Source organism: Quercus suber, unplaced genomic scaffold (assembly GCF_002906115.3).
Source record: "Quercus suber isolate HL8 unplaced genomic scaffold, Cork oak 2.0 scaffold_65, whole genome shotgun sequence".
In the NCBI taxonomy this organism is placed as follows: Eukaryota; Viridiplantae; Streptophyta; class Magnoliopsida; order Fagales; family Fagaceae; genus Quercus; species Quercus suber.
Genome location: NW_027069530.1, coordinates 820,519 through 892,607, shown reverse-complemented (window position 1 = coordinate 892,607; position 72,089 = coordinate 820,519). Strand labels below are relative to the sequence as shown.

Sequence of the window (72,089 nt, the reverse complement as noted above, 5' to 3'; positions counted from 1 at the left end):
AATATTGTAAAGAGTATCATTACTAGTGAAAATGGTGAAAAAAATAATAGAAAAGAAAAAAAAATTGTGAAGCAGGTGCCAAACTTGGGACAAGATAAAAGCTACCTACAAGGACAGAAAAATAGGTGACAAGATGGAAGTTTGAGACAACTTTTTTTTGCTTTCTTTTTTCTTGTGTCAGAGCCACTTTGTTTCAACCAAGTGGGAGTCCTTTTTTTTGTTTTTTCTCTATACGTGGAACTACTTAAGAATTAAGGTTACATATACATGAAAATTTTAGGAGTCAGGGGGGGCGGGTGCCCCCCCTCGCCCCCCTCTGCCTCCGCCCCTACATGTGCGACACACTTTGTACCCATATCTAATATTCGATAATGTATTTGACAACACATAAAAAGAAAGTTTGTGGGTATAACTTTTGTGCCACAACTTTAATCATAACTTTAATATGGTTGATTACGAGTGATATAATATTTAATAAGTGAGAAAAGAGTAGACAGTCGCGTTTAGTCAACTACTAAGCATCCAATATAACAGTATATACCTCAATAGAATATTTGCGCATAAAACTATGCAGCCAATATAGCGGCAACAATGTACAATTTGATTTTACATAAATAAGAGTGGGGCCTAATATTAATGGGATATACAGATAAAATGTTGATAAAGGCATATGCAAAAGTAAACAATAAACCATAGAAATTCAGGCAAAAAGACATGGCTTCCACACAAAGATGCAGATATCTTAAAAGCTTCTTTCAACATTTGCTTATGAAATATATACTTTATACTGGAAATGTATGAGTCTTGCATGGAAAAGAAAATGATACGTTTATGCATAAGAAGTCCTGTATATTGACAGAAGGGTAATACCGTAACAGCACTCCATTTGATGCCTAAGGCTGAGGGGTATGTTTAGAACTCCAGTTCTTTCTCTTTCTCCTTCTCCTTCTCATTTGAATCTATTCTATACTATTTATAAGAAAATTCTCCTTTTTGAATTAGACTTTTATATGATTCAAAAATACCCATAAACCTTACTTTTAACAGAGAAAAAACTTGAGAACAACTCGGTAAAAATATATATTCAACTTCACTTAAATTTCCTACAAAGTAGAACATTATTCTACTAATCAATGTCTTCAAAACAAACATATCCATTTTTTTAAAGGAAAATTATGACACTAAAAAAAAAAAAAAAAAAAAAACCTCATTGCACGCACAAAGTACGTGTGATGAGACTAGTTTATAATAATAATAATTCTATAGTTAGGATAAGGGATTTAAACTTGAATGTCTCCATTGAAAATACTAAAAATTGTCTCATGTATAAAATAAATTAAAGAACAAAATTTAGGTACAGTAACTTAAGGGGTGTTTGGTTCATTGTGATGTGTACTTAATGTGATGCACATTACGATAATGTAATATTAAAGTTTTTGGTTTATTTTATTTTTTCTAATATTATCATTGTGGGGATAAAAGCCCAAATTTATATATTGGGCCTTGGGCCCTATTTAAAGATGTGTGTGCATATGAGGAGGAGTAAATGATTAGGAAAGACCCCAGACTGGAGAACCACGCAAGTAAATGATAGAGGAATATAGTCCGAGGAAGGTGTCCTCCTCGGATATAAGGAATAGCGGTCAAGCAAATACCTGGGCGGTTTAGGTGACCTTCCTGGCAATTCCAATGATAAGGATGAACTTCAGGCACGAATAAAGATGATAAGAATAGAGAAATATTTGAAGGAAAATCTGCTACCACCACATTAAATGCATTGCAGCAACTTTTCTGGCCGCATTTATGTGGAGAAGACCCCTGAATAGTACAGTCTCAGCTGCCAGCACTCATGGAGAATCAAAGAAGGTACCTGATAAGACATATACTCGAGTGAATGCTTAGATGAAAAACAAGTGGACGATCAAGATAGTGGAAAAGAAAACTATATAAATGTAAGAGAGACCTCTCAGGAGAGGATGATCAGAAAAAAAGAGAGAGGAAGAAAAAACGAAGATTTACTGTAGTTCTAAGAATTGTATTAAATTTTAAAACAAAAGTTTATCTCGTCGAAGATCAGTTTATTCAAGTTTCAAGTTTGTTTTTGCACTTGTTCATCTTTTAAACCTTAATTAAACGTTGTTTAATTCACAATCAGCCCAACTCTTTCACCCACTCTCTACAAATTCATTGTATTGGACTTGTTGGACTCATATTCCATATCTTTTGGGCTTAGGCTACAAATCTTGACCCTACAACCATAATCTAAAATTACAAAATATATCACATCACCTTAATTTCATTACATTCCTAAACAATGTAATGTTGTATTATAGTATTGAGATTATATTAATGTAATATTACAATAATGTAATATTACGGTGTAATGTAACATCACTATGAACTAAACACTCTCTAAGTGTAATCCATTAAATTCTCCAATTAATTTCAAAAACATGGTTGTATTGATAAATGAAATACAAACACCTAATAAGAAGAATTATGACTATATATTATGCATGAGAAACCTTTTCCAACTGATTGTGATCGATAGTGTCTTTCATCACCTGTAATTAAAATAGCGGAGCCATTAGTTGCATTTAAATGTTGTAGGGCATATAAGTTTGGATTGATGTTGAATGTGAATTAAAAAAAAAAAAAATCCATTAGTTCCTAGAAAGTTGGATATACGGTTAACAAAGAGAGATGTGTCCTTTCTCTATTTATTATAGAAAGTTGCTTGAACTTTAAGAAATACAAATTTTATGACCAAAGAGAGCACAAAATTAGTTGGACAAAATTTTGGATTTCATTGATTTTGTTAAAGTAGTTGGACAAAAGATCAAATAAGTAAATGCAATTCGTAGAAAATCAGACACAATACTTAATTATACTTGTCATTTAAGATACTTGTGGGAGGAACGAATCTTTCTCCAATCAGGTATTGTTCACTTTGAAAATGGACCGAGAAGCCAATGTCACCCTCACGAATTTGTTCAATCACATATCAGGGAGAGATGTCTCTCACCCTTCCTTAGGCCAAGTGCTTATAAGGTAAGAGTGGGAGGTGTCTCTCTCCAATGTAAAATTGAACAAATTCGTGAGAGTAGCATCGGCTCTTCAGCCCATTCTCAAAGTAAACAATACTTTATTGGAGAAAAATTCGCTCTTCCCACAATACTCATTTTTTATTAGCATTATTTAAGAGCTTCAATTAAATGGTAAAAAAAAAAAAAAAAAGTTAAGAACTATGACTTAAAGACAGGTGACAAGATTACCAAGGAACACAACACAAGCAACGTGTTAAATACTATAAAAACAGACAATTTGGGTGTCTTTCACGATTGAAGAATCTAATCTAATTGCCATCCAAGTTAGACTTTTATATTGATTCTCAAAAAGAAAAAAAGAAGAAAAAAAAAAAATATATATATATATATAGAGTTTTGTATTTATTAAAATAAGCCCCCACTTGGGAGAGAGCACACCTAAATATATTAAGGTCCATCAATCGAGACTGGCTTGACTGGCTAATGAATTTTAAAAAAAAAAAAAAAATCGTATGATCAAGAACCATAATTTTTGACAAAAGATAGGACAAAGAACAACGTTAGAGATGAACTAAATAGCATAATAAATAGTATAGAAATAGAATATATTTATATCTATACCATTCTCCTTGAAAGAAAGAAGTCCATAAATTTTTTTTCCTGGACCAAATTTCCCAAACAATTATAACATAAACAGTTTGTGCGGATGGTATTCACACTTACACGTAGCCACTAGCCACCAAAAACTTTATGGCTTCACATCAATTTTTTTTATCACCTTCTATTACATACACCTAACACCAACATTTCTTACCTGCTTTTAGATCTGCTTTCCAATCCATCCTTCAAATTAAAAAAAAAAAAAAAAGAAAAAAAAAAGAAATATAATTCGAAACCAAAAAAAAAAAATTTAAATGAAATTTCTTTTTTTTTTTTTTTTTTTTGTGCAAAACGATAATAACATTTGTTAAGAGAAGAATCGGAGCAATTTCGCTAATCTCCACCGGAGGGACACCAAGGCGTCATATCCATTGGATAACTACCCAACACTCGCAAAAACGTCGTGAACTCCTGAACCTCAGCCAGCGCATTTTGGGCTCTAACGTCAGCCATAGACGCCTCGAAGTCCACATAAAACATGTACTCGAAATGCTTCGCGGTCCCCACATTCGCATCGTCCACCAACCTGATCGGACGGTTGCGGTGCGGCCTCGACTCGATCTTCGTCAGGCTGATGTTCCTGAACGCGAACGCCGACAGGACCTTGAACAGGACCGAGGTCCCCTTCTCGTGCGCGAACACAATGCTGGTCTTGAAGGGACGGTCGGTACGAGGTATTATGGGCTCCCGGGCCAGCATCACGAACCGGGTCACGTTGCTCGAGTCGTCCTGGATTCCGTCGGCGAGTATGTTCATCCCGTAGAGACCCGCGGCGCGTGCGCTCGCTATCGCCGCCGTGTCCCGGAGGTTGTTGGCGGCGACGAACTCGGCGGCTCCCGCCGTGTCGTCGACGGCCTCGCGCGCGACGTTGAGGCCGAGTTTCGTGAGGGTGAGTTCGCACTGAGCCAAGGCTTGCGGGTGCGAGATGACTCGGGTCAAGTACTCTTTTCGGACCCCCGGTAAAGCCAAGAGGCAGTGGTGTACTGGTAACTGTACCTCGCCGACTATGTGGAGGCGGTGGCGGAGTAAGAGATCGTAGTTTCTGTGAATGGAGCCGCCGAGCGAGTTTTCGATTGGGAGCACAGCTCGATCGGCGATCCAAAGCTCCACGGCTTGGAAAGCCACTTCGAACTGGTCACAAGGAATGGCTTCGCAGTTCGGGTAAGCTTTTCCGGCCGCGGCTTCAGAGTACGCGCCGGGGACACCTTGGTAAGCAACCCGGAGCTGCGACCCGTGCATCGGAGCCGGCGACAGGTCTGTGATAGTTAACGGCTTCGCCGGCAGCCTGCTGTTGTTGTTGTTGTTGATGTCCGCGGCTGCGAGGTCAGTTTTGTTCTTGTCGGTGATGGGAACGAGGTTGAGATCGATGGTCTTGTGGCCGTTAACGGCGGCGATATGGTCGGCTGAGCCGTCGGAACCGGTTCCGGATCCGGGCTTTTCAGTCGGTTGTTCTTTGGAAACGACTTTACTGGTTAAGATAGCGCAGGAGCTTTGCCAGTCTGCTCGACTCAAACCGACGCCGTTCGGGAAGTTGACCGAGTCGGATCGGTAAACGCATTTGATTGAGGCGAGTCGGAACGGAGCGAGTCGCGGGCGAGTTGTCCTGATGAAGGACTGCGAAGGAGGAGCAATAGCCTGCATAGTTGTTGTTAGTGGAAATAATTGAAAACAAAAGGTGGAATAGGAAAGAGAGAGAGGCTGTTTCGGTTTGTGTTTTTTTTTTTTTGTTTTTGTTTTTGGTGTTTTTTTTGGTGTTTTTGGTATTGTTTAGATTTGTAAAAAGATAATTGAAGCTTGTTGTTCTCTGAAATGAGAAACGTCAAGCTGAGAAATAAAAGAGGGGTTATTGGGTTTATATATTAAGAGGAGAGTAGGAAGAGTAGTACACAAGATGGTAGTCTGGTCAATCTCACACCTACCCCCATACACGGTACAGCCCCTCCGGACTCCCCCAACTCTCTCTTTTATTTTTTTCCTACTTTCATGTTTTCTCTCTTCTAAGTTTTAACACTTTAGCTTGGTCTAAATTTGGCAACTTATTAAAAACTAATTTTTTTTATTTAAATTATTTTGAGTAATGTTATAAATATAAACTATTTTATAATATTTTTATAGATTATTGATGTAACAAATTTTTACTAGTTCTAATATGAACTCATAGTTCTAATATGAACTCATCGCTAATGTCACATTTTTACTTACAATAACTAAATTAGCAGTTTGTAAAAATGTTGTAAAATAATTTGTGTCTGTAGCATTATTCAATTATTTTTGTGATAATATGTTAGTAGTATGTAAACTTGATGTAGTAAGTTTGCTTTCCAAATTTATTATATGAGTCTTAAAAAAAAATGTTTCCATACAAGTCTTATAAAAATCTTTGTTTCTAAAAAACAAAGGAAAAGTAAAGTCTTATAAAAGTCTTTGTAGGGTCTAATTTCTTGACGTAAACCCAAAGACAATTAATTTGTAGAGTATGGGTCGAAGAACTAGAGTTGACAAGGGGTTCACAGCAAAGGATTATCACTCTTTTTCTTATTTATTGATCAGTTTCCCATACATTCCATGCCCCGTTTCAAACCCTCTCCCTCTATTATATAGCCACTCTCACTTTCATCTCTACCGTCCACGTGCTCTCCATCCATGAACTTGCTCAAGTACCTGTCACGTCAGGCAGCTTCTTTTCATCTCTGTGTGAGTGGCGGTAGGTTATGAAGCACTGTTCAGAGGTCTTCTCCACATAAATGCGGCCAGAAAAGCTGTTGCAATGCATTGAATACGGTGGCTGCAGCCTTTCCCTCAGATATTTCCTCATCCTTATCGTTCCTGAGTATGTTTTGAGCTTATCTTGATCAGGTGGAGTCCTCGGACAATCAATCAGGCTTTTCCCCTACTCAGTTAGTCTCCGATATCATATCAAAGTAAAATATCTTCCTCGGACAAGTGATGTCCTCCTCGGACTGGAGATATCATCCTCGGACAGCGTTGATTCTCTACAGGAGGATTCCGCTTCACTCTGGGCCCTGCACTCTCCGCATCTTCATCTTCGGATGTGAAACAGTCCTCTCCTGGGTATTCGGCCCATTAACTTGGGCCTGACCCCCTTATCCCCCACAGTCTTTATAATAAAATTGGTATAAATTTTGTTTTATTTTGAAATCAAAAAACCTAAAACACTAGTATTCGTGAAGACGATTACACGAAAAGGAGAGGTGGAAAAAAAAAGAAGTTTTCCTTCTATTCTTTTTACTTTTGGAAAAGATTTTAATAATGCAACAAAGAAAATTCAACAGGCATTATGAAATCTCTCCACAAAAAAAAAAAAAAAAAACAGGCATTATGAAATTGAAACGTGTTGTTGGAGGTAAATTACAAATGATTTTTGTGATTTATTTCCTCATTAATTGGATAAAAAAAAAAAAAAAAAAAAGTGCATGGGGAGGTATCACTTTGACCAACATGTCTAGATATTTTTGTTGTAACCTACCAATTAATAAATAAGTCATCTTCCTCCAATTATTTAACCAGATACACAGTTAGTCTAATCTCTAATATTTAAAAATTTGCTACATTAGAGCATCAGCATCCAGATTTTATATCCTATTTTATTTTACCATCCTGAAAAGCTACTTTATTAATTATACTATATTATTTTACAATACATCCAGCATCCCAATTTTTATTTTCCTATTCTACTCATTAAAATAATATTTCTATACAATAAAATAATATATCCCACAATTTCTATCATTTACAATACAACACATTATTTATTCTTTCTCTCTCTTTATTTTTGTTCAACAACCACAATCACCACCACTGCCGCACTACACACACCTGACACCACCACCCATAATCTATCGTCAACACCAAAAAAAAAAAAAAAAAAAATCCCAAGCAGCAAACCCACGCCGCCACCCACTAACCCAAAACCCACTCCAACGGAGCCACAGACACCCACCCCACCGTCGGCCCACCAGCCACAACTACTTCCACCACCTCCACCGCCGGCCCACCAGCCACAACCATAAACCCCAATAGCTAAACCAAAAAATAAAAAAACACAGTTTAACGCCAACACAGCACCACCAACACAAATTGAGGAAAAAAAAACCCACCAGATCACTGCCACATCCACCGAGCGAAACCATCATTAGCGATCTTGAGTGAAACCATCATCAACGACATTAGCAACCCACCAATCTCCACCGAGAAACCCACCAATCTGCACCAATCCGTACCCACCCCAATTGTACGATCCAGCCGCCTCTCTCTCCACCAATCCCCACCACACGTCCATCATCCACTCCGACACTCTTCAACGCCTGCAAACTCGCATTCATTGCTTTCCACCTATTCACCGCGTTGTTCATCATCACGCTATCCAACGGCATCATCATGGAGAGATCGGCTCGTGTCACAGAGAGATCAGCTCGGAGTTACGGCGAGAGCTCCGATGTGGTGCGTGGTGCTCAACGCCATGGAGTATCTGAGAGTGTGATAGAAAAGAAGGAGAAAGAGAGGAAAGTGTGAGACCATGAGAGACAGAGAAAGACGGAGAGATAGATGAGAGATGAGAGAGAAAAAAAAAGCCAAATAAAATATTAATATTACTTTTGGCATAGTGCTACAGTGCCATCTTACATGTAAGATGGCACTGTAGCACTATGCCAAAAAAATTTGCAATTTCTCACTTTTGGCCTTCTAGCTGCTGGGTGTATTTTGGGCCAAAATGCCAAATGTTGATTGCATTTGACATTTACAAGGCCGGCTTGGGATGCTCTTTTTTTTCGAAATATCCTATAAAAGGTACATATTGTCTTAAGAGAGTAACACTATTTACGTCTCAACCATTTTTTTTTTTTTGGAGAAGAATTTACATTTCAACTTGGTCATACTCAATTTCAGCTAATATTTCATGTTATAAGATGTGTTAAAGCACCAACAATGTAATAACTTCAAAAAAAAATTCTTTATCTTGAGGCAAAACACAACTTTTATGAAATATTATTATTTAAAGCTTAATTTTATCAATTATAAATTATTTATTATTTATTAATTTATGTTCATAGGAATAACAAATTTTGAATGGTAAGTAAAATCTATACTTGTAATTATTAGAGTTTAAATATATAAAAAAAATAGATATTTACTAAAAGCTTTCATGGATGACTTTTACCACTACCACTCCCACCCATTATAACTTTGGATGTAATGTTTTGTCTAATATTGTATCATTGTAAATGTTCACTCAATTGAAGGATTCTATTTTGAGTGGGTCAATCATCTTCAATAAACTTTAGAGAATGATAAGAAAATATCCTTGTAGAAAAACGTGTACTCTATATATATTTTTTTTATATAAATATTAGTATTAATTTTATTACAAAATATTTATATACTAATATGTAATCTTCAATGGGTCTTAAGTAGGGGTGTCTACGGGTCGGGTTTGTGCCCAACCCGCAAACCGACCCGTAGAGATCGGGTAGACAGATTTTTCACCCCCAACCGACCCGTTAAGAGGGTCGGGTTTCGCGGGTTGGTTTTCCAGCAGGTGACATTGGTTTCGGCCTCACCCGAAACCCGATGGAAAACGCAGAGAAATGGCCAAAATCGGTGAGATCTCGCCCGATGTGGCCAAGACCCGTGAGGATTTCGTCAGGTCCGTTGAGGATTTCGTCAAATCTGATGATTTTTCCCCCAAATCCTACCGAGAATCGCTGGATCTGGTGTATCTATGCCGGATCGGATTGTTTTGGTCGCCGAAATTTGCCAAATCAAGCTAAAAACTCGCCGGAATCGCTGGAGAATTCACCAGAATTTGATGGGGTCGGGCGGGTCGGGTTTCACGGGTTTTGAACGAGGGGACTCGAAACCGACCCGCCGGTGTCAGGTTTTGGAGCTCGGGACCCGCGGCTGACCGCCGGAGCAGTCGGATCGGGCGAACGCCGGTCGAGTACGGGCGGGTTGGGCGGTTTTCCGGGTGAGTTGGACAGCCCTAGTCTTAAGGGCATGCCACAACCTTGGCAACTCACACACAAGGCATGCCATGGTTACGGCTGCGTGCCTATGCCAGACTACTATGGCTTAGGCAGTGTGCATGTGTGCATGCCATGGCCTTGATTGCGTGCTCACGCCGGGTTGCCATGGCCTAGGCACTGTACACACGTGTATGTCATGCCTCGGCTGCGTGTCCACGTGTGGCTACCACGGCTTAGGCAACATGAAAGCAGAGATGCCATTGCCTTGATTGCGTGATCACACGGGCTGCCATAGCCTACCATTGCACGTTCTCCCGTACGGTATTGGAACCGATATAAGAATGTATGGGCTGCCATGGCAGTGGTAGCGTAAACGTGAGCATGCAAAATATAATTAATTAATTTTTTAATCAAAATTTTATATCGTATTCAAAAATTGACACATCCATTTATAAAAAAAAAAAATCCCTTTCACATGCAATACTTTATTTATTTTTATTATTTGATGTGCGGATAAATGAGTATATATATATATATATATATTCTATTAGGACATATAATAGTCATGCGTAGCTCTATTAGTATTACTAACATCTGTTTTTGCTCTATCACAAGTGATATTTTACCTGATAGGGGCAGCACATGATAGGAAGTGTTGGAGTTTTGGGTTGGTGGAGGACATGGGAATGACTCCCACAGAGATAGAGCGAGATGGGGCTGTTTTAACTTTGAAGGAATATGAACCTAAAATAGAAAATGTATTTTGTATCAAATGATAACATATCATCCATATTAAAACACAATAAATGAGAGATATATATGTAAAAATAACTATCTATTAACATGTCTTTCATTGGTTAATAAAATAATTATTTTTTGTTGATATATTTTACAATTATTAAATTTTGATATTACAAAAAGAGAGGAAGCACAAAATGTGAGGGAGGGAGAGGGCCACACATTCTGGCGGATAAGACTTTAGGACCCTTTATCTCATTTCTACAGGATTGTGCTTATTTTGGTCCCTAGCTACATGCTATAGATTTTAGTTCATTTTTATTTTCTCTACAGTAAATCTTTCTATCTTCGAATTTTCACTGCAAATTTCTCAGTTTCACGTGTGCAATTAATAAAGGCATTGTCATCTGCATTTATGTTATATCATGAATTTAAGCAGTTTTCCCCCGCTTTTTCGGTGTAAGAAAAAGTATGAAGTCAATTGCATCTTTTCCTTTTTCAAAAATAAAATAAAAAGGCAAACAGATATATAAATGCTATAATTTTTTTTTTTGACAAGATAAATTCTATAATTCTTTGGTTGTATTTTGTGAGAATTCACAAGCGATTCCCCCCCTAGCGATTCCCCCCCCCCCCCCCAAAAAAAATAAGACCAAGACTTGGTACAAATAATCTCTGGACAATATATTTGTGACAATAAATTATATTATTAAAATTTAACATATAATAAATCAAATTATATGCAAATGACTTTTACATTTTACTCATATTTCTTAAATGATATTGGACCCTCATTTATCAAACTCTCAAGTATAATAATAAATAAATAATATGTGATGCCCTAAAAGAGTGGGTTCCTAAAGTTGAAAGTCTTCACAGGTAGACCAAAAATAAGGAAAAAAAAAAAGATGCAATGATTGATGTCGCTTAGAGAAATTAACTTTCAATGCCCACACATTGTTAAATATATAGACTCTATATATAGTAAGCACTAAATCGACTGCACAAACATAATAACAAAGTAGTTAATTTTTAAATTAGAAATGAAGGAAATAAAATTAATCACACTGAAATAAAAATTGAAGGATCAAATTGTAAAAACTCTCATAAGTTTTTGATAGAATTCAAGTAAAATTTTTTGAACATAATCCACATGCATGAGACACCATACATGATGTCATTATCATCGAACTATCACTTCAAAAATTTACATTTGTTTTGATTGATTTTGGAGTCTCTCAAACAAAACAATTATCTGAATTAATTCTTTTATATCATTATGTAATACTTACTTTTCCGGCTCCCCTATGAAATTCAAAACTGAATACATATTAAATCTCATAATTTAAGAATATATAATAGCCAACAGAAAATCTATAATCTAAGAGAGCACATAATTAAAGGCAAAAGATTTTTTTTTTCCCTTTTTAGGGTAACAAAGGCAAAAAAGTTGATTCAATTTATGTTAGGAGTCATAATTCATGTGATAGAAATGAGTGTTTCTCATAGAGTATTGATTATTTTCCCAAGACTACCATTTATGTGCTCCTAAGTTATGCATGCTTATCCGACATATTGTAAATGAGTCAAGCCCTAAAGCATTCAATTTTGATTCACTTATTTTGCTATCAAACTCAATTGTAATTGAATTCAATTTTTATGATTAAACTTAGCTCATTAATTTTCCAAACAAGATTTGAACTTATTCAGAAATTATGTGTTGGTACCATAAGTATGATTGAGTAAGTGAGTATGCTTCTTCTCTAAAATGATAGTTAGTCAAAGAAATTTATTTCTTATCTATTTTTAGGGTAATTGTGTTGAACAAACTACTTGGATCTTATCTAATTTGGCTATTCAAGCGACTTGATTTATTTAGATTGTATGATATTCAACTTAATCTCAATCTTGACCAACCACAACTTGATTAAAATCATTTTTTATATTGAGACATTTTGATTTGTTTTAGTTATGTAAATCTGCAACTCGATTATGAGCTACATTAGTCATAAGTTGATCAAGGTGAGTGTTTAGTATAGAGAACATCTCTCACATTTCCTTATGATGCAGATTGGTTAAGGGAGAATAAAATACTCTTTCCTAGTGGAATTATGATTTATTTTCTTTTACAAGTTCAATTAAAATACTTTTCCTAGTTGAATTAGGATTTTAATTGTTTTTATTTTCCTAATTAAATTGTTTTTCTTTTCTCAGGTAGAAGTAGGTTTATTATTTCTTTTCCTAAAAGGAGTAGGAGAAGTTATATTTCTATAATTACTCTTTATAGAGCAGCTGATTATTGTTATGTGTTGATTAATAAAAGCTTGTTAGAGAGGGTTTCTCTATAATTTTGCCTACTAGCCTTACTGATGCAGTGTAGGCATGTAGAAGCAGAATTTGTAACACACAATTACTACAATTCTTTCACAAAACCTAAGTTCCACAAGAACACTAGGCTAGTAGGCAAAATAATAGAGAAAACCTCTGTAACAAGCTTTTATTAATTAACACATAACAATAATCAAGCTTTTATTAGTCAACACATAACAATAATCAACCGCTTTATAAAGAGTAATTATAAGAATATAATTTATCCTACTCCTTTTAGGAAAAGAAATAATAAACTTACTTCTACTTGAGAAAGGAAAAACAATTTAACTAGAAAAACAAAAACAATTAAAATCCTAATTTAACTAGGAAAAGGATTTTAATTAAACTTGTAAAAGCAAATAAATTCTAATTCCATTAGGAAAGAGAAAACAACATAAAATATTAAAATATTTTATTTTCCCTTAACCAATCTGCATCATTCTCTCGGGGTTAGGGAAAACTTGTCCTTAAGTTTTGTGGCAATCTTCCACGATCAATTGGAACCCTGAATAGTCCTCTCCATCCTATTCTTCTGTGCAAGACAAGATGAATCAATATGCTACTTATCATTCTTTTCTCATTCATAATAAATCTTGATGTTTGAATTTTTATTCTTGACCTCTTTTGCCACGGTGGGATACACAAAGCAAGTATTAAAAAGGAATCCATGCACACATCCATAAATTTCATATTGCCTCCTCCACAAAGATTACTTAAAATCACTCGTTCAAGCCTCTTGTTGACCTCTATCAATTCTTGTTCAATAAAATCCTCCCATAAGGGATCAATAACGTTTTCCATTAATCTTTCCAAATTTATGTTAACTGTATTACCAAAAAAATTTGAGAGAAGCTCATCAGTCCCAATGAAATCATAGTGTTTAATGTGTTCAAGTTCAAGCTTTAGTAGATTGAAACTTCGTTTATCAATTGAGAACTCGTCTACTACTGACAAATCATTTGTGCTAACGTATGATTGTAATCAGTAAAATTAATAACCTTTTGTTTTTGAATGTCGAAAGTCTCATCAACAGTGTGAGTTATGGGCTCATCTCGTATGTATATGACTTTATTTTTATCATGCTCAATTTTGTCTCCTTGACTAAAATATTCAGGATATTCATCATAAATTAGTGGAGAATCCCAATTTATTGCACAAATCCTTTCAATGTATTCATCATTCTCTTAATTTGATATCGTAGTCCTCCTCGATATCGAGGTCCTTCTCCTCCTCCACATAACATCGATTTGGATGGCAATTTTGAGGTTGATTTCCAATGGCTAAGGCGGTGAGCTAATTTTGAAAGTGCATCAAACCACTCTTCTATTTGTTGAAAGAATGCCTTTAATTGCGCATTGCGTGCAACCTCATTGCGTTCATACATGTCATCTATGGCAACAAGTCTTTCCCCATGTGCTTCTCTCTCTTTGTGTCATGGTAGGAACCTTGCTTGGCTTTGATACCAACTGATGCAGCGTAGGCGTGTAGAAGCAAAATTTATAACACATAATTACTACAACTCTTCCACGAAACCTAATTTTCACAAGAACACTAGGCTAGTAGGCAAAATAATAAAGAAAACCTCTCTAACAAGCTTTTATTAATCAACACATAACAATAATCAACCTCTCTATAAAGAGTATTTATAGGAATAGAATTTCTCCTACTCCTTTTAGGAAAAGAAATAATAAACCTACTTGTACTTAAGATATTAAAAACAATTTAACTAGGAAAAGAAAAACAATTAAAATCCTAATTCAAGTAGGAAAAAGATTTTAATTGAACTTGTAAAAGCAAATAAATCTAATTCCACTAGGAAAGAGAAAACAACATACTCCCTTAACCAATTTGCATCACCTTAAGTATACATTTTTGCAAGAAACCAAACTTTAGCTTCTAGCCACTCAACGTGTGGATTGTCCGGTAACGTGACTTTGATATCAATTGCAATGTGTGCATGTCTGACAAAATGGACAATATCACAACATAAAAAAAGAGGCAATATTCTGTTTTCTTCGAAGGAAACTAACCTCTAAAGTGAATCCTCGCTCAATAATAAGATTTTGTTATTCAACATCAAACTATATAAATAGACGAATTTACAAAAATATAAGATTCTCAAATCCAGAAAGAAAATCTTTATCTACTACATAGGTTGATTCAAAAACTAACAAAATAATACAATCTTATTTTTTGATAATCAACATATATATAATACAATCTTATAATAATAATAATAATAATAATAATAAAAAGACATAAATTAGTAGCACACACGATTTTAGTTTGCATCATGATCATGACCTCACAAGCTTTTACTATGGGCTATGTTTTTCTTTAGCAACTATAGTGCCACGTATCGATCCCACCAACTTCTGTAGGGTATACCTTTAAAACCAAAACTCTTGTTTGCATTCAGACAGGTTCTCTTTGTTTCCTTCTCTGTGTTTGGTGTGGCGGCAGCCAAGTCGATTAAACAACTCTGTCATGTTTGAAATTTGAAAATAAAAAAGAGAGTGAGTATTTTAGAGATTAAAAGAGTTCATATATTATTGTTGTAAGAGATTTTTTGTCATATTGTATTGTTTCCAAATCACATAAATCCTTATATTTTCTTTGTAATAGTTCTGTTTCATTTTTTATTTTTAATAAACTCATATATAGTCACGTCATTTCTCATGCGACCCATGTCTCCTCAGCAAAAATTTGATACCTACTAATGAATCATGACGATGAAATTGGACACAATACGTCAGGCACTTAGCGCACACACCTGTTGTCTTTGAAATCATAGCTACCGACTTTGTTAATGTGTCAAGTTGAGAAGCCATGGTAAAAGTTATATTCTAGATAACTTTTGACTTTACTAGTTAAAACTTTCCAAAATTTCAATTCCTACGGTTCATTTTTTTCTTTATTATATTAATCATTATATTTTAAATTGTGTTTATTACATATAAATTGTTGCACACATCCAATTTCTAAATCGAAATCGAAACTTAAAATCACAATTTTTAAATCATAACTTTAGGTCATGGTTTAATTCAAAATTGAAGTGCATATAATAGCTTTTGTACAACAAGTATTACCCTCATATTTTTATTGTTTCCTAAGGGTTTTTTTTTTTCTTTTTTTTTTCAATTCAAATTACATGAGATTTTAATGGTGAAGGTGAAATGAACCCACCAAACCATAGCAATCAGCAAAAAACGAATGTTTGTATTACAATTGTGTCAATAATTATAAAGCTTGGGGGTGAAATCAATAATTAGCGGAGTTAACCTTGATTGAATTACACGATAGCAGTTGAAGTAGGTGAGGATCTGTGAAGAAATTTCTTGCCAACCACCAATTCATCAATTAATTTATTTTTGTACATTAATACTATTAGATAGAAAACATACTCTCTCTACCTACGAAACTACCCTAACACGTTTTTCATGTTCTCATAGATTTTCCAAACACTTGCGTTACTACTACACATGCACCATTCCACAGGTCTTTCTTTTTAATATAAACAAAGTTTTGTCTACTTTTTACTAGTCGTCGAAGGAATCTACAACATTGTCCATTTCTTACCCGATATTTTTTCTCTCTTGTTACTAATTAATATATATATATATATATATTGTGGGCTGTATATATATTGTTTTAATAGAGAAAGTGATGGACCTTTGATATAGCATAATTTCCAATTAAATGTGGTTATAATAGAGAAAGTGATGGACCTTTTATATAGCATAATCTTCAATTAAATGTCGTTAATTAAAAGTAGACATTGAGAGAAAGAAATGGACCTTTCTTTTGGCCAGTAGCACAATACTACGCATATTTAAAGGATGTCTTATTTCACAACCATCCAAAACCAAAAAGCTTGACTTTTTATCTTAGAACAGTGTATATGAAAGTAGATTACAAAAATGGACTAACAAAGAACGAGACGTGAACTTAACAAACAAGAATATAAAGGGTGAACTTATAAGCTTCGATCATTAATTGATGCTGCCCTCAAGAAATCTTCAAGATAATTATTTTAGCAGCTTAGGAAAGAGTCATTGCACAATCATAGCAGCAGAAAAATATTGCCTAGTTTGTGAAGCTATGTGAAGCCTAGTTTGTGTTTGATAGAAATATTGTCTTGGATGATTTTTTTTTTATTTTCGCATATTTTCTCTATTATTTGCATCTCATTTATCTACAAATTGGTTAAATTCGTAACAGATTTAAGCTCCAATAATGCTTTAAAATTTTCTCATTTTAATATGAATTCATCTGTTTACACTTCCACTTTTCTTTAGGGACATAGAAAATGCTATTCTTTTGAAAGTTCATACGAATTTCAATCCATAAATTATTAGATTGTACCATGTTCCATGTGCTAAACACATGCGTTCACATTTATATATTCATCTAAATAAGGAAAGGAAGACTTACAGTTAGTCATGGAAAAATGTTAGATAGTAGTACGTACTATCAGATAAGATTTTATACTTACTTGTCAACGATAGCCCTAGCTAGTCGTGCTCCATTGTTAGATATATATATATATATATATAAGCAAGCTCAGACCTCAGGTTTGTTGATTGAATGAGTTTTTTTTTGTAAATCCAAGAAGGGAAATATTCAAGAAGTTCTATTAGCAGTGTAGGTAATGCTGCCCAATTATTGAATTTCCACCATTCATTTAGCTTCCCTCTTGCCTCTTTCCACATTCTAAAACTTTTACTAGTGCAGGAAAAAAAATAGAGCCTAAGTTGAAGAACTATGGACAGTCAAATAAATGCTCTCTATGTCTCAGAATTTGGCTGTGAATACATTTTACCTGTTGATTATCAAAAGACCAAAGTAGCAAAATACATTTTACCTGTTGATTTTCTGTTTACAAAAGACCTCCAGGTCCATTGAATGGCTGTTGGTTATTATAGCTAGGACTGAGAATTTTTTGAGTTTTACCGCAACCATGCATGTGAACCAGAAATCTGAAGGGTAGATGCACTGGTTTTCATTTCAAATCCCTTCAGAGCAACGCTATATATATTCAACAGATAATCAATATGGCATAAAGTTCAAAATCTTGCATGTTAGAGCTTATGCTTATCACCCTATTGAGCACATGATTTGTGGTACGTACCTAAATCTCTCGCGTTGACATGTTATATATATACACAACTAAATCAGTCTCTCTCTCTCTCATTAAAAAAGAAAAACTAATCTCTCTTTGGCCCTCAAGGGCATCATGGACAGAAAATGAAACGTATCTAATGAGCGTGTTTGTTTTTTATACAAGGATCAAAGGCAGAGCCATAAATGTGTGGACAAAAAACAGGTTAGTAGTTGCAAAAGGACAAATAATTAGATCACCAAACAGGGTCACGTTGAAGAACTAAAGGAGCTGGCTAGGGAAATCCCATATGCTAAAAATACTTGTTTTATTGTGTTAGAGATGTGGTCCGGGTTTGATATTTACTTTCTCCTATGACTCAAAGTTTGATTGTTAAGTGAAGCAGAAGCAGCTAGCATGTGTGGCATGCTGCTGATTAGTTGACCACCTTATCAAGACAATTTGTGAAGCAAAAATTAGATTATATATATAACTACTCGCGTATGTGGCTTAATGACAAAAAGCCCTTGTGGCCAATGACGGCTCTAAAAATATTGACAACAAAACCAAAGAGAATTTCGTTATGAAACTTAAATTATACAAAATCTAGTAAAAGAGAATTCCATATATTGACAAGTATAAAACAAAAAAAACAAAAAAAGCAAAACATAAAATCTTACAATTTTCTTCTATAAGTTTTTTTTTTTTAATTTTAAAATTATTGCATGATAATCTCAATGTCTCATTATCAATTCTACAAGATACATCTCTTTCAAAATTTTAGTTCAATAAAATTTTTCTTTGCCTTTCCTTTTTGTTTGTAAATGCCTACTATATTGTTAAAAGGACTAAAGTTTAAGAATAAAGTTTAGCTACAAACTTAATTGTAGCTTAAGGCTACAACTCTCACTAAATAAATTAGCATAACTACATATTTTGAAAATATAACATTTGAAATACATATTCTCTATATTTTTAAAACACGTATCAAATTTCATGCCAATCGAATATTATTTACTATTCGATCCATAAACTTATTTTTTATGTATAATTTCAAAACTACAAAACTCAAAATTTAAACATTTGATTGATTACATTACTTTTAATCTTTAATTTTATTGATATTTTGCAAGCATTGAGGATATAAAAAGAAAATGTGATCTAATGGTAGATTTGTCAAAATTCACATTCAATAAAATAAAAAAAAAAATTAAGTAGAGTTGTAGGCTTAATATATAATCAAGTTTGTTACCAAACTTTGTCCAATGTTTATTAATGTTAGGCCTAAAAAAATTTAGGATGGTCACAATTTTTTTTTTTAAGGTAAAAAATCATAAAATATTTAATAATTATTTTTTCCCAAGTCAGAGTCGTCCTGTGACCACCCTGACATTAATGTAGAACCGCCCTTGCTTGTGACTCATCACTTTTACGAGTCTAAAAATTGTGAATTCAAATAGTGACAAGTCCCATTATTGTGCATGCGGTCTCTCATTCTCATCATACTTGAGTTAGGTTTAGGTGGGCCGAATCCACACTTGCAAGCTTTTTTATTTTATATATATATATATATATATATGCTCAATTTTGGCGCCACAAATTAATAAATTTCTTGTATATTGATGGGGACATTTTTAATTGAGATGGAGTTAGTTGAGAATGACTTAAAGGACTAAGTCATAAAAGATTTTAGTCACAAATTTTTTTTTTCTCAAGGCCTTTTTTTTCTCAAGGCCCAGGCGTGTATTCACCTACCGGCTAACGCAAGCACAGATCATTCTTAGAGAGGCGTTGAAAAACAAGAATAAACTAATGAGGGAAAAGAATAAAGCAATGAGTTGTCAAAATATAGGAATATAATATATATATATATATATATATGGCACATCATGAGCTATAGCTAGCTTCTTCATGTTAAGGAAAGGGTTGGTCCATATTGATTCATATATAAATACTAATACATATATAATATTATTCCTTAATATAGTAATACTTCATTGCACGAGTTAAGCACAGGGGGTTGGTGCCATTTATGAAAGTGCAAGACAGCCATATTTCAAACTCTATATGTGATTTTTCATTTTTGTGAACAATTTGGTCTTTGGTACATTTGCCGCAACACGAACGAGAGCGATTGTTGTTGTTGCACCACATTGGAAGCTTATTCGATCACGGCAACACAAATGTTTTTATTTTTTTGAGAAATATATTTGGTTGTTCAGAGAAATTAATAACTTATTTTATATATTCGAGTACTTTCCAAAATGGTTGAAATTTTGGTTCCATGGGTTTTTTGGCATGTTGCTCAAGATTCCCAAAAACATTTTGAAATTTTTTTTTTTTTTGGGTACTACTATACTCTTGGTATCTGTATTCAATATATTTTTTTGTGTACCACTATACTCATGGTATCTATATTTTAAATAGTCCCACGTATGCCTTTTTATTTAAACAATTAAAAATCAAGATCAAGATCTCCCCCTCTAGGGTTAAACCCAAGATTTATTACTGGAGAAAAGGTATCATAAATAATTAAAATCACTATGTTTGTTTAGAAAACTTTATGTAAAGACGGTTTTTCACATTTTTTTTATATTTAGCAGTATCAGAAAAAATGGATTGAACAAAAACTATCTCTTAACTTCCATTATTTGGCTTAGTATGAAAGAGTTGTATTTTACTAAAAATTTTTATTAAAAAAAAAAACTTTATCTCACATGAAGCTAAATAAGGAAAATAATTCTATCTCACATGAAACTAAATAAAAGAAGTTAAGAAATATTTTTTCAACTCATTTTAAGGTTGTTGCCAAATATAGGAAAATTAGATAGTTTTCTAGAGAATAATTTTTGAAAAACAATTAAAAATCCACTATGTATGTTTCAATAGAAAGCCTTGTATGAAGACGATTTTCTGCATTTTTTTTGTATTTGGTAGTATCATAAAAATGGATAATAAAAAATAAAAAAAAAAAAAAAAAAAACTATCTCTTAACTTCCATTATTTAACTTGGCATGAGAGTTGTTTTCTACTAAAAATTTCTAGATAAAAAACTTTATCTCATGTGAAGTTAAATAAGAAAAATTACTCTATCTCACACAAAACTAAATAAGGGAAGTTAAGAAATAGTTTTCCAACTCATTTTAAGGTTGCTGCCAAATATAGGAAAATTAGATAGTTTTCTAGAGAATAATTTTTGAAAAACAATTAAAAATCCACTATGTATGTTTCAATAGAAAGCCTTATATGAAGACGATTTTCTACATTTTTTTGTATTTGGTAGTATCATAAAAATGGATAATAAAAAAAAAAAAAAAAACTATCTCTTAACTTCCATTACTTAACTTGGCATGAGAGAGTTGTTTTCTACTAAAAATTTCTAGATAAAAAACTTTATCTCATGTGAAGTTAAATAAGAAAAATTACTCTATCTCACACAAAACTAAATAAGCGAAGTTAAGAAATAGTTTTCCAACTCATTTTAAGGTCGCTAACTATGTGTGTGTGTGTGTTTCTCAAATAAAAAAAAGATACTCAGTGTTATCGAGTCATCCCACATCGGTAAGGTGTGATATTGAGAAAGGTTTTATTACTTGCTTCGCAACACTAATTGTTGCATGCAGTTTTGGTGTGGACGTGTAAGTGTATTCCCTTATCTCATCCCCCTTCCCCTATATATATATATGTGTGTGTGTTTCTCAAAAAAAAAAAAAAAAAAAAAAAAAAAAAAAAAAGGTCGCTACCAAATATAGGAAATTAAATAATTTTTTAGAAAATATTTTTTGAAAAATAATTGATATTCCAAAAAGTGCTAATGTCAAACAAACAAATTAATTTGATGTGTTGTATAAAATTAAATTACAAAAATTTACACAAACTAATTTTTTCTTAAATAAGAAAGTCATAATGGTATCTCGATGGACAACCTATATATAGCTTCTTCTTTTTTTTCTTTTAAAAAAAAAATCTTTATAATGGAGTTTCACTAAGCATAAATCATATTGGTAATTTTAATATACTTATAACGAATCACATCGAAAAATTATGTTGAACACTTTGTAATACTCACATTAAGCTATATAGTGTAAGCACAATGTATAAGACCTAACTTTCTATTATTACAAAAATATATATGATAGGCTAAAAAAAAAAAAAAAAACTCTTGGTAGTAGAAAATTAATGAAAATAGATTTTTTTTTTTTTTTTAAATAACAAAGTCTTACATAAAGTAACTACAATAATTATTTCAATATACTTAGTTCAACCACATGACATAACATAGCATATGATATGATATATTTTAGATGTTAACTTATATAACGTGTAATTATGTAAGATACATCTTTTATTATATAACATATAAAATGATATTTTTTAGATGTGAATGTAATATATTACTTTATAATAATTTTTTTTGACTGAATGTGTAGAAAAAGCAATATATTGATTAAAAAAATCCCCATAGCTAAATGACTAGTTATTATATAATTTTACAATTGACAAAATTTAGGTACAATTCCTTAGGTGTAGCCGTAACTTCCCAACTAAATTCAATCATGTAATCACATTGACCAACAAGCTACATAGTTCAATTTAATTGTCATTGGCGGCAAACGACACACTTTGTGATGCATTGGTTTATGAAAATTGATGTTTATGGTAATATTATGCATTTATTATGATTGTATTTACATATAGAAATACCTATTCTCTTATTTATATATAAAAAAATATTATGCGACAATGTTCCATTGGAGGGTGTGAACATGAGTTTGACAAGGATTCTTTATAGAATTGAGAGTAAAACCGTGTTTTAACCGTCATGTAAAAATGACGTGAATTATTGAAGTCTTCAAAAATCGAACTCCAATTTAAACTTTTGATTCAATGGGTTAAAAGTTAAAACACAATTTTACCATAAATTTGTCAAAAACCAATTAGCAAAAGCTCCTTTCTTTTTGTGAATAATTAACACTAATTTCTCATTTTGGTTGCTATTATTATTCTTCTCTTTTTGATTGTAATCTCTTGAATATTTGTCGTGACTTATGTAATCCTGTGGTAAAACCACATCAAAGTGGGACATTTAATATTTTGTTAATTTTTTTGTAACTAATTAATCTATTTTTTTCGTTACTTTAGGGAGGGGGGGGGGGGGGGGGGGATTAATGGACCGGTTGGTTGACCCAAACCCGTACAATTGCCACGGATGTACTTATTTGTTTGTTCAACTTTCAATAATATATTCTGCTCATTCATTAAAAAAAAATGTTCAAATGAGTGCAACTTGGGCAAGCTAGCCCAATTAAATTTACCACAAGTCCTATATGAGCAACAATTTAGGAGTTGGGATAACCCAAGTTTGGGTTACTCCTCAGATGCAAAACCACATCCAAATCTCAACGCAGATTGGACAACAAATTCTTATTGTTATACTACTCCAACTGAGGAGAACCCAATTCCAAAACAATAGCAAGCAAAGCCCAAACCCAACAAAAATCTAAGACATTAGGATGTCAAGATTCAAGAAGCCAATTTGAGCCCAACCTATAAATAATATAGTCTGGACTCTGGACTAGGTTACATTGGACTGATTTGGGCTTTCCTTGTATCATTATAATGTCAACAAGTAGACCCATGAATGCTGATCCATCTGATTTCAACCATTTTTCTGTAGCTTTCCTTATTTTCGATCATTCTGTCTTTCGTTCTCTGAGTTTGGCTCTCGTTTCACATGAAGAGAGATGAAATGATGATAAGAAATATCAGTAATCAAAATGAAAATGAACGATTTGGCACATGGTGTAAGAACACAGTGTGGAGTGATAAACAAGCACATTATTAAACATTGTCTTTAAACTAAACCCAACTTACTATTGAGCTGTAATATTCGTAGTTACACATCAATTTTTTTTAACAAAGAATCTATTTTTAGTATAATAAATATCATGTATTTTTTTCTTAATAGTTTATGTATAAATTCAACTTCCAACTTATGACTAGGGTTGTCGACAGGTTAGCTCGAGTCAGGTTTGGGTTCCACTTAGACTCGACCCGATTCCAACAGGTGATGGAACAGAGGACCTGCCACTGACCATGAGCCCCATCGGGTCGGATCGAGTTTATTTTGATCAAAATTGAGGAAGGCAACAGTAAACAAGATCTCACCAAATCTAGCCCAGATCTCAATGAATTTGAGACTAAGAGGAGAGAGGACAAGAATAGCAACTTCTGACAACATTTGTCAATTGGTTCAGTTCCATTGGGTTTCAAACATCTTACCCACCACTCACATCAGTTGTTGATGCTGGAGATCCGCCGTTGACCACCACTCTACTCGAATTGAGTCAGCCCCAGTCAGGTGGCATCGAGTCATACAGTTTCGTCAGGTCTCGGTTTGCTTTGGACATCCCTACTTATGACTCTTGCTCTAGCTGGAACCCCACAATATACCAAGTATAATCAACCTAGCTATTAAATAAAACAGAAATTATTATATTAGCATATTGTACAAGAAAATACATAAATAGCTCCATGCACAATTTTGAACAATGAACCGTATTTCATTTCCATCAAGAATCCAGCACTCGTGAAGCTGACGTAAAACATTGTACCCAAAAATAAAATACAAAACAATATACATGACCAGGATAAATTCTCAAAGCTTGCTTGAATGCAAGGAAAAAAAAAAGTTAAACTGGATATTCTCAATGACTCAAAACTAGATACACTGTTTATAATCTAAAATTACAACACAAACAGATCCCCCTGGATCCTAAAATGTACAAAAATATCTCTATAAGACCTAAAGTCCCAATAAGACTTACCGTGTGTGAAAAACAGATTTCAGACTGAGTTTACCAAATGAGCATAGGGGAATTACACTCAGAACAGCGGTAAAGCCATCCCATGATAATGAACTGTCTGAGCTCAACAATGTGATGATGGCCAACACCAGCAGAAAAAAAAAAAAAAAAAAAAAAATGGGGGGGGGGGGGGAACCCGTACAATTGCCACGGATGTACTTGTTTTTTTGTTCAACTTTCAATAATATATTCTGCTCATTCATTAAAAAAATGTTCAAATGAGTGCAACTTGGGCAAGCTAGCCCAATTAAATTTACCACGAGTCCTATATGAGCAACAATTTAGGAGTTGGGATAACCCAAGTTTGGGTCAGTCCTTAGATGCAAAACCACATCTAAATCTCAACGCATATTAGAAAATGGACAACAAACTCTTATTGTTATACTACTCCAACTGAGGAGAACCTAATTCCAAAACAATAGCAAGCAAAGCCCAAACCCAACAAAAATCTAAGACATTAGGATGTCAAGATTCAAGAAGCCAATTTGAGCCCTACCTATAAATATAGTCTGGACTCTGGACTAGGTTAGATTGGACTCATTTGGGCCTTCCTTGTATCATTAGAATGTCAACAAGTAGACCCATGAATGCTGATCCATCTGATTTCAACCATTTTTCTGTAGCTTTCCTTATTTTCGATCATTTTGTCTTTCGTTCTCTGAGTTTGGCTCTCGTTTCACATGAAGAGAGATGAAATGATGATAAGAAATAACAGTAATCAAAATGAAAATGAACGATTTGGTGCATGGTGTAAGAACAGAATGTGGAGTGATAAACAAGCATATTATTAAACATTGTCTTTAAACTAAACCCAACTTATTATTGAGCTGTAATATTCGTAGTTACACATCATTTTTTTTAAACAAAGAATCTATTTTTAGTATAATAAATATCATGTATTTTTTTCTTATTAGTTTATGTATAAATTCAACTTCCAACTTATGACTAGGGTTGTCGACAGGTTAGTTCGAGTCAGGTTTGGGTTCCACTTAGACTCGACCCGATTCCAACAGGTGATAGAACAGAGGACCTGCCACTGACCATGAGCACCGTCAGGTCGGATCGAGTTTATTTTGGTCAAAATTGAGGGAGGCAACAGTAAACAAGATCTCACCAAATCTAGCCCAGTTCTCGATGAATTTGAGACTAAGAGGAGAGAGGACAAGAATAGCAACTTCCGACAACATTTGTCAATTGGTTCAGTTCCATTGGGTTTCAAACATCTTACCCACCACTCACATCAGTTGTTGATGCTGGAGATCTGCCGTTGACCACCACTCTACTCGAATTGAGTCAGTCCCAGTCAGGTGGCATCGAGTCATACAGTTTCGTCAGGTCTCGGTTTGCTTTGGACATCCCTACTTATGACTCTTGCTCTAGCTGGAACCCCACAATATATCAAGTAAAATCAATCTAGCTATTAAATAAAACAGAAATTATTATATTAGCATATTGTACAAGAAAATACATAAATAGCTCCATGCACAATTTTGAACAATGAACCGTATTTCATTTCCATCAAGAATCCAGCACTCGTGAAGCTGACTTAAAACTTTGTACCCAAAAATAAAATACAAAACAATATACATGACCAGGATAAATTCTCAAAGCTTGCTTGAATGCAAGGGAAAAAAAAAAGTTAAACTGGATATTCTCAATGACTCAAAACTAGATACACTGTTTATAATCTAAAATTACAACACAAACAGATCCCTCTGGATCCTAAAATGTACAAAAATATCTCTATAAGACCTAAAGTCCCAATAAGACTTACCGTGTGTGAAAAACAGATTTCAGACTTGAGTTTACCAAATGAGCATAGGGGAATTACACTCAGAACAGCGGTAAAGCCATCCCATGATAATGAACCGTCTGAGCTCAACAATGTGATGATGGCCAACAAAAAAAAAAAAAAAAAAAAAAAACAATGCCACTTCAAAGTCCAACCCATTTCACCCATCTGAAAACCCGACCAACTCTGAAGGGCAACTCATAATCTTTGGTGACAGCAGGTTCCCTCCTTGCAGCATCAGGTTCAGACCAAACATACACCCCACGTTCTTGCCGACTACCAGGTACAGTGTTGTCCAGAATAACAGCCACTAGGAATGCAATCACCATGTGAAATGACAGTAATGTGTTGAGGATATAGTTCACCTGCACATTAGTCATGTTAACAAAAAGTTGTCCAAATGTTTGCAATATCTGTTATGCCAACACACAGTGATAAGTTGCATTAGTGGGATTCATGGGGACTTGTGGTAGAGATAGGGTGGTCCATCTTGCAGTTTCACTAGGGTTGATATGCAATGATAAAAATGCAGCCTGATAATTGAAAAAATGCTAGCTCTTTCCATAACATATGATTCCTTTTATCATAGGTTGTATAACCATAACATACGATTTTTTTTTCTGATAAAAAGTAGATGAATTTTATAAAAACAATAAAGCAAGTGCATTAGTTCTTGACATCAGTGGGTATATACCCAACAAAACACCAAAGAACATCAGAACAACCATTAGATAGAATTCTTAATACTCTCATCCAGAAAGAATGGACAGATGCAAGGAGTTATATTGAGGAGCTATATTGAGGAGAGTTGGTTTAATTATATCCAGTAGCTTCCCAAGTAGGAAAAAAGAGTTCAACTTCTACTTTCTTGCTATTCTGGGATTTGTTTGGGTAAAGGAGTATGATCAAGCAGGATGAAATGTAGTGATGTCTTATGTGTACCAGCCAGACACAGAAAAGTAAAGTGGGCTAGGTGGATTAATCTTCTATGTATTGGACACAGCTTTTTTGCTACCATTAAATAGACAATACATTTTCCACCAGGCCAAGACATAGATAAGACTGAATACATGAGAACAGAAAGGTCTCAGAGAAGCATACCCCTCCATAATTGCTGCGGAAAGGCCCATGTGAAGCGACAATGTAAGGCTGAAAATAACTTGGGACAGACAAGTTGGAATTTGGAGAGATGCCATACTGCTGAAAGTAGGCTGGAATTGACAGAGAGAAAAACAAAGATAATCCTACTATGATAATATTCCGAGAGCTTCCGGCCTCACTATAACGTAGATTTGACAAGCCTAATGCTGTAAGCATTGCCCACATGAAGCACAATAAAGCAGCAACCATAACTTCCGGAATTGACGCAAGAAATCCTCCAACTTTACCTGTGTGCAAGGCAGAAACATTATTAGGTACCTGTGGAACAAAGATTAGAGGATACCACAAGAAACAAAGGGCTTTATGCTCAAAATTGGTGCATGTTTCAATTGATTAGAATCTTATTATAGTTAACTCCACAAAAGTGGTGTCCCTGATCTACACACCATCTGCAAAATTTGCAGGTTGTTTTAGTAGCAATTGAGTCTCAAAGAATTTTGACAACTTAACTAAGGGTTTACAAGCCTGATGATTAAAAACTAAAATATACCAAGTTTGTCAAGCCATATAGCCAATTTCAGAATCCAACACACTAACCTGGCAATATCTGCAAAATCTCTTACCACTACATCTGGCAGTCTTTGTTATCTGAGCAAATTATTCACTTTCTTTGTCCAGCTTACGAAATCTCTTTTTTGGGGAACATCATTTAATGTAGTCTCTCAAAGGAAGATATAAATGTTTTAAAATTGTACTTATAAACCTTAAAAGAATTTAAACCTGAATAAAATAAAGGGCAGTGGTATATTAGAAAGTTATGGAAGCAAGCCTGCCTTGGCCCCATTATGAACTTCTCGACCTAGTACCAACCGATATGAACATATACTGAGCAACTAGATGTGAAATCTAGTAATATCCTTTCTTTTGTGGTTGAAGATTTTTTTGTTGCCCACCCCCACCGCCACCCACATTTTTTTTAAAGAATTGGTTAGTTGACAAGTAACAAGTAAGAGTAGTCAATATTGCTAGTAAATAAAAATTGGAAACAGAAAAATACTTACCTATTAGCGATAAGACGATCAAAACGCATGCACCTAATTCAACTGCTCTGCGGCTTCCCATTTTGGTCACGGCTATGGTGTGTACATTTTCAGTTAGAGTAGTGGACCCCGTTCCTGTACCCCAAAGCCCAGCCAAGACACTGGTAAGGCCTTCCAGACCAATCCCTCGACTAAGAACGCCTGGGGTTGGAGGCCTTGATGCGACCAACAATGAAGATGCATGGTATGATCCAACCTAAGAAGTTAAAAAAAACAAAGCAAAATCAGGACTAGCACTAGCCATATGATTCTGCATGGAACATCAAATGAGTGGATTTCTACAATGAAATGCGGCAAAATTATTTTAAAAAAATCTCAAAAAATGATACATGAATTTGTTTACAATTCTTGGGGAATTAAATTTGATACCTTTGACTAATTCAAACATCAATAGGATGTCCAAGAAGATTTTAGAACAAGGATACTACATATGAATCTGGTTGACTAATACTTCCCAGACTTTTGCAGAAGATGTAGAACCAAAATGTTGTAAAGCTACTAAATAATTTTGTAATAACACCAGTTTCATTGTGTATTGATTAATTAAGTTCAATAATTAGTACAAATCACATGAAAACCTTACAAGGGAAGCCCTGTAAATCAATATAGATGAGATTCTTAAAGACGAAATTATTTATTTAGGGTAGTTCTTTTGAATTACATATAGTTCTGAATTATATTGGTAACTAGAGTATGAGAACTTTACTTGTCAGGGACTGTTCCTTATTATTCATTCCAACCATTCCTTGTTCCCGCGTCCAACCTCTTCAATATCAAAAGTTTTTTCCATTATTTCCCTAGCTTGCAATTGGATTTAAAGTACAAAACTAGCCCAGTGAAGATGAAGAATAATCAAGCATCAATAAGGCCTGACTTTCTATTTATGCAATCAAACAGAGTTCAGTTACTTCCTCGTTTTTGAAGGGTCAGAGACAAATCCTTCATTACACACCTTATCTATAAAGAAATAGGTATCATGTACTGTATAAATTTTTTAAGATCTCTAACAAGTATAATTGCTTGTTAGAAAGTTATAAAAATTTGAATCCCCAAAAGATATGCAACTGTGAACTTGTAGAGAAAATTGAAAAAAATAATAATTAAAATAACTTTATGAATCAACAAAAGAATTGCAAACCATGATGAAAGACAGAGAAACTAACCGAATCCACGGATGCAATGATAGACACCACACACATAACAAGAGCCATTTTCCAATGGAAGACCGGAGTACCCCATTGTAAAGGATAAGGAAATCTGAACCATGGGGAGGATTTGAGTGCATGAGAAGTATCTACTCGACAATGCTTCATCCTCGAGAGATGCTGTCTGCAGTGGTCAGATATAATATTTGAGGCAGGTACATTTACATCACAACCTTTGTAACTATAGACTCCTGCTTCAGTTAGCAGGAAAGCAGTCGCCCATGTAATTGCCAGACCCAATGGAACCTGACAATGACACAAGGACAACAACAATACATTAGAAATCATATGAGCAAGTGCAATATTATGTCAACTTACAGTCTGGAATCAACAGTAACAAAACGAACAGAAATATAAATTTATAACTTACCGCATATATTAGAAATATACGATGACCAAAGACAGATATCTTACGAAGATACTGCAGAAAGTATGGAAACAACAAATTAGATGTTTCTGGCACACAATCCAATTAAAAAAAAAATGTCCGACACTATAACATTTTCCAGTAGAGACATAACGAACTCGGACAATACTATAAAAGAAAAGAAAATCTTATAATTAAATATAAATCTATATTAGCTCCACCTTACTTACAAGAGAAAAAATGATAACCAGTAATATCTGCACTGCTCCAATCTCAAGACAGCTACCAACTAGAGGGAAACCATAGCTATAGAAAGAAAGTCCAACAGCCGCAATAGTTGGAGACACAACAACTGGATTAATCAACCTGAAAAGGAAAGGCAAATGAAATTAGGTTGAGCTATTGGGTTTGTTGAGCAAAAAAACTTAACACTCAATGCAACAGAATGCTTTTAGATTATATTTTGCTCTGGACACAAAAAGAAGCTAAGGTTCATTTGTAAAATACAATATTCCACTACATGCTTTACTGTAATAACATATAAATGTTACATGCACAGTAATGACTCAAGCAGATTCAACTGAAATATTTTGTTCCTCAAAAAACTTTACATTGCCAATGGCTCAGTGCAACACAACCCAGTTGTTAATAAAAATAAATAAATAAACAACAGAATATTTTCTATATTCCTTTAGTTGGATATGAAAAACTTAGCAAACAGAATATAATTTCCAGGTCAACCCAAAAGAAAGATTAGGAGATTTTCAGAAGGCAGGGAGGAAAAAAAATTATAAGTACACTGTACACTAATTCTTTAAGAAGAAAAAAAGATACAACCCTAGTACACAGAAAGCATCAAAGGATAACCAACAAGAAAAAACTAGGCTAAATTACAAATTACTCCATCTGATTTTGACATTTTTTCTATGCAATCCTTATGTTTTTTTTTTTTTTTTTCCTTTAACTTTAATTTGTTTTCAATTTAATCCTTTCGTTTAGTTCCATCCAATCTCGCCATTAGTTTTAGTACTTTTCACTTTCCAAAGTTAAAATATCCAGAAAATAATATTTATTTTTTATTCCAAAATTTTTAAAAAAAAAAAAAAAGTTCAAAGAATTAACACAGGCCCCAAATTAAACTTAAATAAGCAAATAACAAATATTCCAAAACATAGCTACCAATATCAAGAAAAAATATTCGGTTTCTATTTTCTAATCCTATCACCACTTTCCGAGACCAAACAAATCCCAAATCCACAAAAAACCTAGATCTAAAAGCTTCGAAATCAACCTCAAAACCCACCAACAATATCATAAACACACAAATCAAGAGCAAGAAAAGCACAAAAGAGAATGAACCTAGGTCTAGAGAGAGAGATGATAAAAAATTTGAAGATTTTTTAAACTTTTTTTATATTTTAAAGATATATTTCAATAATAAATATTTTTCCTAATTTATTTTTAGATTTGAAATCATAAAAATACCAAAACGACATCATTTTGAGGACTTAAGGTGCTGATTGGATGAAGGTGAACATGACCACATGGGAAACGAATAAGGTTAAAGGACTGAATTGAAAACATATCAAAGTTAGAGTGTAATTAATAGACTAATAACATAACTGCAGTAGATGATGGGAAAAGGCCCAACAAAATAGTATTACCAATGGTGCTAGATCAAAGAAGAATGTTGCATCGCAAGGTTCCCATGGACAGACGAGTTCCCATGAATGAGAGTGCAAAGCAAACACGTGATTCTCATGGAGGGTGTACGAGATTCCATGGATTAGGCGAGGTGAAGGTAAAATCCTATGGGCAAGGGGAGGCTAGTAGGGACTTGCTATTGCCCATGAAAAGAGGTTTTGAAGCCCATAGAGAGGTAATGACTCATACGAGAGGGGGAGGTTATTGGATATACACATGTAGGTGAAAGTCTCACATGGAGAAAAAGTATAGGATTTGAGGAATTAAAACAACATAACTGGACCCAAACCCATAGGCTTAAGTTTTTGGATTAAGTAACATCCCTATATATTGTATCAAGACCTCAATTGGAGTCTCTCCAAGATGTTATGTCCCCAAGGACCCCAACACAGAGTTCCTCAATTCACCCCCAAAGTTAACCAATGAATGTGGATCCTAAAGCTATTTTACTTCATTACAGAAGGGTTTGTAGACCTACTAAAAATTATTTTTCAACTTATATGAAGTATTTTCTATTTCCACCAGCCCATCAAAATGCCAAACTAGCCCATATTTAACACTGCCTGCAGTGAACAATTGATGCCATGGGGCCACTTTTTCCAAACAAGAACTTCTCTGCATATCCTAAGAATCTTATGGACTAAACTAATGAATTACATGCCTAGAAAACCTGGTCCATGTGATTGATAACCTTTCTTTCCCTTTTCTTTTGGGCAATGGTTAGTCAGCATTGCCCATGTGTGCCGGAAAGAGAGAGAGAGAGAACCTAGTTTTGTAGTATAAAATCCAACAAAATCTGCCAGCATACAGCTATCTTTAATTATCCAATTTATGTTAAAGAGCTTATTCTGTACACTCAACAAAACTATATTTTACCCAAAGGAAATGTAAGTTAATCTAGACTAAGGCCACATGCCCTTGTATGACTCTTCCTCTCTAGTCTCTCCCCTCCCCTCCTTTTTTCTTCTTCCTTTCTCTGTTACTACCCCATACAGCACTAAACAAATTTCTTCCTTTCATTCTTCCTTCGCAACCCAAAATCATACCCTGTCTCTTGTATACTTTAATAGCCAGAAAAAACTGAAGTTCTCCCAATTTTTAAGCCTACACATAATCTAGAAAAATAATCCTATATTCCTTCAAACAGATGCTGCCAGAAAATCCCAGCAAACAGCATTTATAAAGTTTAAGCACCATTTGTCTTTAAACTCAATCCTTTTCACACCCTAATTCAATCCAAAAACCTAAACCATTTCTTCTAATAAACCCTGGCCTCAAACCCACAAGTTTCAAACCCTGTGACCCACCACATAAACAGCTAAGTTTCATAATCTAACCAACACCCTACATTACCCAAGTCACTAATTATTAAGGACTTACCCAAGTCACTAATTATTAAGGACCACATGCTGGCCAAATCACATACTTAATTTAACCACAATAAACTGAATGAAGTGGCATTATGTTTCAATATAATACCAGGATTAGACCCAAAAACCATGATGTCAACAGTACAAACATAGGTTACCTAACAACAAAACCAATTCAAATGGGTTCCTCAATGAAGGGGGGAAAAACAACAACAACAACAACAAACAAACAAACTTTGTTTTTCATACAGTTGCTGCTGCAATCTAGAGAAGCATCCTATGTGCATCCCATTTGTGGGAAAACGTCATTTCCAATTCCAAACACATTGCACAAACCACAGAACATTTATAGCTATTGGGCTGGAAATGAAAAGGTAAAACTGTTAATTTAAATCCCAATAGGAGCCATCCCCCATTATTGAAGTCCATGTAGTATATATCATACGGTTGATATAATTAATTACATGAATATATCAAATTTTCAGAAATAATAACTAACACAATTGACTCCATAAGGTAAAGCAATTAACTCATCAATACAACAATCTGACGCAGGATAGATTAGGAGAATAGAGATAAAAGGGAGAAAGAAGATAAATGGAACAAATTCTAAGCTTCACCACCTAGAGTTTGGCTGAAAAGCCTAGGCCTCACCACCTAAGAGTGTTTGGCATCACCACCAAACAAAGAGAAACACATTCTCAAATCATAAATTCCCATTCTAATGCCTTTCACAATTACAAGATCACTAGTTTAGGAAAGGGTTTAATTCCAAACTAGTTTGGAGAGAAACCCTTCAAACTCCTCCCATATCTTTTTATTGGATATCAATTTTGAAAATCTAACCGTTAGATTACATGTTCTTATTATATCTTTCATGTTTGCAAAAATTTTAAGAAGATCAAAAATCAATAGTTATGTCATCAATTAAATGTTAGAATTTCAAGTTTTTGTGGTCTAAAATTATGCTTATAAATAAGTTTATTGATCAAATAGTAAATAACATTTTATTTGAACAAAATTTGATATATGTGTTAAAAACATAAAAAAATATGCAATCCAACGGTCAAAATTTCAAAATTCACATCCAATAAAAAGATATAAGAAGAGTTTGAAGGGTTTCTCCCAAACTAGTTTGGAGATAAACCTTGTCCACTAGTTTAATAGGGTTTCAAGGATTACATCTAGGTGAAAATATCTAATCCAATCCCTTTAAACACTCAAAATTAAAAACCACATTCAAAATTAAAATCTGAAATAATTTTGGTGCTCCTTGCATCACAATTGAAGCAACTTATCCCACTCCCCAAGCATCCGACATTTAACAATTCTCACTTGGTAAAAGGAAAAGCAAGCATTTGCTGATAATGAATTCCAAACGTGGAGAGCTATAAACATACCAAAGTCATACCTCACTAAAACAGACATCAGTCCACTATATCCAAGTATTGCTTGAAAAGCTGAACCAATGATTATAGCCCCCTGTAGCTCCTTCATAATATGCTTGAATTTCTGCATGTTAAATGATTCCTTAAGTCTATTAAAAAAATCAACAGAATAAAAAAGAGCTTGCTACTATTAAGTCAAGATTGTACAAATGTTAAAATGGAATAGTAGGTAGAAAAGATGAAAACAAAAATTAATTGAGAAGTAAATGGAAGGGGAAATGCGTTTCTTATAGTTAGGCTGCTAATCATACTGCATCTAAACATCTTTTTGCAGAACTTTATTTTACATATCAAGCGTGATGAGTTCACACCGTACCTTGGGAGCAGAGGACCAATTGCAAGGCACATTCTTTAAATCATTTGAGTAAAGGAAGTTACATGGCATAACTGGGGATTTGTTAAACAAATAAGGATTAGCTTTACACCTTCTAAAGAAGTGTTAAACAAAGAAGTTGGGAAATGTTTGATGATATTTTAGCATTTTTTGTTTGTTCTCTCTCATGCAACGTTGATTCTCTAAAAGAGGTACTTTTTTTTTCTTTCCTTGTTATATAGGACAAGTTATGTAATTGATTGAGAGACCAAGAATTCTCTAAAAGAGCTAAGTATCAAAAAAAAAAAAAAATCTAAAACAGGTACTATTTTCTTCTTTCCTTGTTATATTGGACAAGCTATGTAATTGATTGAGATATGAACAATGTCTTCGTCCTTGTTCAATCTTTAATACCTCCTGATTCAGGTCCTAAAACAGCAGGATTTAAGTGGATTACTAGAGGCAATAAGACAGACTAATTATAGTTAACAGCAGCATAGCTTCTGAGAATCTCCTCCAGATTATAAGAAACAAACCAAGCAAAAAATATATGTAAGATGGCAGAGACAAGTATACTTTTATGTCTGTAGCCGTCATTAAGGTATTCTATGTCCTTTATGATTCAACTAGATGAGTTTATGAATTAATATTATCCATCCAATCAATCTAATAATATGTTTGTGCGTATATGTGCGCTCACACAATTCTATAAGGGAAAATACTAAAAAATGACTTATTTTTTAGTTTTGTGGATAGCTCAACAATTCAATGAGACTGAATCATGAGAAACATATAAGAAAAGTCACTAGGTTCTATATTTAACTACAACAAAGCATGAAACGAGGAGCATACATTTGCATTGAGTCCTTGAAACTCTGAGGAGTTGATTATTGCCAATGCCGGAGCCAGGTAAACAAATGATGGACCCTGTATCAAGGGCAACCTGGAACCGAAAGTCGTATGCAAAAGTGTGGTCACTCCGGACACAAAGAGAACCGTTGATACCACATTTGAAGTATCCTCCTACACCCACTAAATCTAATCAGACCAAGATATCCACAACATGGTTTTTTATTCTTACTAAAACAAAAAACAGTAATATAGGAAATCAGATTCAACAAACATAAAAATTGTAAAATACTCACATAAGTTCCACCCATTGCAGGAACAATGACGAGCGGTATAAGAATCAACGAACCCAAAATCGAAATATAATGCTGGAACCCATATAGACCAATGGGAACTGAAAAAAATAAAAAATCAAACTTTTTAGCTTCCACAACACGTAATTAATTGAATTGGTGATATTTCACATATCAAAAAATAAAAATAAACAAACACAACCCATTACAAAACGTACCCAAAAAAAATTAAAAATCCAAACTTTTTTACGTTCACAACACCTAATCATCACCAACAAACCAATTAAAAATAACCCATTTCGAATTATCCATAAATTATTTTAAAAACCACTTCTTTAACACTAAAAATATCTAAAATTAGCACAATTAAGCAACTAAAAATAGCCTAAAACCCCAAACTTTATTGAACAAAAGCATCAAAAAAAAAAAAATTGGGAATTGATAAACTGACCAAGACCAGGTGTATCTCTGAGCTCATACTTCATATGGGTCGGTCTGCCCACAAACCCATCATCGTCATTCGGCAAAACATCGACCACTTCTTCACTCCTAGCCGTTGGTCTCCGAGCATGGTCAGTGGGCCCACTCTGGGCCTGTCCGTTCGGGCCCGAACCCTTCGCCGGAGGCCCATCAGAGTCCCTCCGTTTCTTCACCGTGTGATCCTTATTATCCGACACGCCATTAACCGCCGCCCGAGTCCGACCCGCTTCAAGATCCGGCTGGGCCTGTGCCTGTGCCTGTGCCTGTGCCTGCGGCTGCGGCTGCGGCTGCGGCCGAGGCTGAGGCTGAGTCTCGGGTTCTCTGGGCTTGGGCTGTGAAGCCGGCTGCGGCTGCGGCGGCGGCGGCGGCTGCGGAACAGCGACTATCTGACCGGAATCGCTAGCATTGGTCTCGCCGGAGAACTTGGGCCTGAAACCCGTCCGCTTGGCCCACGAAGAAGGCGGCATTGCTGAAGACTCCGGAGCAGGTGGCCATGGACCCGGTCGCTGTCGGGCTTTCGGGTCGGAGTTCGACATTTTTGCTGAAAACCACTATTACCACTACTACTCGTATAGCATAATAGCTTTTTTCTAAAGAAGTAAAAAATAAAAATAAACAAAGTAAAAAAAAGCAAAAAATGAGAGTGATTCTCAGATCTGATCTCTCTCTCTCTCTCTCTCTCTTTGTTGGGTTAGGGCTTCGAGTATTGTAACAGTACACAAAGTTCAAGAAAAAAAAAAAAATGAACCCCAATGCTTTGCTTCCACAATCTCCTAGAGCTAGAGAGAGAAAAAGAGAGAGAGAGAGAGAGAGCTGAGTATTTAGAGAGAGAAAAAGAGAGAGCGAGGGTTAATAGTTATAGGTGTGAGAGTGAGTGCAGTGAGAGAGAGTGAGAGTGGGGCTTAGGTAAAAGCCAAGAGAGAGACAACTCAGCTTGTGGTGGTGGAGAGCTCAAACCGCGTCTTCTTCTTCTAATTCTTTTTTTTCTTCTTCTTTTTTTTTTTTTTTATAAAATCTTTTGGTCTTGGCTAGATTTTTCCAAAATAATAGGATATGGAATTTTTTTTTTTTTGAGTTGTTATAAGTTAGGTAGTAGTTAATGCAGTTTGTTTATACTTGAGGCTGTTAATGTTGTGAATGATGTTCTTGTCTTTTGTTGTGGTCTGGTTTGAGTATGATAGATCTCTTATTTAATTGAAATTGAAATATTTTTACTAAGAGTGTAAAAAAAAATAAAAGCTAGCAAAAAAATATAATAGGACACATAAATAGTAACAAAAAGTACAATAAGATAAATTAAAAACTATAAGTTGATGCTTACATCACATCTCAAATGAGCTCTAAGCTAACCATATGTTTTAAGTTGTTGAAGGCTTGAAGCTTTTATTTTAGATATAATAGAATAGTCTAATCCGATTTGGATGAATATATGGGAAAATAATTAGTGCACACAAGCTATTCTACACTATTCAGCAAAAAAAAAAAAAAAAAAAAAAGCTATTCTACACAAAATTGTTTGTAATAGTTTTTTAAACTAAAATCATGAAACTTTGTGAATAATAGCAGTGTGTAATATTAAGGATCCTTTGGATAGCACTTATTTGTGCTGAAAGTTGATAAAAACTGATTGTTTGCTGAAAACACTGTAGCAAAATAATTTTAAATGTGTGAATAGTATTGTGGACCTACTTTTAATATTAAATATTACATGAACAGTGCGTAAACAGTATACGCACAGTAATTTGTCCCCAAAGTCAACAGTGCGGCAGGAAAAAAAAAAAAAAGAGATTCTACACAAAATTGTTTGAAGTGTTACTTAATCCAAACCTATCTAAGTCATTAGGTCATTTTTCAGTAATTTTCGTGTCTAAAAGGTGTTGTTAAATACAAACTTTGTGATTTTTTTTTTTTTTTTTCTAGAAGCAACCTAAATGCTTGCCCTCCAAGTTTATATTTTGAAGTAGACTTAGACTCTAGAATGTCTAGTGTCTAGTGGGGCAAAAAGTTGCCTCACTGTGCAATCAAGATGTACAATTTTCTCGTACTCAATCACTCATACACACACAAAATTATTAATTGACGTTCTTTTAACACAAGTAAAGTAGGTCGTGGACTTAGTATCACATAGAAAATATTAATTGAACACGAATCTTATATGTTACTTTGAGTTTGAAATCTATTGGTTTTTTTTTTACTCTTTGGATAAGGTGAATGGGATCCACTCTTCTTATATGTTACTTTGAGTTTAAAATCTATTGATTTTTTTTTTTTAATCTTTGGATAAGGTGAATAGAATCCACTCTTATGTGAAAGAGAAGAATATATATAAGTCTTTAAGTGTATCTAATAAATTTTCTTTTGGATAAATGATAGAGATACGAAGGAAAGATAAATTGGAGTTACACTCAGTGACTATGAATAATTTCGTCGATATATTGATACAAAAGTCTTTTGCTTAGCTAATAAGTTTTTATTTTGTCCTAAAATTGCAAGAACTTTGCAATTTGCACAATTCAATGGTACAGGCAATTAGGTATGAAGAAAAATTGATCATAAAATAAAAGCTGGAGTGGATAAATAGCCAAAAGGACTGGATTCAACCTTGCCCCAAAACATGATTTTGGCATAAAGTTAGTTAAAATGTGAAATACTTGACTTTGGATGTCCTTGAAAATGACATTTATCATTTTATTTTAGAAAACTATTGAATCTCAAACCCCCTTTCACGGTTTCGCCTGTCAATTTCACCATAAGAAAAATTTAATTAATCCGTCAATTAATGTTTAATAGTTTTCTAGTTTCTACACATATATGCCATACAGCACATCAATATAAGTTAGAAAATGATAGGATTATACGGGTCCACTTGGACCATGAAAGCGAAATGAAACACAACAAGAATTTCGGGAAAAAAATATAACTTTGTGTTCGTTGGAAACAGTTAAAAGTGTGTAAAAATATATTTGTATTTAAAAGTAAAAAAAATGTAGGAAAAATTGAGATTTTAAAAAGTTATATATATTTAAAAATAAAAAAATTAATTAATTAAAAAAAAAAACTGAACTTATAAAGTGAAGCCAAATAGACACGAAATCTTATTTGATATGAACATTCACCGTTCGCCACTTTTCTCTCTCTAAATCTCTTTCTTTCTCTTTCACAAAGGTAAGGAAATGCTTTCCAATTAGAACCAATAAAATCACATAATTAAGCATGTAAATACGTTATAAGTGCAACAGGGTCCCCATGCAGGGTCATGAAACTTTTTTCACACACACGCATGACTTGAATAGCACCATAAGCTAGCTAGACATATATAATGTAGGTGAGGTTTTACTAAACACTACAGCGATGCAGTGACCTTAATGTCAAATCTATTCTATTGAAAAGATTGATTAGATATTTCTCAAAAAAAAAAAAAAAAAGATTGATTAGATAATTCTCCCTCCACTTTATTCAAGTTACAATAAAGTTTTTTTCATCAATTGCCTTTCAGATACGTAACTTGCTAAAAGCATATGAAAATTTAAGAGGTGAATAGTAAAATTACTGTTTGAGCTGCACAAATTATAAGAGCATCTCCAGTGGCTTGGGCATCCGGCCCTGTTAGCTAAATTTTGGAGAATAACGTACACTGTAGATGCTCCAACGTGCTCCAGCAGCTTCGGCAAATGCGATTTTTTTTTTGGCTAATGAACAGTAGCCCATCAAGTCTGATGGGCTACTATTCATTCTTCAAATATATATTTTCTATTATAATAATGATGTGGTGTATAAAAAAAATGTTCAAAGTTGTGTAATTGTTAAAAAAATAATAAATAATGAATGAAAAAATAATATTTAAATGAGATAGAGAATTTGTTGGAAGTGTATTTGAAAAAGTGAGTAGGTAAAAGCTAAATGTTACTGTTCATTAGCCAAACAGTACAAAAATTTGGCTAATCTGCTGGAGATGCTCTAAATAAGAGCATTACCTGCATTGAGTCACACATGCGAGTTAAGAGTTGTCTAGTTCGAGTTGTGCACTTTGTAAAAGTGTTATGCCATGATATGGATAGCCCTAACGTACTCATGGGTGCCCATGCCATAAGTTCTGTGAGTTTAAGTAGGCTGGGTCAATGATCATATGCGTGAGACCATTTTTTGTTCATAAAAAATATAAATAAATAAATAAAATAATAACATGCAATTCATAAGATTATCAACTGGGTTCAAATTCTCCTTCTTCTTCTAAAAACAAACTGTGTTCAAATTATAACACTGCTTGACTTGCTAAAAAATATCACCCAAAACAAAATTGATGCTACAGTTAGAGTACCGAATTGGACGTGCAGTACAATATTCTTTGTGTTTTGATTCTTAATTTTGAAGGTGATTCTCTATTGGTGATTCTTAATTTTGAACGTAGACTATGAGATTCAAACCTATATCAAAGAAACTTGTCTTTCCTATGTAATTTTGTTGCTTAGGACTTGGGACTTTTTTTTTTTTATCCGTAGGGATGCTAACTGTTCAGCTTGTTAACATATTTGCTAACTGTTAAGCATATTTTTATATATAAATATTTTGTCAACTTTTCGTGCATTGCACTAATTTGCAATAAATTTGAAAGGATTTATTTGTTGCCATTTTTCATGTTTTGTAAATAAAAGAAAATGTAGTCGTGAGTTCAGTTAATTTAACTAGTAAAGTCTCTGACGATTGAATAAGATATATCAGATTTAAATTATTGAATCCTTGCCTACACCCAATAGTAGCTCAGGATTTTTTTAGGGGGTCAATAAGAAGATAAATCTTAAATAGAAAATGAATCTTGTGGTCTATGATGTTTCATTATTACAAATTTGTCCATAGTACTAGCAATAAAATAAAATATAAACTATTAGTTCATTTGACATATAGTTTCATAATACAATAAACATAGTAATTATTATTACTAAGAAGAAATCATGAAAATCATCCATAGTTTTCAAATAAAATAAAATTATTAATTATTATTGCTAAATGAACTTTAATTATCATTGTTCAGAATACTTCTATCTATTAGTTTGTTTTAATTCTTTACAATTCTTGTATTTAACAATTCAACTCAACTTTGACAATTATTGTTCTTTGTAACTATATTAAGTGTGTTTGGGTTTTAATTATAAGCCAACTTATTACTTCATCTTTTTTCCTAGTATTTGCAGGTCTCATATGATTTCCTACTTGTTTTATACTTTAAGCAAAAAGTTAGATAAACTGTTCCCAAATAGAAGTTAAGAAAATTTTTGTTGGGTTGATATTTGTTTTTGTCTTTATTCAATCATTCTTGGCTTGTACCACACCCCTAATCCTTACTCAACAAATAACAAATTAAAAGCACTTCAGATTCAATAACTAATTTTTATTTTCAAGGTTTTAGATTAAATTAGCTTGTTGTTAGACTCATTTTTTGTTTTGTTTAAAAATTTCAAAACATTAGTAAGAGGATTATATTTAAAGTTATTTTAGTTGTGATTAAAAAAAATTAGGGTCAAAGTATTCCAATTTTTATTTTAAAGGGTTAAAACAAAATAAATATTTTATATTTTATATATTCTTTCTTGCCAAGTCAGTGGGTTCATTTGAACCCCCGGACCATGGATAGTGCCGCCCATAATTACACAAAAAATTGATTGGTGTATTGGTCTGATGATAAAGAGCTATCATCGAAAACAAATGTTATAAGTTGAAATTCTCTAAAAAAAAATTGCAGTCAAGTTTAAATTTAATAAGAATACGGTGTAAACCCTTATATATTTAAACCATCTATATTCATAGCTTAGCAGGCTTCTCAAAAAAAAAAAAAAAAAAAAAAAATCATTGCTTAGCAATAAATACATTCACATGAATACGGTGTAAACCCTTATATATTTAAACCATCTATATTCATAGCTTAGCAGGCTTCTCAAAAAAAAAAAAAAAAAAAAAAAATCATTGCTTAGCAATAAATACATTCACATGCAATTCTATTCACAACCTTTCAACATCATATACCGCAAAGGTTGAAATCCTTCTCCCAACTCCACTTACAAACCTAATATTGATGATCTCGAACCACAATTAAGTCCTTCACCTTAATAATTTCTCATTATACTTTCCAATATTTCCCATCTCCTTATTTAGAGACTCAAATTTTTTGTAATCCTAAAAAATGAAATAAAGAGTAAAAGGCCACGAATCCCAAATATTGTTGGGAAAAGCTTGAAGTACCAATTCCACAACGGTAACAATTATTGTGGCAAATGGTTTCGTAATCAAACCAGTACGTATATATACCATACCATTTACCAAATTCCGTGAATAATTATCACAAGAAGTGTTGTGTTTCCAAGAAAATTCAACTTTTTTGTAGTAACTCCAATTTCAAATGAACTTCCATTTCGTGTAAATCATCAATCCCTCCCCTAACTCCGTATCTTAAAAAACCTTCTTGCTTTCAAGTGTCATAGTCAGAACAAACATAAAAATTTGGCAACAAGGCATCGATGAAGCCTACTCTAGGATCATTGACAATGAATCTATAAGTGTGGCGGTGGAAATGTGAGGGAGGTTTCAACCTCCGCGTGCCATGAAATAGAGATGTTGTAAAGTTGTGTGTGAATTTTTCTACTACTTAAACTTTAAAATATTTTATGTGGCAAGATATTATTGGAAGGTATAAACATATTAGTCTTGTATCTTTAAAATTAAATTGTTATTCTAAATGTGTTTGGTAAGTTGGGCATGGCCACATGCCTACATGTTGACTAAATCAAGCCCTACAATCAGAATATTGTATTAAAATTCCTAGAATTTTGGGTTTTTCTTAGCATTAAAAAGTCGTGCTAGGGACATAACAAAAATTCATAACATTTCTTAATCTCAATTAGTATGAAAATAATTTTAAATTGCATATTATAGTGGGGCTCATGTGTGAAGTGATAGACTAATTTTAAAATGTTGTAAACTATTATTGTGTCTCTAATTTGATTGTTAAAAAAAAAAAAAACTACCTGAAGTTACCCACCCGCATTAGACGCCTATCAAAAAGCATTGGAGGATGATTTTGTAGATATGAAAATTTTTCCCAAATTCCCACTCAAAGTTTGTGTCCGTGACAAACTACTCCAACTTTTTTTTTTTATAGTAAATTGATTTCAATCAACTGAAAATTGGATTACAAAATTGTCACGATACACAAAGAAACAGAGAAAACACTAGGCATTGTCAAGTTGGATTAGATGTTGCGCCATTGGAGGTGAAACGCCTTTCTAGATTTGATTGGTACCATTACATCTAACAAGTTGAGCTAACTCATAGACAACCATCTTGTAATCCCTTTTAAAGTGTTTGATCTACCGTATTTTGAAAATGTTTAGGATATCATTTATGCTTGAAAAAGGTGGCCATTGTAGATCTCCATTTCACTGTCAATCAGACTTTTTACTATCGTGAGAGCATCAATCTCGAAAATGATTTGTTGTATCTCCAAAAAACTACTTTTTCAATCTGGTATAAGCTTCTATCAAAATTTTATCTCAAATCAAAATGTTTAAATTAAGAGATTTCAGTTATCTTAATTAATAAAGATGGTTGTTGTTGAATAAGATATTTAAGATTTGAACTTGGAATTGAATTTCTAGCCCTTTAAAAATAAAAAAAGAGTTCAAACTTCAAACTTCAAATTACTTGGATGCTTTGAGATATGCTAAAAGCTATTTAATAAGTTAAGTGAAATATTATTAAAAAAATTATAAATCAAAAGAAAAGTCTTCTAATCAAAATTAAAAATAATAATATAGAAGCAAAGGCCTTGGAAAAATTGAAAACCCTAAGTTTGTGTGATGGGACATGGCTAATTACGTAGTTTTCAACTTTTCATACCAGACGTGGACAAATTAAACAGACGCTCGTTCGTCAGGCAATCAAGGAAATTGATTAACCTAAATTATATTCAAATTTCCAAGGAAAAGGTTTTGTGAGCTGCTTGACTTGTCGACTTGGTTGTGTTGCGCATGTCATTATATATAAATCAGCCCAACATAATTGCAAAGACGAATCGCGAAAGCAACGGCTAATTTTTGTGAATCTTTTTGGGTAAGTCAATTTTTGTGAGTTTACTAAAACGCCAACTAGCCGTTTGAGGATGAAAGCAACGGGTCTGAAACGGTGAAAAACGACCCTGTCAATGTCATACTCGGTTTGTTGTGTCCATAAGGCCAATTTAACTATTATTTTGATTTCCTCAAAAAAAAAAAAAACTATTTTTTTTTGATAATCCATAAGGGCATATTTACATTAACCCCATTTTGAGGATCCTAAAATAAATATGTAAATGGAGAACAGTATGCATTCTTAAGTTACTAATCAAAATTACTACTGCATACCTTTAGTGCGATGGTCACTTCACAAGTATAAGTGCTTGTAAGGTGTAGGGAGGTAATGGTCTAAATTAAAGTCTCTAAGAGGGAGTTTCATATACATATACGCTTAGATTATGTTAGAGTAGACATTCTATCTTGTATAAAAAAAGAAGAATAAGAAGTTACTAATCAAAATTTAGTCTACCGAACTAGTCACCTCATATAGTTCAAAATCAAGGTTAAACGAGTAACAAATACTAGAAAACATGAAATAAAATACTACAACTAATTTTTGCTAAATAAAATCCTATTACATATCTTAGAAAACAAACTTATTTACTTTATAGATTGACAAGTTAATGTATGAATGTTTTCTTAGAATAACCGGTATTTTGCAGTTTGCACTACGTAGTTTGCACAATACATTAGGACCTATGATTTGCAAAATTACATTGATGAAAATAAAGATATAGGTACGAGTAGAGCATGCTATTATAGATGGACAATGTCAGTTACACACTTGTGTGCACAAGTGTGTGTGTATGTAACAAGTTTTTCTCATGATAAATAAATGGAACGCGACATTGATGCAATTCACTTTATTGTCTCATTTTAAGTTGTAATTTTGCAAATTACTAAAACTGTCTTGTTTCTTTCTTGAATAAAATTCTGCCATTTATTCTAAATTTTTTTTTTTTTGAAAATTGAAAAAAAAAAATCAACAAATGGACCCTTTTGAAAAAGAAAAAAAAAAAAAAAAGAAAAAGAAGAAGAAGAAGCAAAGTGGTTGTTAATTTTACATGTTCTATCTTGTGCCGGATAGCACGTGTCATTCTCTAACCATCTCCCTCTCAGAGAATGAGATCGATTAGAAAGTAGGAACAACGGTAACCATACAAATTTAGAGCGCGAAACGCATAAAACAAAGAAAACACAAAAAACACACTCACACAAATCACTTTCCAAAAAATGATTTCAATCACACCCACCACTCTCGTCCTCCATAGAAACCCTAGCTTCTTCTTCTTCTTCCCCTCGACCACTACCAGACCAAACCCTAGCTTTCCCTCTTTCTTCACAATCCGATCCTCCTCTTCCTCCTCCACCAGCCTCCAAGAGCTCGAGAAGGAACAGGGCGAGCTCCGCTCCGAGCTGTACGCTTCGGCTCCGTTCCCGCCGATCAAGTCCGCGAAGAGAGTCATCCTCGTCAGGCACGGCCAGAGCACGTGGAACGAGGAGGGTCGGATCCAAGGGAGCTCCGATTTCTCTGTACTCACCAAGAAAGGCGAGGCTCAGGCCGAGACTTCGCGCCAAATGCTCATCGATGACTCCTTCGATGCCTGCTTCTCCAGGTTCTTTTCGCCTTTCCAATTCGAATTCTCGAAGTACTTTTATTGCTTCTTAAAACAAATTTGCTCTCTCTTTTTGGCTGAATACCATGCAAGAAAGCGCTTTTAACTAATTGCTACTTAAATATTACCTAAATTGTTTAATTGTACGCTTTCGTTGATCAAATCAGTGTGTCATTGATTATGGTAAAGTATAAATTGTGTGTAAAGTTTCAAAATTTGAGATTTTTTTGGAACTCTTCCTAGCTTTTGTAGTGGCGATTGTTAGATTAAAATCTAATGAATAAATTCACTATCTCGAGAATTGGTAATTTAACATGGTATCAAAGCTATTTAAATTTCCACGTGTTGGGCCCCATTCAATGGCAGCTCAAGTAGTCCACAAGCGAAGGGAGAGTGTTAGATTAAATGAAGAAATTCACTATCTCCTAAAAGCTTCGGTAATTTAACTATGATATTATTTATTTAGTTTTAGTTTGGATGATTAATGCTTTGGTTTTTGATTTGTATGAGTTTCTTTCAGCCCCTTGATACGATCGAAGAGAACGGCTGAGATCATATGGGGATCTCGCGAAACTGAGTTGATTACTGATTCTGATTTGAGAGAAATTGACTTATATTCGTTCCAAGTTAGTTTGCTTTCACTGATTTTTCTTACTCATTGTTGGGGAAAGGGGTTGAATTTGGTTAATTTGATATCGCATTATGGTTGCTGAGTGTATTGGTGAAGTGTAGGGTCTTTTGAAGCATGAGGGGAAAGAAAAGTTTGGTCCAGCTTTTCGTCAATGGCAGGTGGATGCTGCGAATTTCAACATAGATGGTCATTATCCGGTTAGAGAGTTGTGGGCGCGTGCTAGAAGCTGCTGGACTAAAATTTTACTCCATGAAAGCAGGTCTGTTCTTGTGGTTGCACACAATGCTGTTAATCAGGCTCTCGTTGCAACAGCAATTGGTACTATTTTCCTTTCTCTGCTCTAACTTGATGTGGAAAATATGCAAACTGTGTAATTTGAAATTAGTTTCTCTCCTTTTCTGTGGAAAACAGGTTTGGGAACGGAGTATTTTAGGATTTTACTTCAGAGCAATTGTGGCGTAAGCGTCTTGGATTTTACCCCACAGCCAGAGGGCGGGTCACCTCTTATATGTCTCAATCGTTTAAATCAGGTATATGGCATCTCTACTGAAAAAAGAAAAAAGAAAAAAGGTTTAGGCAATTCTATAATTTCTAGTGCTTTCATGTGGAAGATAGTGTCAGTAAGATAAAGGTAATGCTTCTTGGTCTGAGCTAGTGAAGGGTGTAAAGATCCACAATCTGTATTAGCATGTATGTTTTTTTTGGGTAAGTTATTTATATGTGTTCGAATATATATAGTTGAATGGATGTTACTTTTTAGGGCATTATTATCTGTTGCACTTGTTTTCCCTCTGGGAACTATTTTCAATTTCAAAAAAATTAGGTTTTGAATGGAAAACTCTTTGATTTTTGCAACAACAGTCTCTCCCCTCTTTCTCAATCTTGCTTGCTTATATTGTTCCCAAAAACCAAGTATTTGGAAAGGTAGATTTGAATTCTTGTAAAACTGTTTGTGTGTGTGCGTGTGTGTGCATGCGCACGTGCTTGCTTGCGTGTGCATAACTTAGTCAGGGACATATTACTCAGATGCAGCAAAGGCTGAAGCAATTAACATACTTCATACCACCTAGATGTTAACTTATATCTTCAACCAAAATAATAAGTGTTGATAATATGTATTTGGATGAGGACATAGTTACTAATTATAATTACTTTTCTGTTTGCAAATGTAATTTATTTTATTTTATTTTATTTTTATATTTAAGTTGTTTATGTGGTGCCACAATTTCAATGTTATGTAGGTTGTGTGGCAGGTTATGCTGGCCTTTAATTGTTATTAAACTGTTGCAGACCCCGAATTCACCTATTGCTGCTGGAAGTTCTGGGGCAGGAAAACGAGTAATCGGATTATACTAGTCTGCCATGGATACACGCAAAGCAATACAGAAGTAAGAAGGAATGGCCAAAAAAGTGTCTAGTTGGTTCTTTTAACATAGTTGACTTCTCCTTCATCTTATTCTTCTTTGTTTAGTTGCTTAATTAGATGTAACCGATAATTGAATTGTTGTGAAAAACTTATTAGCTATATGTTTCTTTCATCTCTATTTGCAATTTAAGAAATTTGTGGTCTATTGATAGAGTTGTAATTGATTCTGCATGAGATATTTGAATAATGGGGTATGGGGCTGGAAATCAGATCATTTATATAAAATATTAATTCTTCCCCGTCCTCTCTTCACTCATCAGATATCAGCAAAGCTTACATTATATTAAGAGACTATAAATGCCACTTTCTGTGTGAAGCTTTTCAGATTTAAAACCGGACAACAGTGGATAAGATCAAGGAAAATGTTGATTGCAAGAAGTATAGCGTAAGGGAGTCATTGAGGAAACATTTAACTAGCTCTTGCACTATACTGGGAAATTTCAGTATGTGTTAATAAGTAAATAATTTTATACCAGGAATATCACAAGATTAATAGTGCACAAGAGATAGACACAGGGTTAAAATACCTCTGAAATGGTGTTGTATGATATTGGGTTACGTATCCATGATTGTTTGAAACCAGGTTTCAACTTGTTGTAATTGTTGTGCTTTATATCCTTTTTTATTGGGGGGGGGGGGGTGGTGTGGGGAGTGTTAGCTCAGTTTTGTTTCTTTTTTATGAGTATCAGTGCTAGAAAAATAATTGCCGTAAATGTTCAACAGGCTAGTACTTCTGGGGATCTACCAATGAACATGCTTGGGATTATACAGGTAATGCTTTTATTACCATATGCATAATACAGGTTACAAATATATGATCTAATTTTCTTTAGTGGTAAATGACAGTCCCAGAAAACTGCAGAGCTACTCCTTGATTTGAAAGTGAGTTCCATAATTAGCAGTCCTAAGAAAGCTTGTTTTGAGACAGCCATGGCTATCTCCAGAGTAAGTTCATTCTTAATATGTTGANACAGGGTTAAAATACCTCTGAAATGGTGTTGTTTGATATTGGGTTACGTATCCATGATTGTTTGAAACCAGGTTTCAACTTGTTGTAATTGTTGTGCTTTATATCCTTTTTTATTGGGGGGGGGGGGTGGTGTGGGGAGTGTTAGCTCAGTTTTGTTTCTTTTTTATGAGTATCAGTGCTAGAAAAATAATTGCCGTAAATGTTCAACAGGCTAGTACTTCTGGGGATCTACCAATGAACATGCTTGGGATTATACAGGTAATGCTTTTATTACCATATGCATAATACAGGTTACAAATATATGATCTAATTTTCTTTAGTGGTAAATGACAGTCCCAGAAAACTGCAGAGCTACTCCTTGATTTGAAAGTGAGTTCCATAATTAGCAGTCCTAAGAAAGCTTGTTTTGAGACAGCCATGGCTATCTCCAGAGTAAGTTCATTCTTAATACTGTTGAGTCAGAATGTACCAAAATGATCTCTCTCTCATCTATATATTCCTTTTGGGATGTGGCATTCATGTCTTTACTCTGGCTAGCTTAATTGGTTGTAGGTACAAGAAGCTGCAGATTGCTTGGGTGCTGACTGTGTGCCACGCTATGTGGAGATGAAGCAGATTGAGTACCTTGATGTTGAAAACATCCTTCAGCAATCAGATAGGGCAAGATATCTGAACTTTTAGATATCTTTACTTCTTGCTTTGTTCTAAATATGGGAAACTAAGACTAAGAAAATCTTGTAACCTATGACTAATATTGAAACATTTGACATAGGATTAAACTACTTTTTTTTCATATATCCATGCTAGTTAATGACTAATAGCATGAATTTATACACAATGGAATGAAAAAAATACACGTGCATATACATACATAATGCATTTATATGTGCTATTCTCCTATTTTTGGTTTTACTTGTCCATAGTGACCTAGGCTGTACTAACCAGTCTGAACTTGAAGATTAGCACAAGTTTTTGTGTTTGCTTGACCCAGTACCGTTTTTGATTTTGTGTTTTCCACAGGATGCAACTGAGGTTTCATCTCTTCCACCTGGTTGGTTAAATAAATATGAGGATAGAATTACATCAGCAGTATGGAATCAATCTGAGAAGGCTTGGCAATCGCTGTTGGGTGAGCTGTCTGCTGAATCTGAGCCATCAAAGACAGTTGTTGTAGTTGGCCACCCTGCAATTCACATAGCATTGATGGGGCATTGCCTAAACTTAACTAAAGAATGGATGGGATCATTTCATCTTGATGCAGGCAGCATTAGTGTCCTCGATTTCCCCGATGGCCCTTCTGGAAGAGGGGTTATTCGGTGCATAAATTACACTGCCCATTTGGGGAGATGGTCAATACCTATCACTAGATCAACAGTGGATGACGAAGAGTTTTGATTGTAAATATGTATAGTTCTTAATTAAACTTGGAAATAATACTTCCATAACCAATTAAAGGAATATCAAGGTGTATGTGATCAAAATGTAGATTAGAGGAAATGAAATACTTACATGTCCAATTAATGGAATATTAATGTGGATGTGATCATGATGTATAAAAGAGGAAATGAATAACCCAGTTTTAAATTTCTAACATGCCAGTTAATGCAATATCTTTAAAGCATCAAAGGCCAAATTACTGCTTTCTTTTTTTTTTAAAAGTTACTTTTGCCATAGGAGTGTGAATTTTGAGATTATGTTTTCCCCCCTTTTCCCCTTTTGGTAATAAAAAAAAAAGTATAAACAAGAACTATTTTTTGCCCTTTCGGATTCATTTATATATATATATATATATTTGGGTGGCGGAGAGTGGGGTGTTAAGCAAAAGGCTTACGGAATTTGGGATTCATACTATTTTATGTTTTTATTTTATATTTATGTACAGTGCTTAAACTTGGAAAGAATACTTCCATTCCCAATTAAAAGAATATCAAGTGGATGTGATCATGAAGTATATTAGAGAAAATGAAGAACCAAGTTCTAAAATTTTAAGATGCCGGTTAATTTAACATATTTGAAGCAACAAAGACGGACCAAACTATTGGTTTAAAATAAAATCCTGTTGTCTTTGAAGAATTATAGATTTATAGGTGTAGATTGGGATTCATTCAATGATATAGTGTCCAACCTTCTAGATTTGAACCAAAGATCTAAGGATTAGCTTTTAATTACCAAATATAATCATCAGCATTTGAACCAAATATCTAAGGATTACCTTTTAATTACCAAATTTAATTATTAGTCATTTGAGCTAAGGATACACATAGTTGAGTTTTTTAGGGGCACTCAGGTGGTGGGTTCAATGGACTTGAAAGACGTGTCATAAATTTAGAAGTCTCAAATTCCTTTCACCACAATATCAATCCACAATATTTTTGAATTATTTTATTGAGAGGGAGTTGAATAGTTTAGCTAAATTGAGACCTCACTTCCTTAATTCCTTATGCATATATATATATATATAAATTTTTGATTTGTTTGTTTGTTTAGCTGGGTAATGTGACCCCATCTAGTCTCAGTTTTATTTTATTCTCATATGACCTGTACAAAACAAGGCCCATGAGAACACTAAGACCCAATTGAAATAGAAACATTTGAGACCCAGCAACCAAATGAGCTTGACCACTGTCAGTCCAGTCCAGTAAGCTCTCACATTTCATTTCATTTCAGCTGACAAATGATAGCCTGCCCTTGGGTTTTACAGAGGTTTTAGGGTTTGGAAATCTGAAACTACCTAGTAAGTGAAGAGAGTAATGATTACTCTCTCGCCGTTTGAACAATCAATCCAGCAAATTCTAGGTATGTATGTTTCATTCTCTTAATTCTTTTTATGCTTTCGATTTCATAATAAAATTATGTCTAACACAATTCAGAGGTTTGTACAAAACAAACAATTATCTCTCACCCTCTGCCTGTCAATTTAATTTCAAAAACCCGCTTCTTATTTCCTTATTTTTTAAATTTAAAAGCTAGTATGATCAATTACTAGCTTCAAATCTAATGGGTTTTTTTTTTTTTTTTTTTCCCTGAAAAAATTTTACCTGAAAATTTTATCAGCTTAAATAAATTGAACTGTTTTCTTTGTAGATGTGTTGCAGTGGTACTCATTGAGATTTAGGGTCAAAGCTGCTTTCTTGATTGGAATGATAGATGCAATCACTTTTATTTTTTTGGTCTACTCACATACACTGAATTGTATTAGGGAAAACAATGTGTTAAATGGGTCTGTAAGTAGAAAACAAGTCACTTTGAGTGTTGCAAAGTTGCAAGTAGAAATTTCTCCACTTGTACTGAGTTGTGGATTTTTTGGTCTAAATTGGGTGACCCAATACACTGACTTGATTTCTGATTATTATCCATTCTGATTTTCACTAGTTTCATTTGACATTTTTATACTCAAGTTTTTACTGCCAAAAAAGAAGGTTTTTGACAGCTTACAGCTTTGATTTTGTATTGTTCCAATAAGCGATTTAATAGTTTCAAATTCAAATTCAAATTTTTATTTTTCTTTTGGTTTCTGGATCTTAATGCTGCATTTGAATGAATTAGAGGTCTGATGCTCTGTTTGTGTGATGAGGTTTTATGTGACACACAATGATGGCAGGCCAATTAGTAGCCATCCACAAGACATTTTATACTTGGAAGATGATGAGATGGTTGGGTTTTGTGATAACACAGCTCAATAATTTGTATTTGTAATACATACAATAACTAACACAGATCAATAATTTGTATTAATAATACATAACAATAACCAATTTAAAAATTATTATTATTATTAAAAAGGGAAATAGGCAAATCAATTAGACAATAGTTTTTCGTTTTTGTAATTTTTTTCTTCTAATATTAACTTTAGCAAGTATCAACTAACTGCTTAGATGAATGAAAACAACAGTTTTTCACAGATTTTACCAAATGCTCTTGTAATTTTTTTTTTCTTGCAGCACTTTTTCATTCAGCAATTATTGAGGAACAGCGCACTTTTAACTAGCTGTACCAAACCAACTCTAAGACTGTGAGGGAGAGAAAGACATTCAAAATGGCAGCTTCGGTTGCTGGAAGATCCACACTAGTGCGTGCATTTTGCAGAGCATCAATGAGTCCTTCTTCAGCGACAAGGAGATTCTCATTGCCCCCACGCACGTCCAATTTTGTGCCTCATCGATCTCCAACTTCCTCTCCTCCTTTAAGGTGCTACTCTTTTTCTCTATCTCTAGTTCTCTGTACTTTGACACTAATAATATCTAATCCTTTTTGAACTTTGATTGTCTTGAAAAGGTTACTTCGAAGAGAACTGAGTTCTCTTCAGCCTGTCCACTCTGCAATTGCTTCGGCTTGCCTTGTCTCCAAGCTCCCCAGCGAAGCCAGCACCTCCACTGAAGGTAAACTCTCTCTCTCTCTCTCTAACATATATTTATGCATGCATGTTGAAATTATTTGAAGAGATTGTAACTAATTCTAGTGAGCTGTACAAAATTTGGTGATGGATATTGTATAATTGGGTCTTAATTGAGTTTGATTGATGCATGATCAGATACTAGAGAATGGTGTGCTGTGGCTGTTGTCTTTAATTGTGTCAAGAGACGTGACAATTGCAATGCTGCATAATCTATATATAAGAAAAATAAAATAATGAACAATATCGATCTTTCAATTGGAGTGGTAATTAATGATAGTGTAATATAACTAGTTGCAAAAAGCGCCTAAATTTCTAAGAAGTGGACGATGTTGATCTCTCTTTTTTGGGTGATGGTAGCTAAATAATTCTATTGAAATCAATTATCATTCCTCATGAAGTGGACGAGCTGAAGAGGAATGACCATTGATTTTATGAGGAAACGTATCAGCTGCAGTCAGCTCCACTTAGATAGTAAGGTTGCGGAGATGTATCATGATGTGAAGGGTCCAACCTAACTTGGCATCATGAGTACTGAATGTCTCAATGTCAAGGTCACTGATGAACAGTTTGTTTGGTCTTGGGTGGGCATTTATGTGAACTTTTTTTATTTTTTATTTTTTTTGAATGGGAAGGCAGACAAGTGGTTGAGGAAAGCAGTACAGATGTTAGAAAGAATCAACCTTGTGAGAGGCATCCTTGATGGAACAAGAGTGGTTATTTTGTGTATGATAAAGTTGAGTGTAACAAATGGTTGGTATTAATGCTAAATGATGTTGGAGAAGAGCTTTGAACTTATTATGGTTGGAGGAGGGACTAGGGACTCTTATGCAGCCATGCTTTGAGAAGAGAAGTTGGACAGATAGGTTTTCCTGGAGTGCTGACTGCCTTTTTGATGAACTTTACTTGTGAGTACTCTGTATGAGTGGCTATTTGAAACTTTTTTTTGCTGTAAAGAAGTAAGGATTAACCAAAAACAACATTCTCGTTGTCCCAAGTCCCAACCAGTACTGTAGAGATTAGAAGATGCATCCGGGGTAGATTGAGTGCAAATACACTGGGGACTTTAATTATCTCAAGCTTGTAGACGACATGATACTGTGTGAATCTATTCTGCTTTACTTGGAAATAACATAACAGTTGATGAGATCCTATGCCATGTACTTTTAATCCCTAAGAATATGTGAAAGGAATGTTAGGGGATTTTTTTTTCAGATAGTTGTCTGCAAACCATTTTTAAGGTTGCTTTGAATGCCATGTAAAGAAAAGAAAATACAGATCTTGCTTACTTTATTTACTTATTATGTTTTTTGGTTTGTGAGAAATTAAAAGTTATGCATAAGTAAGCTGAAATATTGTGTGAACCCCAGACTCTCAATTGAGTGGAAATTTATTGTCCTGGTTCCTGCAGCATTAACAAACCTTGATCCATAATGTCTCATTGCTTTGTCCACCACTGGTCCTTGATTGGTATGAAGGAAAGAAAATAAAGTGTGTAAAAATGTTAAATGAGATCTTAAGGAGGCCTTTGCAATTTTCTTTTTCTCTTCTCCTTGTACACTTCAAGAGCCAAACTGCCATCACGTATTGGACAGCATGGTGAGGTAAGAAAAATTATCAATCAAAACCCTGATAATCAAATAGCAGTGAATGAAACAGGACCCTTTGTACGAATGAACTTCGGAACAATCTGGATAGAGGAACATATCACTCTCTCAGAACAAATAGTTCGTAAAGATTTACTTTAAGTAAGGAGAAGTCTTTTGGCTAAAAAAAAAGGACAAAAAAAGAAGAAGATAAAAATGTAGCTTGAGATTTATGCTGCTTTACCTGTTGAAATATTTGTATTTTCGGTTTGTAAAATTTTATTGATTGTTACTGTAAGAAGCAAATTCATAACATCTATTTCTTCTCACTCTTGATGACAGGTAGATTTGCAAACTATCTCAGTCCCATCTAGTACTGAATGCAAGCCAAGATCAGAGTTGTTCTTCTTTTTATCATTGGCTTATTAGTTCATTTCTGAAGTTGGAGTTCAGGTCTTCCAGGCTTAATTGCTGAAAACGCTTTTCTAACTTTCTTCTACTAAGTAGCAACCTCAAGCTATTTCCTGAAGTTCTCCTACTTTGTTATATATATGATAAATTTGATTCACTTTGATGAGAGAATCCATGTTTCCTGTTGTTTAATTACTACCACATGAATCATTGATAAAATGTTTGGATGTAGAAGCAGAATAACTGCACATTGGTTATGATGGTAATTATATTAAGATAAATCAATTAAAAATAATGCATCTCTTGCAGGTGTAGTTTTAGGAAAGGAAATTAATTCAAAGGCATCCTTTGGTTTTCAGAACTTATTGGAAATTGTTCTAGGTGGAATGTGCTGTTGATTGGTATGAAATTGGCTGACGTTGAAAACATACGATGTACCAGAATTGAAATGGGGAAAATTTTCATCTACTAATAAAATTCTTGCCATTTTTTGAAAGAAATTTGTCTAGAAACATAATAGTACATGAATGATGAAACATTGGAAAATTCGGTTGTATTCACATTACTTGCTTCACTTGATCCTGATGAATCTGGTAGAAAGTTCACCAGAATTTTAAATTTGGATGAAATAGTACAATCTCTGGGAGTATTTAAAGGTTGTCAGCTGCTTGCTGAGACAAGCTTGGTTTCAATTTTGGACCTGGCAGAGACGTGCCAAAGTTAAAATTGTTCTTAACCATACAACTCTAGTTGGGCACCTATTGTTGAAAGAATGAGGTGGAGGGTGTGTTTATGAGTTCAAGATTGACTTGGTGCCTATTGATCTAGGAGAAGATTAAAGAAATGAGAGGTGCCTGTACACCTGAGCTCCTCTTACTGTTTAGTTCTTGTTACATTAGTTTTCTTGCCATTGCTTGACTTGGTTGCTATATGTATGATTTTGGATAGTTTTTATGCAGCAGTAGGATCAAAGAAAGAACACTGCGCTTCTTATCGTGAAACTTAAGGTTTAAGGACATTGATCGATCTTAGTATGAAAATACAAATTACAAAGTTTAGGGTTGAATTACTCTCATTTAGCTTTTCCCACTTCACAGAATAGGAAGAAGAAAAAAGGGAAAAGAGGGGAGGGTTGGGGGTGTGGTTGTATATACCGGCAAATATTCGATTTAGGTTCTGGGTCAAATATCCTTCACATGCCAGATTAATTAGAATGAATCAAGCTGACATTATTGAAGTATGACAACCAGGAGTCTTTTAAGAGACACATGAATTCATGATGTGGTCTTGGGGAAAATTTGGTCAATATTGCTTGGCTGGCTAGCCATTAGGGAAGTGTTCACAACTGGTCTTTGCTTGTAATAGGTAAATTCAACGTTCAGTTCATTTGTACGCTTTGAATTAGAGTAAATTCAAAAGGCTAGTTGCAAAAGCTATATAGAGACATGTCTCATGCACAGATCTTTTGTGGGTTATCATGTTACATTAACATAATCTTACTCTTAACTTCATCTGCACAAGACTTGGACAAATAAAAATCTCTCTATGTAAGCAGATCTTTTATATATATTAACTAAAAGAAGGAAGAAAACAAAAATAGTTTAATTTTGACTAATTATTGGGTGAAGGAAAAGGTCCACTGTCCATGCAAAACTATAATACCAGTAATCAATTTCCTTCAGTTTCGGTGAATAATAAATTTTCTGGTATTTAATGGTTTCTTCCCCAACAAAAGTAGCAAATTTAGTGAAAGAAAATAAAAGTGGATTCTCTGCTTCTGGAAATATATATTATTTTTTATACAAAGGTATGTTTAATTTAATTTTTTTTTTTTATAAAAAAAAAAATCGTTTCTTTGACTGAAACTGCCACGTTTTGTGTTTGCATTGTGGACCATTATAAAGTGCTTAAAATAAATTCTGATGGAAACATTGTCTCGTTTGGTAAAGCCATTCACGTATTTGCAATTTACCAAGTCATAAAGTGATCCTAAAAAAAAAAAAGAATAAAAAAAGAAATAAAGTGATAAAACCCTGTCAACCTCACTCTCTCATCTTTAATTTTTGCTAATTGATGGAAGACCCCTTTATATCCATGCATTGGATAAAATGATATACAAGAGCAGACTATCTTTTGTGGGTTATCATGTTACATTAACATAATCTTACTCTTAACTTCATCTGCACAAGACTTGGACAAATAAAAATCTCTCTATGTAAGCAGATCTTTTATATATATTAACTAAAAGAAGGAAGAAAACAAAAATAGTTTAATTTTGACTAATTATTGGGTGAAGGAAAAGGTCCACTGTCCATGCAAAACTATAATACCAGTAATCAATTTCCTTCAGTTTCGGTGAATAATAAATTTTCTGGTATTTAATGGTTTCTTCCCCAACAAAAGTAGCAAATTTAGTGAAAGAAAATAAAAGTGGATTCTCTGCTTCTGGAAATATATATTATTTTTTATACAAAGGTATGTTTAATTTAATTTTTTTTTTTTATAAAAAAAAAAATCGTTTCTTTGACTGAAACTGCCACGTTTTGTGTTTGCATTGTGGACCATTATAAAGTGCTTAAAATAAATTCTGATGGAAACATTGTCTCGTTTGGTAAAGCCATTCACGTATTTGCAATTTACCAAGTCATAAAGTGATCCTAAAAAAAAAAAAAAGAATAAAAAAAGAAATAAAGTGATAAAACCCTGTCAACCTCACTCTCTCATCTTTAATTTTTGCTAATTGATGGAAGACCCCTTTATATCCATGCATTGGATAAAATGATATACAAGAGCAGACGAGCGTTTTAGCTCAAATGATTGGCTTTCTGATATTTTTTTCAAACATAGACATTTAGAATACAACCTGATAGTAAAGGGGATCATCACGTTAAAAATACGTGGTAGTAGGTGTTTGAGACTTAAAGAGTTAGAAACACTCACATTAATTGAAAAATTAAACCCTTTTTTTAGATAAAATAGTAATTCAACTTATGTCGTCCATTCTATGATAATTACTTTTTATCATTAGGTTAAGACATTATGTTGGTTTTTGGTGTAGGCGAGAATGAATCGAACCTTAAATATTTTATTTAACGATAAGAAACTTTATCAATTGAGTTAAGTAAAACCCAAATTTTTGTTTCTGAGAAATTAATAAAGAAACCTGTTGGTGAGAAGAGGAAGAAAAAAGAACTAATAAACCAAAAGACCCGTTATCGTGGTTCATACACAGGTTATATACTCCTTATGATGACTATTTTAAAATACAACTCCATGAAATTGATGCACGTATTTCCCATTAAAAAAGAAAAATTAGGAAAGTTGTTAACGTGGAGATAATTATTCGACAATTTCTTGGACTTGGATACACAAGTTTTTTTTAGTAAACTTTGGTGATTTTTTTTATCTTACACAGTAGACTTTGACATTTTTTTGGTCATCAATGTTTAGCCCAGATTCGTTTCAAAAATAAATTAAAAAAATTTCCCGAGATTTTGCAAATAAATGAGACTAACTTGTGCTTATTAATGTTAAGATTTTCTATTTTCCAAATCAAGTGGACCTAAAAATGTATATATATACCCACACGGGGTATCCATGTGGTGAGTTTATTGGTCTGGGATGTGATGTGAACTTTGGAGGTCTTAGAATTAATCTACCACAATGTCGGTTCATGAAGTTTATGAGATATTTTATAGATAGAGAGTGTGATAGTCTAACCACAAATTGAGACACCGCTTCCTTATATAAAAATAAAACAAAATAGTACATATAGCCAGATGATAAGGTCTTTGTTCATTACATTTTTTTGGTTTGTCTTTTGTGTATTTTAGAAATATTACATGTCTATGTTTGGGAAGAATTTTGGCTTGAAATTTTCTAAGGTGGTTTGGATAAGCACATCAGGTGCACAATTGTCACCCACAACAAATTTCAGGACAGCTGCATAGCTTTTCACTGAACATTGCGGTTGCTAGTTGCTACAAGTTGGACAACTGTCTGTCCATTTTTATACTTCATAATTTCAATTGGAAATTTAAAAATAATCTAGGAATGGAACTGCTATAAATTACTTTTGCTGAACCGTTCAATTTGGCTGGGATCCTAGAACCTTTCAAATATCACAGAAAAATTTCCCATACAAACAACAAGTGGATGAAATTGAAAGCATATATATATATAGACACACACTAATCATTAACCCGTGTAATGCATTTACAAAAAATATTTATATATGATACATATTTAATTAATAAAATTAATAATTAAAATTTTGATTAAAAAATTTATAGAAAATATTTTATCTATTTAGTTATAATTTTATTTTTATTTTTTTATTTTTATTTTTATGTTAGGTTGCTTTACCCAAAATATGTGAAATCTAATTAGTTTAAACTAACATAGTTTAATACAATATATAACTCCAAAAAATAAACTAAGAAAAAAAAGTAGAAAGATGACTAATTTAATCTAATTTAATTTGTTTAGTGGTAGGTTATTTTATCTAAAAAGATGACGAATTCAAATTAGTTTAAATTAATATAGTTTAAGACAATTTGTAGTTCTATATTAAAAGTATGCTTGAAAACCAATTGGCGTTTGACATGATAATTCATAAGTTGAATCATATTTTTTATTTATTTAATAAAAGCATTAGAAGAAGTTAATAACAAAATCAATAGCTTCATATTATATATATATATATATATGGGGCTTGTCAATATAGATATTCACCGACAAAATATGAGCATGCATATCCCATAGGATATGAGAAAATGATGCAAGAAAGATGAAGGGAATTTCAAAATATGGTGTCTTGATGTGATATTATTGATTCATAGGTTGAAAATGCTATCGTATTTTTTTATTTATCTAATAAAAAAATTAGAAGATTTTTTTTTTTTTTGAGAATATTGAGTATTTTGAAACACACATACGGAAAGAGATGATAAGGTCTTAAAGAAACTGACAGTGGTGTATATTCAAAAATGTCTAACTCCTAGATATACAACACATACTTTAAACTTCTTTTAACTCATATTCATTAAAAATAAGTTAATAACAAATCAATAGCTTTCATTATATATATGGGGGCTTGTCAACATAGATATTCACCGACAAAAGGTGAGCATGCATATCCCGTAGGATATGAGAAAATGATGCAAGAAAGAAGAAGGGAATTTCAAGTGTCATTTTCATCCATTAATCTGAGCTTTCTGTTAAGATGAAAATGATCTGTAAACAAATTCCAAGAAGCAACAAACCCAACAGACTCTTCAGTTGCAGTTTATTAGTATATAATACCTTCGACTTGGTAAATATATTTATGGTCGAGTAGGACACAACATTATTTAAGTCTATCTTATTTAATATATATATATATATAGAGAGAGAGAGAGAGAGAGAGAGAGAGAGAGAGAGAGAGAGAGAGAGAGATTAATTAGCTTGGAAGAATAGAATAGCACATGCAATTAGGTAATGAATAATGTAAAAATAAATGGTTTCTATGGGACAAAATGTATTAAATTAAATGAGGGTGATGGGTGAGTGATGAAGAAGACTCTCTCAATGAAAGAAGATCGAAGATTTAGGTTAAGTAGTTGATACTTTTTATTCATGTGTCTTATTTGGAATCAAGGAGAGCTAGGAATACCACACATCATAATTAATTTTATTGTGGTGATGGGTTAGCGAGTTGTGTACAAATCATCTTTGTTGCAAATTGCACCCTTACTTCCTTAGTTTAAGGCAAATGTCAACTTGGACAGTGCAACATACACCGAAACTTTGAAAATTTTAGTAATAATAATTTGATAGTTCTGAGTTTTGACGCAACTTCTGTTTTAGGAAGGACGGATACTTCATTAAGAGTACCATATCTGTGTTGTATTGGTGTTTTACTGGCTATATTGTGGTATAACTTTTCATAAATTGCTTGTGTCGTACCCATACTCGTACTTGTACCTGGGTCAGTACTTACTAGCTTCTATTGGGTCTTAGAACCTGTTAATAATGTCTTCCCATGAACACATTAAATTATTGTTTAGTATTCCTGATGGCTAAACAACTTAATCTATGTCGCTCTGATATTGTGCCTTTTGATGATTGTAAAAGGAAATGTTTGCATTTGTAACTGAAACCAGAAACATGTACTCTGATCCTATATAAAAGATAAAATTAAAAATAAAAATAAAAAGAAGAAGAAGAAACATGTATGCTGATTGATCGATGTAGAACAAGTGTTTTTGGGATTTCTCAAGAAGCAGAATAATCAAAAATCAAGGCAGAAGGGCACGTAATTCATTATAGTTGTCCGTTGATGCTTGTTTTCAGACCTTAAGTTTGGTTGTTCTATTTTAGCTTATCTTATTCCGTTAATTTGGTCTTTTAGCAAAGTCATAGAAAATTTAAGTTTATTTTTTAATTTGTTGATTATTTTTTTTATAGTTTATAATTATAATATAATGTCAGAGAATTCTATCAAAAAGCCTAAGAGCTCCTATAAATATGTATTTTCCTAAACTAGTTTTATTAAATATGTGGGGCCAGAAAATCGGGTAGCCTTGGCCCACTTCAAACCAGGCCCAAATGACCCACGCCGAGGATGCATGATGGGTCCGAGGATGACCCTATCCTCGATCGTCCGAGACCTCGAAAAAACACAAGGACCACCCCACCACAGGACTCCTTGAATATCCGAGGAGGAGAAGGGCCCGGTGCCACGCGTCGGAGGCAGAAGCACGGCGAAGGAGCAAGCCCTAGGTGGACTGTCACCTCTGCATTGAATACGCTCACCTGACCCTCCTGGCCGCATTAATGGGAATGTAACCCCTTGACAGGGCAACATCGATCAGGATGAACCACTTGAGCACGGATATGACCTTTGATGGGACAGACGGTCAGGGAGGAGGCCAATAGATGATCAATAGAAGGAAGAAGGAAGGGGAGGAGTGAGAGATATATAAGGAAGGGGAGCAAAGTGTAAAAGAGGGGTTTTTTGGGAGGAGAGGAAAAAAGAGAGTTTGGGGGAAGAAAAAACCTCCTCGGCCATGGGCCGAAGAGCATCCCCCAGTTGTAAATTATTCTTAGTATTTTTCAATAAAAGGAAAGTAATTCATGCTTCATGCACGCCGGCGAGCGCCTAAACCTTCGATCCACCATCTACAAATTCATTTTTCTGAGTTCGTTGGGGCCTGGGGAAACTCATATCTTTTGGGCTACAAAAACTGACCATACAATATATATTGAAATAAAATACTACTATGAGAATTTCACAAATTTTTAGTGGATTTTTTTATTTTTTTTTGGGAGAAGAAATTTTTAGTGGACTCGAGACACCTTGCCTTGAGTTTTCAAAGCTTTGATTAAGTTGGAACGATATGTAAGTTTTCTGCATTTCCTTTTGGCATAATTAATATATTAGGAAAATTGTTCAGCTTTGGTAGTAACTACATATGGATGCAATTGATGCTAAGTTCACACTTAAAGTCATTACATTTCTCTTTAAAAAAAAAAAAGTCATTACATGAAATATTTTCTCAAAAAAGAAAAAAAAGTAATTACATGAAATCATGCATCGTTACATCATATGCCCTAAAATATTGAAATTGATAATTTTATACGATTAATCCTAGGAATTAATTACTTATGACTGACTATTTTGGCGTGTTATGATTTAAGAAAATCGTTAAACACGTTGGTAATAACCTCACATATTCCAAAGCTAATTAAGTTTGTGACAAAACTCACAAAACGATAAAATCCCAAATCTAGCTACTTGTCAGTTGTCAGTTTAGATGGAGCCATACCCACCAAAAACCATGTGCCATTGATGACCTGAAAATTCTAATTAGGCATGACAACTAGACACATTTAAAGCTATGTTTGTAAATGGAACTCACTAAAAATAACTTATCCAAATCTATTTTATTGGTGTAGCTAAAATTCTCTCTCTCTCCATTGAAAATTGGAAATCAGCAATTAATTGGTTGACATCTTTATAAACAAATAGGCTTTTTCTGTTCATCAAAAAAAAAAAAAAAAAAGCTTTTTCTATTCTAATTTTCTAACGTGTTCTATTTTTAAATTCTCTTCAACTCATCAATTTATTTATGAATTTTTTTTGGGTAAGCATCAATTTGTATGAATGATTGCAGGTTTTTATTTATCCTTTTTTTCTTCTCTTGCTCTTGGAAAACAGTTGGCTATTATACAGTTAACCTCACTTTGCAATTTGCAACACAGATTCCCACTTCAACATTCTTTGTATCATCTCCCATTTGCAAAATTGCAACACACACACATATATATATACGTGCACGGCTTAATTAATATTGCTTTCCGAAACAAGTACAAAATATGTACCCAAAGAACTTACCAATAAGATAGGATAATTCATGACCTGTTCAATATTTTGCTTCCTTGAAAGTTTCTCACAATTAAGGAGGCCAATTTCAAGGATCTACCAAGAGAAATTCCCTTAAATTTTATGCACATTTATAATTATCGGTGATCTTTGGTGATAGCTAGAGATGCTTCACTTTTGTTGGTGAGAATTTCTTACCATTATAATTATTATTAACTATCAAGGCTAAGACAAGAATTCTTTCCTTTTGGTGGGATTCCATTTTCTTTTACATTGTTGCTCGCACGTTTCATGTTTTATATTTATAGGGTACTTCACGGCCTGCCTTTTGAGTAAACTAACATCTTTATCTTTACTAATATTTACATATGGAAGAAAAAGAAAAGAAAAAAAGGAAAGTGTGGAATCCCATCTGTCATCTCAGTGACCAAATGAAGAACAAAGTTGTGCCCTGAAATATCACCAAGATCGAGGATATGAGATTCGTATAGATTATTTGTTTAATTAATGGTCAATTTTCAACTTCTCGCATGTAAAAAAAAAAAAAACAAATAATAAATAACTCAATCAATTTCCGTGAAGAAGAAGTGATTTTTTTAGGAGTTAAATTTTCATTTGTCGAGAAAAAAAGTATTTCTTATTTTTCATTCTCATTTACATAAGAATGAACACTATGGTTTACATTCGAATATGCATGACATCTCTTACCAAATGAAGAATAAAGTTGTGCCCTGAAATATCACCAAAGATCAAGGGTATGAGAATCGTATGATTTATTTGTTAATTAATGGTCAAATATCAACTCCATCTATTAAGTCCAAGAACATTTTGAGTAGTAGGAAGATTTGAAAATTAGCTTAAGTAATCATATATAGTAATTGAACATTTTAAAAGCCGGTAATTTTCTTTTGAGTGGAATTCACTTATTTCTATATGTGGCATTGTGTTGCTTCTTTTCATATTCAACTTCTTCCACCTTATCAAAAAAATAAAAAATAAAATAAACTTCTTCCATTGACAGTGAGTGTAATTGTACGTTTGTGTCTAAGGAATAATTTGGAAATAAAAAATTAGTTTAACACGTATTACTATGGAAGCCAATTACGTTATTCTAGTTGGAAGAAGCTTTACTTTAGTGTATGTGGTAGGGAATGATATACTTGGGAGAGTTCTTCAAACATAAAAATATGTTGGGAAGCTTAATATAAAAGGTTAAGGTGCCGTTAGGTAATGTTTTTTTAGTAATGTTGTTTGTATTTTTTTAAAAATACGTGTGGGTGAAAAAATATGTGAAAATACGTAAAATTAAAAACATGTACCAAATGGGCCCTAAGTCACTGTGTTTAGCCCAGTAATTTTGTATGAATCACTCACTTTTATTATATTCTTAAAGAGTTTCAACCTACGACATCTGCTTTTGATGATAACTCTTTATTATCAGATTAAGACATTGGTCAGTTTTTGTTGTAAGTGGGGATTGAACTCAGATCTCTTATTTAGCTATCAGAGACTTTACGTTTGTGTCTAAGGTTAAGTCACTTTTATTGTAAGGATTTTTTTTTTTTTGGAGGTAGTTATAATATTTATGATGTCTATTCCTGATGATAACTTTTTATCTTTAGAATGAAATACAAATTAGTTTTTGGTATAGGCGGGGATTAAACCTTATATCTTTTATTCAACCATTAGAGACTTTATCAGTTGAGCAAATTAGAACCCATTTGCCAGGAATTCCGTCACAAGTGAAATTCTAATAAAATAAAATATTATTCATTTAAGAATAAGCATGTGCTTTCGATTGTTTTTCTTCTTTTTATGATGTTTGTATTGCCTATTCCAAACATCGTATAAGTGGATGTTTTGTACGCTAAGTACGGCCCTTATACATGCATAGGTAAAAATTGATAGAATAAGAAGTTATGGGGGTGAAAAAATTATGGTAATCGATGATCCTGTTTATATAATAGCTGACCCTGTGAAATTAAATGAGAATTGGAAAATTTTGTCACAAGAATGCAACAGTGCAAGCTCGAGAAAAGATGATTCACTCTTAAAAAGTTATGGAAGACAATTTGGTCCTTAAAAGTACCCCAGAAAATCAAGCTGTTTGCTTGGAAGGCATGCCGTGACATTCTTGCTTCGAAACAAAATCTGGCAAAAAGAAAAATTACAGAAAATGGGGGTTGCGAGTTGTGTGGAAAGGAAGAGGAGTCCATCTGTCACTTAATGTGGCTCTGCGATCATGCCAAGGAAGTGTGGCGAAGCAACAAATTTGTTTTGCCTTTCGTAATATCTGCAAACTGGAAGTTCTCGGACGTGATTGAAAAACTACAGGAGTGCGAGCATCTCCGACCTGGGCTGTTGGAACAAGTCATCACGGTTTGTTGGGGCATCTGGAAAAATAGAAATGATCTCAGGATGGGTGGTAAGGGCAAGGCCGATAGAACAATCCTAAGAAATGCGTTGAATCTGGTGGAGGAATTTCGAAGCACCAATGAGGCAAAAACAGAGCATCTGGAGGAAACTCCAGTCACGGTCCCTTGGCAGCCTCCAAGTCACTGTCCCTTCAAAGTCAATATTGATGGGGCGGTCTTCTCAAAGAGGAAGCATGCAGGTGCTGGGGTGGTTATCAGAGACAGGGAGGGGGAAGTGGTCGCTGCCCTTAGCAAAACGTGGGAGTACCCTTTAGGAGCAATAGAAGCTGAAGCAAAGGCCTGGGAAACGGGTGCCCTTTTCGCTAGAGAGGTGGGAATCTGTAAGGCTGAGTTTGAAGGGGACTCGCTGGTAGTATGTAATGCCGTGCAAGGTCTGGCCTCTCCGCCCTCTTCAGTGGTCAATGTAATTGCTGGTTTTTTGGATCACGCTTCTCACCTCAGGCAGTGGAAAGTGTCCCACATCAAAAGGCAGGGAAACGTCCCTGCTCATCTATTGGCCCAACATGCCCAGCATGTTGTGGGCCACATTGCATGGCTAGGGGAGTGTCCTGGCTTGATAGAACATGCATGTAATGAAGACAAATTGTAACTTGGACTTCCTTTCTTTTTTCGGTCAACCATGATATAAATTAAAGCTAGGCATTAACCAGCCTATTACAAAAAGTGCTAGCTTTATCAGCAGCCAACAAACTTTCCACCACAGACGGCGGATTACAAAAGACCTGGTAGCTATACAAGGATTGCGCGCCTATTCTAGCCAAAGCATCAGCGCATTGGTTTGCGTCCCGAAAAACATGAGTCACTCGCTTGCTCGGAAATTCCTGCAGCAGATTCCTACAGTCGGATAAAAGAGGTTCCATAAGTAAATTATCAGTACCATTGTTCATCAGCATCACAACACATAAAGCATCAAGTTCAATGATAATTTGTTGTATCCCCATCTCCTTAGCAAGTGTCAACCCATCCCTCAAAGCCCAAAGTTCAGCCAAAGCACTGTTAGTGAAACCGAACCCCCTCACAAATCCCCTCAGCCAATTCCCTTCATGATCACGAAGTAAGCCACCTCCCCCTGCTCTGTCCAGATTCTTCATTACTGAACCATCTGTGTTGAGCTTCACCCAACCACTAGCAGGCTTCACCCACCCCACTGGAATCACGGTTTTTGATTTCTTGGCCTTGTCCACACAGCCAATTGAGAAGAATTCAGCACTGTTATGAATGCATCTTCTCCATGCCAGCGGATCAATAGTACCTGTCTTAAACAAAAATTCATTTCTATGAACCCACAGCTGCCACAATCCCATCGGAAAAAGAACCTTCCAAGGAACTCCTTTGACATCAATATTCATATCATCTTTACAATTAACTTCCAACCAAACCTTAAAAGGGAGTTTAAAAGAGTTTCTATAGCAATGGGGAACTTGAACCTGCTCCCAAAATAAATGAGCAATTTCACAATCTCTAAGCAAGTGATCTATGGTTTCATTATCCTTATTACACATTCTACACATTTTTCCAATATTTAAACCTCTAGAACCCAGAACAGAGGCCGTGGGAAGACTATCATGGAGGCACAACCAAATAAGAAACTGAATTTTTGGAAAAGTTTCAGTCCTCCACACCCACTTGAATGACACAGAAACCGGATTCAGAGGATTTAATCCCATAGCAATAAGATATGCTGCTTGTATGGAAAAGGTTCCATTCTTAGAATGGTTCCACAGGAGAAAATCCCTCTTGGAAGGATCATAGGATAGAGGAGTAGCCCGGATGGCATTAAGAACATGTTCAGGGAGCTCAAAGGATACACTTGAACCCATCCATGCCTGATTATCATCAAAGCATTGTCGCACAGTACACACATCTTCTCCACGGTTCAAAGGGCCCTCAACCAGCTCTCTTAGCCTCCCACAAGGCAGCCATAAATCCTTCCACAAGTTAACAGACTCACCATTATTTACCATCCATCTCAACCCCTTCACATAAATAGGACCACCCTTCTTGCAAGCAGCCCAGATAGGTGAACAAGGCAGCTTGGAACCTTCCACAGTAGTTCTACTGGAGCAGAGATACTTAGAAGCCAACATCATCACCCACGGCTTCTCCTCCTCATGAGCCAACCTCCAACACAGCTTGGCTAAAATGGCTGCATTCCTTTGCTTCATAGAAAAAATCCCCAAACCACCCAACTCTTTTGGAAGAGTAACAGTACCCCATTTAACCATGTGCATTCTTCTCTTCTCTTCAGTTGACCCCCAAATGAAATCTCTCATCATTTTATCAAGAGAATTACAAACATTGGCTGGCAGGTTATGGCATTGCATATAGTATTCAGCAATAGGGGCAGCCGCAGATTTAGCAAGAACAAGCCTCCCCGCTCTTGACAGAAATTTAGTTTTCCATCCAGCAAGCTTGTTCTGAACTTTGTCAAGAATAAAATTAAAAGCGTTCCCCACACGACCTTTATGAATGATAGGAAAACCCAAATATCTTCCGATATTATTAGTGGCAATCAAACCAAGTCTTCTGCAGATAGTCCTCTTTCTCCTACCAGACACATTAGGAGAAAAGAAGATTCTTGATTTACCAACATTCACCTTTTGACCAGCTAAGTTACAAAAATTATTGAGAACCTCCAAGATAGCCGTGCAATTCTTGTTATTCGCTTTAGCAAACAGCAGAATGTCATCCGCAAAAAACACATGAGAGAAACCCGGACCATTCCTTGAGGCTTTAACTGAATCCCACCGGTGCTCCTCACACATTCTAGAGATATGAGCTCCCAAAAACTCCATGCAAAGAAGGAATATATAAGGAGACATAGGGTCTCCTTGCCTGATGCCCCTTGAGGGAAAAAAGGAACCGAGCTTACTACCATTAAAAAGCAATGAAGTAGAGGTAGTTGACACACAACTCATAATAAGGCGGATAATATTCTCAGGGAATCCAAAGTGAGTGAGAACCATCCGAATGAAGCTCCACTCTAAGCGGTCATAAGCTTTCTCTAAATCAATCTTCACCACCATGAAGCCATCTTTACCCCTCCTATTTCTCAAGGAATATATCAACTCCTGGGCAATAATAACATTATCCGAACCCCTACGGCCTTCAAGAAAAGCGGCTTGCATGGGAGAAATGAGCTTAGGAATAAGAGGACGAAGCCTAAGAACCAGAATCTTAGTAACAATTTTGTAGACGGTATTACAAAGGCTAATAGGGCGATACTGACTGACAGTTTCAGGCCCTAATTGTTTGGGAATCAAAACAAGCAGAGTCTGGTTAAGTATTTCAGGCATAGTTTGGTTAGCAAAGATATTCTTCACCTCATTTTTAACCGAAGCTCCAACCACAAGCCAGAACCTTTGGTAGAACCCCGCATGCAACCCATCACACCCAGGAGCCTTATAAGGCTTCATAGAGTTAAGAGCATCCCAAATCTCCTTATCGGTAGGCATTTGGCCCATAAACCTTGCCTCCTCATCTTCTAGTTTCAAGCACCAAACAGAATCCCAATTCTGCACCCAAGGGCAAGCTAACTGGTCAGTTTGGTACAGCTTGATAAAGCTGTTAGTAAAAATTTCTTGAACTTGATCCAAGTCATGCACCCACTCCCCTTCATCATTCATGATGCTGCAAATTCTGTTCTTACTTCTTCTAGCCAGCGTAGAGATATGAAAATAATTAGTGTTTCTTTCTCCAAAAATGGTCCAATTGACCCTCGATTTCATAGCCCATAACTCTTCTTCAAGCTGAAGAATTTCATTGTATTCTCTAGACAATTGCTCTTGGAGATTAATCAAAAAATTATTAGGCCTGTGGGCTATGTTTCTCTGTGTCCCAAGAAGTCTTGCCATGATGATCTTCTTCCTAGCAAAGATATTCCCAAATATTTCTTTGTTCCACCTTTGAGCTTTGAAGGTAAACCTACTAACTGCCTCCATAAGATTATTCTCCATACCATTCCAGGATTCATTAACAATGGCAGGGAAACCTTCATGACTCATCCACATAGGCTGAAATCTAAAAGGCCGACTTGACTCATAAGAGACATGAGCAGCTAATCTAAGTAAGAGGGGACAATGGTCAGAATTGACTCTCGCCAAGTGGGTGACAGCAGCTTCAGGGAACGCTGCCTTCCATTCAGGGTTGGCCCAAACTCTATCCAGTCTACATTGTATGAGCTCCCCTACTTCCCTTTTGTTAGTCCAAGTAAATTTGGGCCCCGAAAAACCCAAATCCAACATGTGACACTCAGACATGCAATCCATAATAGCCCGTACCCTTCTTTGACAAATAGGATTACCCCCAGCCTTTTCCTCCTCATTAATAACCTCATTAAAATCCCCCATAAGGGCCCAAGGGAGGTCATGTAATGTAGCAATCAGTTTAAGGTTGTCCCAGAGTATACATCTTTCAACAAACCTAGGACTAGCATATATGGCACTAATAATCCAGCTAAGAGATTGAGATCTTACCCGGATAATTGCATGGATCTCCTGCTCAGTTGATGCAAGGACCTCCACGTTCACCATGTCAGTCCTCCAAAGAAGCCAAATGCCACCCGCGAATCCAATAGAATCAGCGACCACCGACCCATCAAAAGGCAGAGACTCAATCATTTCCTCTGCTCTAGCCCCGCTCATACGGGTTTCTGTGATGACCATCACCATTGGAGTATGCCACTCCACCAAGTCTAACACAGTTTTCCTGAACTGGGGTTTCATCGCACCCCTACAATTCCAAATCAACGTATTCATCATCTTGATAGTAGGCAAAGACAAGTCAGCAACCACAGAGGCAGAGGGAAGCTCAATGTTCCTCAACCTCCATTCCCCCATCACCTCCGCCTTGCTCATCAGCATCTCTCGGAACAGGGTTACCGAGTGATGGATAATACCCCTCTCCCCCACAGACATCTTGGCTAGGAAGGTACCCTGAAACCTTATTCCCACACAACGGATCATCTTCACCAAGTTCAGGTTCCCTAACATGACGCACTCCGCTGCTTTGCCCATAAGGACCTTCTTCTCTGCAATCTCCATCAGCATCATCTCCCTTTCCATTTCGGACAGTGATCTTTCCGAGAGTAGCTCCTCTGAACTTGTCTTTAACAAGGTTGAGTTTGGAAGAGGAAGTGGTGGTAGAGCTGGTCTGTCCGTCGCAAACCTCCACCACGGATTTGGTGTCTCCACCCATGCCGTGCTCGATAACGGCAGGAACCCCAACTCGCTGCTCTCCGCCGTCAGCGGAAAAAGATTCTTCCAAGCCAGCATCAGTTCCAAATCGAACCATCCCCAGATTTCCGTTGGGTCTTGCTTGATCCACCTGATAGTTTCGTCTCCGATTGGAATTACTTTGCTTTTGTA

The 72,089-nt window shown here is 34.5% G+C and overlaps 4 protein-coding genes across 4 annotated transcripts; 2 read left to right on the top strand and 2 right to left on the bottom strand.

Moving 5' to 3' along the window:
• Window positions 1-3,676: 3,676 nt before the first annotated feature.
• LOC112002964 (arogenate dehydratase 3) lies at window positions 3,677-5,544 on the bottom strand. Its single transcript, XM_024035130.2, has one exon. It carries the CDS (start codon window positions 5,346-5,348, stop codon window positions 4,041-4,043), a length of 1,308 nt encoding a protein of 435 aa, XP_023890898.2. The 5' UTR covers window positions 5,349-5,544; the 3' UTR covers window positions 3,677-4,040.
• Window positions 5,545-26,254: 20,710 nt separating this feature from the next.
• On the bottom strand, window positions 26,255-37,726 carry LOC112024531 (nucleobase-ascorbate transporter 12). Its single transcript, XM_024057154.2, has 10 exons — window positions 36,760-37,726; window positions 36,312-36,409; window positions 36,019-36,189; window positions 34,817-34,917; window positions 30,562-30,697; window positions 30,335-30,385; window positions 29,923-30,210; window positions 28,721-28,955; window positions 27,660-27,946; window positions 26,255-26,923 (listed from the first exon to the last, which is right to left on the bottom strand). The coding sequence occupies exons 1-10, from the start codon at window positions 37,322-37,324 to the stop codon at window positions 26,702-26,704; spliced, it is 2,154 nt and encodes a 717-aa protein (XP_023912922.2). The 5' UTR covers window positions 37,325-37,726; the 3' UTR covers window positions 26,255-26,701.
• Window positions 37,727-45,995: 8,269 nt separating this feature from the next.
• Window positions 45,996-51,159, top strand: LOC112024532 (probable 2-carboxy-D-arabinitol-1-phosphatase). The gene is given in 10 exon segments (XM_024057155.2): window positions 45,996-46,506; window positions 47,027-47,132; window positions 47,239-47,455; window positions 47,549-47,667; window positions 48,428-48,458; window positions 48,461-48,525; window positions 49,287-49,334; window positions 49,410-49,508; window positions 50,086-50,193; window positions 50,554-51,159. Coding segments are annotated over 10 exon segments (1,551 nt in total). The 5' UTR covers window positions 45,996-46,123; the 3' UTR covers window positions 50,929-51,159.
• A 1,010-nt stretch (window positions 51,160-52,169) lies between these two features.
• On the top strand, window positions 52,170-56,180 carry LOC112024538 (uncharacterized). The gene is made up of 4 exons (XM_024057160.2): window positions 52,170-52,329; window positions 53,475-53,721; window positions 53,809-53,912; window positions 55,855-56,180. The coding sequence occupies exons 2-4, from the start codon at window positions 53,570-53,572 to the stop codon at window positions 55,884-55,886; spliced, it is 288 nt and encodes a 95-aa protein (XP_023912928.2). The 5' UTR covers window positions 52,170-52,329; window positions 53,475-53,569; the 3' UTR covers window positions 55,887-56,180.
• The last annotated feature ends 15,909 nt before the right edge of the window (window positions 56,181-72,089 follow it).

Excerpts from the sequence above, each read along its gene's own strand:
- LOC112024538 (XM_024057160.2), top strand. The coding sequence starts at position 53,570 with ATGGCAGCTTCGGTTGCTGGAAGATCCACACTAGTGCGTGCATTTTGC. Across the intron at positions 53,722-53,808 it reads ACTTCCTCTCCTCCTTTAAG|GTTACTTCGAAGAGAACTGA; the intron begins GTGCTACTCTTT and ends TGTCTTGAAAAG. Across the intron at positions 53,913-55,854 it reads AGCCAGCACCTCCACTGAAG|GTAGATTTGCAAACTATCTC; the intron begins GTAAACTCTCTC and ends TCTTGATGACAG.
- LOC112024531 (XM_024057154.2), bottom strand. The coding sequence starts at position 37,324 with ATGTCGAACTCCGACCCGAAAGCCCGACAGCGACCGGGTCCATGGCCA. Across the intron at positions 36,410-36,759 it reads CAGAGATACACCTGGTCTTG|TTCCCATTGGTCTATATGGG; the intron begins GTCAGTTTATCA and ends TATTTTTTTCAG. Across the intron at positions 28,956-29,922 it reads TCATTGCATCCGTGGATTCG|GTTGGATCATACCATGCATC; the intron begins GTTAGTTTCTCT and ends TTAACTTCTTAG.
- LOC112002964 (XM_024035130.2), bottom strand. The coding sequence starts at position 5,348 with ATGCAGGCTATTGCTCCTCCTTCGCAGTCCTTCATCAGGACAACTCGC.